The sequence below is a fragment of the Mercenaria mercenaria genome, chromosome 6 (genome assembly GCF_021730395.1).
Source record: "Mercenaria mercenaria strain notata chromosome 6, MADL_Memer_1, whole genome shotgun sequence".
Taxonomy (NCBI): Eukaryota; Metazoa; Mollusca; class Bivalvia; order Venerida; family Veneridae; genus Mercenaria; species Mercenaria mercenaria.
Window position 1 is genome coordinate 13,730,994 of NC_069366.1, and position 60,948 is coordinate 13,791,941.

Here is a 60,948-nt window from a genome sequence, read left to right on the forward strand (position 1 = left end):
AAGTTATAACAAAAAGTTATCATTTACAAAAGCTTCTCTTACCTGGCACACCTTTAACGAATGTAATTTTAATTTATTTCAAATCTTGTTCACTTTTGTTTAGCCGATTGCCGTCACATTAGAGTAACTCCCCTTAGACATTTGTACTAAAAAAACAAAAAGTTTCAATTGTCACAAAATAAAGGAAATTGAGCGAAATTTATGACAAAAGTCTGATTTCGTCCGCAAGGCACATGCCAGGTGAGAGAAGCACTGTTACAGTTTTCAGGAACTTTGATTCGATTATCTGCCCCACGTAATATAGCTGAAATACTTTCGAAAAACTGCTCTAAATCTAAACAAATAAACAAAAGACCCTGATAGTAAAAGTCATTGCCTCATTTAAAGTCACCATGAACGTATGACTGTAAAAACAAAGTAGCAATTTTGCACCTGCTCTCGGACAAGCTGGGCAATATGCACAATTGTTTTTGCCGCCCCTGCAGTCAGATATTAAACATCAGTTGTAACTAATAATTATATTCTGAATGTTTATCAGAATTATACTGGAAAAGATGTCAGAAAATATGTTTGAATTATTGTTAAAAACCCCACCAGAGGCCACCATTTGTTGCCACCGTTTCAAAAATTTTGTAGGGGAGGCTCCAACCCCCACCCGCAGGAGGGGGAATTCCCACTCCCACACCCACGTTGAGTAACCAAATTTTACTCACGTTACGCCCCTGATAGATTTTTTTTTGGAAAAGCCCATTGTGAATAATATTCTCATCAGATATTTTATGATAACAATGACTGTTACCCTACTGGCATCCCATACACATCCAACCTTTCTGAGCTGCATGATATCTGTATGTGTTACCACAGTGTAGTTTTTATGTCTTGGATTTTTTTTTTCCTAATCAACTTTTACTATTTTTGACTATTACTCTACCGGCAACCCTTACACTTCCATTAACTTAATGAAAGCTTCAACTTGACATGTCACCTTCAGTTATATTATACTAACTTTTTCTGTTTTATTACAGCCAGCAGTATCTGTAGGAAATGTTGCCCAGCTGACAGCAGACCTGCTGATTTCCACATTGACAATGCATCGAGCAGGTTATATACAGCATCCAAGTATTATACCACTTGTTGGTGGCGATCCATTCGCTCATCCAGAGGCTACTAACTGTAAAATTGTATCATGTTGTGAAGGTAACAAAACTGATTCTGATCAAAACAAAATTTGAGCCACACCATGAGAAAACCAACATAGTGCATTTGCGACCAGCATGGATCCAGACCAGCCTGCGCATCTGCGCAGTCTGGTCAGGATCCATACTGTTCGCTTTTAAACCCAATTGCAATTAGAGAAACTGTTAGTGAACAGTATGGATCCTGACCAGACTGCGCGGATGCGCAGGCTAGTCTGGATCCTTGCTGGTCGCAAATGCACTATGTTGGTTTTCTCATGGTTCGGCTCATTTAATTATGTCAGACAGTTCTGGATAAGGCACACACTTTGTTACTGAACTTTATACTAGACAAGAACTTAAGGATTACACATTATTAATTATGATATGCATTTGAACTTGGGATGTAAAATATTCTTTGAGAAAAAAAATAGAAAGTATCAAAAAGTAAAAAAAAGGGTAAAATCTTATTTATAGCTGTGTTGAAATATGCTGGTGTATTAGAACATCCTTAGGAGGCAGTCTATTTTCACTTTCAACAAAATACTACACTGTCACTGCTTAATAGCCAACATTTATAGTTTTATACTAGTATAATCTGCCAGTCTAGTTGGTGATTTCATTATATAACGTTTAACACGCCCATGACGTATTATATGTGTTCGCCTGTGACAGTGGGCAGTGTCCACTTTAGTTGTCCGCTGTTGTAACTTAAGCAGGTGTTATCCATCATTCACGAAACTTGGTCACAATGTTTATGGGCATAATATCTCAAGCAGTTTTGATAACCAGCTGGATTGTCCCAGAGGCTCTGGAGTTATGACCCTTTAATTACTAACAGTTTGTGAAAATTGACAGTGCCCTTTTCCATAACTTCATTAACTTGAGTAATTCTTATCCAGTATTCACCAATTTGGTCACAATGTTTGTGGGCATAATATCTCAGACAAGTTCTAACTAATCAGATACTCCCAGTTATTCTTGAGGAAAGGCCCTTGAATTATTTAAAAATTGTGAAAATTGACAGTGTCCGCTAAATAACTTAGCAGATCTTAATTATCTAATGTTCACCAAACTTACTGAGATTTTTTGCGGGCATATTATCTTGGCCAAGTTCGATAACCAGTTGGATATTCATTGTTGCTTTGAAGTTATGGCCCTTGAATAAGATGATATTCAGGAGCCTCCGTGGTTGAGTGGTTAAGCTTGACTTCGAATCAATTGCCCCTTATGTGGGTTCGAAACCTCACTTAGTCTAATAGTGTAAAGTATTCTCCATGTGAGGAAGTTATCTGTGATCCAGCTGGCTTACGGAAGGTGGATTATTCTACCCAGGTGCCTACCCATGCTGAAACACTGCACCCAGGGTCTTCCTTCATCATCAAAAGCTTGAAAAGTTGTCAGTGACCTAATATATGTTGTGTTGACTCTAAACCCATCAAAACAAAGAAACATGAGTTGAATTTCAACTTGAAATTGAGAAAATTGACAATGAGTCTGCTCATATTAAAAGTATTGTAGTTTTAAAGTGAAAAGTAATTTGATGTGATGGGCAAATATTGTGACAGTATGCCACTCTTGTTAATTGTTGTAAAACTTTGCTTTTGGAAGATCAAGTGCTCAATGATATGCAGTTACTTTGGGTATGTTTGTAAAGCATCACATGTTTTAGCTCGAATATTTGAAGAAAAGTCCGAGCTATTGTACTCATCCTGTCGTTTGCGTCTGTGTCACACCTTAGTTAAAGTTTTGCAGGCAAGTACGTATAGCTATCATCTCAAGGCATATTGCTTTGAAACTTTTTTTTCTTTTTCTAGGTCAGTTACCAACCTCACTGGGTCAAGTCCCAAAACTCTGGCATGTATTTTGGCCAAATTATGCCCTCTTTTGGACTTAGAAAATCCTGGGTAAATTTTTGCATGCAAGTTACTATCTCAAAAACTAAGGCAGATATTGATTTGAAACTTTACATGTGTCTTCGGTGTTATAAAACTAGGTGATACCATCAAGTCCCATAACTCTGATTGTATTTTGCAAAATTATGTCGCCTTCTAAACATAAAAATTTCTGGTTAAAGTTTTGCATGCAAGTTACTATTTCTAAAACTACTGGTAATGCAGATACTGGATTGAGACTCTGTAGATATTTTAACATTTAGGGTAATTTTACTGCTTCTGGGACAACAATTCAAGTAGTCGAGCATTGGCTGTCTTACGGACAGCTCTTCTTGTTAAGATTACTGATGGTCTACTATAGAACTTGATTATTAAAAATATTGGATGATACTTTTGAAAAATTACAAAGCAGGAAGTAGCAAATTAATGTATGATCAAGGCAGCTGGGATTTTGTAGCATATTTATGATGTATATATTGTCCTGTTACAGTGTATGAAAGCCAGGAACACAAAGTTGTCATAATACAACAGAGGTCTCCATTTGTGCAGGTAAAACAATATATTATTGAGATTCCATTTTTGCAGACCAGTTCAGTTCTGTAGTTATCTCCCTTATTATAGGATAAATACAGTATGACTCTTTCTAACATGTTTTAATGTTGGCAGTTTTATTTGTCCTCAATTTAGGATAAAAACTGAGCCTTGTAGACATACTTAGGTGAAATACTTAAAATACTCTCAGATCTTGGTAGTTTCTTTGTTTTATTTTAATCATTTTATGCTGTCCCAACTTTTGGGGAAAATATGGTATGTAGATGCATGTGGGAACTGGTTAAACTTTAAATTGTTGCAGTAACATTTTGCTGTGCATATATCTTTTTAAACAGTTTTCAGCAGTAAGTACTAATGGAGGGGAAAGCTTTATATTTTACTGAACAGTCTGCTAAAATATTTTTCTAAGGGCATCAGATGTGGCAAAGATGGTGTAGAGCCAAGCAAACACTGCTGTTTAGTTACTGTGAAATCATTAATATTCGTGGGAGACTTATTTTTGTGAATTTCATGGTTGAGTCAATCCACGAAATTTAATCCCAAGAAAGAAGTAAAATTCCCACTCGTTTTATGTTCAAAACTTGAAATCCACGAATTGATATCCCCATGAAATTGACGTTTTGACCAAAACCACGAAATTTCATGCCCACGAAATTAAATGATTTTACAGTATTAAAAACTTTAAACAGTGTAAGAAATACTTATTCTTTCTTAACATAGAGGATTTATATGTAGAAATTTATCATATCTGCATTCTAGAATTTCTGATATAGAAATGATGCATTGTATTTTACAGGGAAAGAGGGGTTTGTTTAGGAAATGGTTAGTTCAGTGGATCAAAGAAAACCAGTTCAGTAGAGTTGTCATAGCAACCAGTAGTTCAGCAGAAGAAAGACTTGATACACAATTACAGGGGTTTGTAGACAGTTAAATTTTTTCATTTATAGTGAAAAGAAGTAAGACACAAAGATGGCCAGGTCTGAGCTGCCATGGTCAGTCACTGTCACTTAACATGCCTTACTCGAATAGGTAGTGTTCCAAGTGGGAGGGTATTAAGCACTTAAAAGGTAGATAGTTGTTTATTATTTAGCCAAGGATGACTGTTGACCTTCATCAGGAAACTATTGACCTGGATGAGCCTTATAAGAATCTTTCACTGGTCGCGGGTAAAGATGGGAATATCCGGCACGAGGGTAACTGTTTAGGCGGTAACGAGGCTTCCAGCCGAGTTACCGCCTAAACAGTTACCCGAGTGCCGGATATTCCCATCTTTACCCGCCACCAGTGATTGATTCTTTTTCTTGCATACCCTATTCTGCAAAAAGACACTAGTATGAATTTGACACGAATTATTTTCGAAGCACTATATTTTTATAGTAGCGTATGAATTTACGCATTCATTCATAATGCGCAATAATATGTAAGCGCCTCTTTTCAAAGGATGGGATTTAACACTTTGTTACGAAATATAATTCCAAATATTTCATCTCTTTATTTCCGACATATGCTGAAATAAAACACGTTTTAAACACACAAAAAAATCTATAACCTTTCAAAAATACATAACATCATTTTGATTATAACAAGTCATTTGTGAACAGATTTAACATCGGCGACATGTGATGACCTAGATATCCACATTATCAACTGAAGTCGCCATCTTTGTGAAATTTGCTTGAACGAGAACAAACAGAAAACGGCTAAACATCTTTAACACAAGGATTTATCATGTCAGCAACGGTCAGTTATTTATTTTCATTGCCGTTGGATTGTTGCAAAGTAATATTGAAGGTGCCTCCAGTTATAGTTGTGCTGGAAAACAGGCTAAAAGCGCAATTTGCTGGCAGAGCCACGAAGGCAGAGTGGTTAGAGACACTTTGACTGCTTGAATTTACAGCGGTGTTAGTCTGGATATTTGCTGTTGAAGACGTTGCCAAGAGATTTGAAATGGATTTCTGTTGGACATTGGTCAGAGCACGATAGTTATTCAGTGAACTGGCATTTTTTGTGTCCTGTCACATGGACGGCGTGTGTGTCTGGAACTTCATTTTCAAGTAGTTTTTGACAAAGCCTTTTTCGGACAGAGGTGTTAGTAATGCGTTTTCCGAACTGAAGCTCAGGCAAATCAGCTTTGGCAGCCATGGATTTAAGCAGGTTGTTAAGCTTATTCCTTCCAATCGGACCACGTAGAAACCATTGATCCTTGACAGCAGGTGTTCTGGTGTGTGTGACCACAGCCAAGTAAAATGGGTCTTCATCTCCTAAAGAAGAAATACTGACAGTGGTAAGTTATGATAATTTTATATAAAATATAATAGATCTAGTTCAAAATATCTTACTGACTTCCGTGTGGTTTTATTAAACATAGGACTGGGACGCTTACTTGGTTAATCGTTTCCGATTTGATTATAGGTAAAATCACTTTTCATTCTGCAAAAATGCAAATCGCTCTCTAAAAACATTAGGAATCATACTTTTTCTGATCAGCACATAGACCCGCAGTATATTTCCGCTCAAACACATCAATCAACATAATAATATCGGATTTGCCTGCGTGATATATAATTAAAATGAAATATATCAAAATAGTAATGACTTATTAATAATCACTATGACACTGCTTGCAAACGATATATTTCGCAAATTTGCTCGAAGTGAAGTCATCTGCAGGAAGTACTTTCATACGGTCGTCAATATTTCAATATGGCGGTTCGATTCAATTTCATTGTACATAATGATTTACCGGTTTCAAAATTTTTAAATTGTCCCAGCCCTAATTAAAGACCATTTAGACTTGCTACACACAACTCACCGTGTTCTTATTAGCACAACTTGAATTGTTAATAGTTGCTGCCCAAAGAATAAAGAAAGAAGTGGCATGGGGTCTGTCCGGTTAATCAATATATATGTGCTATTAACAGCCAGCATAAGTCAGGCGGCTGCTTAAAATTAAGGTTTTGAAGTATAAACTTTTATTGAACAGTTAAAATTAAAAAAGAAAATAAGAAATCCTAACAGATAATAAAACTTAGATGCAAATCTGATATTGTGTTATTTTGATCCTAAAATGATTCATTTCATGTTGTATAAAGAGTTACCAGAGAAGTTTTCAGGTCTTTGTTTAGCATAGACTTTATATGTTTCCACAGGGCATCTGTCAGTTCCTGTTGCGTACATTCTTGGCTTTTGACGGCGGATGTTGGACGGATCAATACCAGTGCGAGTTTTTGTCTGGCGTTCATTATACTCAAGGTACTCTGTTCCAGTGGCACTGTCAAATCCAAGCTTTACATCACCCCACATCAGTTGCCTGGATAAATTGGTTGTTTCAGGTAAATGTTAGCAAAAAATCTTTTAATGAGAAAAGTTGATTTATTTAAAATCAGTTTTCATTTTTACACCAAAATCATCATAAAGTCATAGCAAAATTGATTTTATATGCCAGAAACCAATATTTACGTGTACACAATATGTATGTTTTTGCCAGAGCTGGCAGAAGTCATCTTTAGCCACAATTTATAATTCAGAATGGCTTTTGTTGAAATTGTATACATGCCTGTGCTCAGTTCCACCTCCTCGTATTCCGAAATGCAAAGTGTTGTTGTACCAAGTTGTATTGATGAGTGATTCTGGACAGTGGTTGCCTAACTGACCTGTCGCATATAATTTATCTAACTCCTCATCGCTTAAAGTGTCTGCTGCGTGGTCCCTGTTACCTTTGCCTTTTCTTTTTAGTTCTTTGCCCTTGCTTCTTAGGGTTGACATGCATAAAGAAAACTCTTTCCCTCTGGCGATGGATGTCGGATAATTGTTTTCTTGCAAGTGCCTGTTTAACAGTATTTGTAAAGAATTCTAATATGTTTGTCTCTGTTAAAACATGTTTTTTTCTATTCTGTGAAATCATTAATATTCGTGGGGGACTAATTTTCGGATATCGTGGTTGAGTCAATCCACATAATTAATCCCAACAAACAAGTAAAATTCCCATTCATTTTATGTTTCAAATTTGAAATCCACGAATTCATATGCCCACGAAATCACCGTTTTGACCAAACCCACGAAATTTCATGCCCATGAAATTAAATGATTTCACAGAACATTATTCAGATACATGTGTGGAACAGATATATGTTTTGCATTGTGGGTAGATTTTTTCTTGTGAGTTCAGAAAAAAAAAAAAAAAAAAAAAAAAAACAACAACAACATTATATTAAACCATGTGTTTCAATAACATTTTGTCTGTCGGTATCATCTAGTCAAATATCGAACCTTTCTTAAGAAATATATAGCATTCACCCTTGTTATGCTGGACAGGACTTATTCCAACTTTGCAACCAGTGTAGATCTTGATCAGCCTGCACATCTGTGCAGTCTGATCAAGATCTGCACTGGTCGCCATTCAGTCAGTATCTTTTAGGTAAACACCTGTTTAACTGTCAATGGTACTGTCCAAAATGAAAGACGGACACTTTCATTATAATTTATAGAAATTAAACTGGGTAAGGGTACCTCCAACTGGTGAAAGATTCTTGAGGAAGTAAATTTATGCCTGAGTAACAGCTTTGAACCAAAAACATAGATAAAAAATTCTGTTATTGTTGTAAATTACTATTTTTAAACAAAGTTTTATTTATACTTTTAGGGCGAATGTGGACTAAGTGTATATTCACTATAAACATCCAGATACCTACCGGTCAAGACTGCTGATCATGCCTCGGATTGTAGATGGCTCATACTCTTCACCATTTTTCTGCCGGACCCTAATTACAAATTCCTGCAGATATGTGTCTAACTCAGCAGGAGGAATAAGATGCACCTGCCTGTTTTCACCCTTTTCGGACAGAAAGGACACGACTAAAGCAACATTAGAACGTGTCTTGTCTTCAGTACGCTTGTTTTTAAGACTTTCTCTGTACGCTTTTGGATTTGAACTCATGGGTGCAAAGCGGTTGTTTTGATTATTTGCTGATGATCCAGGTACTTGAGGTAGTGTTTTCTGGTCTGAACAATTTTTCCTGAATGCTGACATCATTTGAAATACCAAAATCATCATCAAAGGGAAGAATGTCATAAAAATCTTGGAAAGGATCATGATCAGTTGTCAGTGGACAAGGCAGTGTGGCGGGCACATTTTTAGCAATAGGTGTTAAGTCTTGCTCTGGTTGTGTTTTTAATGAACCAGCACAGGCAAATTTGTCGGGATTGTAGCAATTGAACAGTGCTTGAAAATCATCATCAGGGAGCCCTTTTACTAATTCATGTCTTGCAGCAGTTTTCACCTCTCCAGTAAAGTACATGTGTACTTTGTACATGCAGTACGTGCCTAAGGGCCTAATTATGTCTATGATACGCCCCTTTTCACCTACGGACCCGATTTGGACAACGTCCCCGATTTTGAACTCTCTTATGGTATTGACAGTAGACATGTTTGTTTTGTAAACAATGAAACGCTGACGGAAATTGTTATGGCTTATTTTATAAGTGTTTACTCTTTTCCATTTTTTTTCATATTGAATTGTACTTTTTGACTAATTGCTAAATGAGAAGGAACAAATAATTATGCTTTTTTATTTTTATTTCTATTTAATTTTGTCTCGTCTATGACGTAGTTTTGTTGAATTAAAAGGAGTTCCGAAAGTAGTCCGTGTTTACGTCATTTAAAGCGCGTGACTCATCTTACACCCTGGGGTGTAAGATGAGTTTTTCTAGCACCGGTGAAAACACCGGAAATCCCCATCTGGTATGCAAGAAAACATTGTTCTGTATAATATATATTTGCACTCATACCAAGCTGGGAAAATACAGAAAAGGCAGGAATACAATATTCAGTGAAACATTTTTAATTTAAACTTAGATAAAATAGATATAGAATAAAAAGGTGATTTAACATTGTAATGTACAATACGAGATATATTTGGACTCGTACCCAGCTGAAGAAAACCATATTGGACTCGCCTAGCGGCTCGTCCAAATATGGTTTTCTCAGGTGGGTACTCGTCCAAATATATCTCCGTATTGTACAGAACAATGTTAAATAACATAATATTATTTACCGGTAACCTCTTGATCAGTTTTCAGCCAAGCAGACTGAAGGATTTGTAATGATATATATATATATGTTTTATATTTTGAAGTCGTTATTTTCTAATACAGGCCTCAGTTCAGGTTTGTTGCCTCGCCACAAATTGAAAAGATGTTTGGTGACATGTTCCGCAATTTCTATGAATGGGAAGAGTTAGAAAAACGACAGAGTTTTCCAGCGCCATCTATGTTAGAAGCAGGTGAAGACCAAGGGGGAGAACTGTACATTCCTGGTGGTGGAGTTGCCAAAACTTTATTTGAAGATCTGTAAGTATGTCTTGTAAATGCATATATGAAGTGATGTTGATGAATACTAAAAAAATGCCAGGAGACTTATAAGTTTGAGAGTTTTTACAATTTTCTGAAAAGAAATAGTTAACCTGGAAAATTGTTTCACTTCACTTACTTTTGCTGTATACACTCAGAACTATGCAGGGCTCATATCTAAGCTCGCACTGTCTCTCTGACAGCTATGTCTAGAATGAACTTTTTGAGTTCATCAAAATCCAAGCTATAACATTTATTTTATCTTCTGAATGAGCTTTACTTTTCAGTTAGATTCATGCTATGATTACAAATTGAAACTGGCTGAATTTATTGTACATCATGTACTACATGTAATGATAGAAAATGTGTTGACTTCTGAATGAGTTTGTAACTTAAAAAATCACATTCAATATTTTTTTTTATTCCAGGCTGACCTGAACTTGATTTATTTGTAGTAATATAGTTCTGCTAGCCATCACCTTCCAAATATTATTTGAATCTGTAAATTAAATGCTTCCACATGAAAAAGATACAAATAAGCAAATTGATTCTATAAACACGTTGTCTGTCCTCTCAAAGTAATGAAGATTAATTCCTATCATAAACCAGAAGTACTGCAGTCTGAACTTTATTTGGACCATTTAGGTTGAAAACATTAAAGTCACTGGCACAAAAAGCAATTTCTTCCAGTCTGAATTTTTTCTGAAACTAATACAGCGAAGTGTTTAGATGTCATTTAGACAAGAAATTATGGCAACAGTATGGGCACATGATTTGGCTAGTGTGAACACTGAATTCACAAGAAAGCTTATTATTCGTGGGGGACTAATTTTCATGGATTTCGTGGTTTAGTCAGTCCACGAAATTTAATCCCAGTGAACAAGTAAAATTCCAATTCATTTTATGTTCGAAAGTTGAAATCCACGAATTCATATCCCCATGAAATTGCTGTTTTGATCAAAACCACGAAATTTCATGCCTACGAAATTAAATGATTTTTACAGTATTATCATATTTATTTTGAAATTATTGTAGATATGAAGATGTTCCTACAGCAATATGTTTGATGTTCTGTGCTGAAGGTGATAATGTTGTAGAAGCAGTGGAGCTGGCTAACAGACTCAACAGATGGCTTGGCCTCATTCTCTTTCATGTAAGTAGTTTCTGTTGGTTCATTTGTTATGTCTCCCAATATATGGGGAAATATATTAATTTTTTTCTTGCCTGTCTTGTCGCAAAAGTTTGTCCACACTACAAAAAATACTGGTCAGATTTTAACTGAACTTTGTAGGAAGGGTCAAAACCTAGGCTAGTCAGCAATTTCCAGTTAATTGATTTTTTGTGGAGCTATGGCCCTTCATGTCATTTTTGAACGAAACTACTTCTCAGGTACTTTTGATAAAATAAAAAAGTGGAAATTAGACAGGTCTCTCAATGAAAATGTTGCAGGCTCAGTTTGATTGAACCTGTTCATAGATGGTAGTGGAAATGGATGCTACTGTTCACGCCCTCTATCCCCGGGTTGAGCAGAACTCAACATTTACACATACTGCAAGTACTAAAAACAATTCAGAGACATTGGCAGATGTGTTAATACAGTGGTGCACATGGAACCTTCAATTATAAACTAGGGTGTAATTCCATGAAAAGAAGCATATGGCCCCCAGTTAAAGTAATGTTTTTTTGTTTTTGTTTTAATTTTTAGCTCATCTGATTTTTTGAAAAAAAAATGATGAGTTATTGTCATCACTTGGTCAGTGTCGGCGTCAGCGTCGGCGTCTGCATCGGCGTTGCCTGGTTAAGTTTTATGTTTAGGTCAGCTTTTCTCCTAAACTATCAAAGCTATTACTTTGAAACTTGGAACACTTGTTCATTATCATAAGCTGACCCTGTACAGCAAGAAACATAACTCCATCCTGCTTTTTGCAAGATTTGTGGCCCCTTTTGTACTTAGAAAATATCAGATTTCTTGGTTAAGTTTTATGTTTAGGTCAACTTTTCTCCTAAACTATCAAAGCTGTTGCTTTAAAACTTGCAACATTTGTTCACCATCATAAGCTGAACCTGTACATCAAGAAACATAACTCCATCCTGCTTTTTGCAAGATTTATGCCCCCTTTGGGACTTAGAAAATATCAGATTTCTTGGTTAAGTTTTATGTTTAGGTCAACTTTTTCTCTTAAACTATCAAAGCTATTGCTTTGAAACTTGCAGCACTTGTTCACCATCATAAGCTGACCCTGTACAGCAAGAAACATAACTCTGTTCTGCTTTTTGCAATAATTATTGCCCCTTTTGGACTTAGAAAATCAGTTTTCTTGGTTGAGTATAATGTTTAAGTCAGCTTTTCTCATAAACTATCAAAGCTATTGCTTTAAAACTTGCAACAGTTTTTCACCATCATAAGCAGACGCTGTACGTCAAGAAACATAATTCTATCCTGCTTTTTGCAAGAATGATGGCTCTTTTTAGACTTAGAAAATCATTGGTAGGACAATATTTCTATTATACAAAAAAATCAGATGAGCGTCAGCACCCGCAAGGCGGTGCTCTTGTTAATTAAACTTCGAATGTTATTACATGTACAACAAAGTGGTTTCTGCAGTAAATCGAGTACAATATATTTTCATGAAACTTGGTACAGAGATAGTTGGCAATATTGAGAATATCCTTGCCCTTTTCTTTTATTGCTCAGTCAAATACGTGGCGTCTGTGTGGTTTTTATGAAACCTGAACCATAATAATTGAGAATATACTCTTTATGGGACCCCCACCCCTACCTCACCACCAAATGTTTTGGTTTGGGGTGGGATGTCACTTATAGATTGACCTTTGTTCATATGTGTGCAGTCCTTCTGAATGTCCAGGTTGTGTGTCCTAAGTTTTGTTATGTATATCTCAAAAAGTATTTGAGCTAGAGTCATCAGTAAAAAAGTTTGTTATTGGCATGTTAAGTTGAAAATTCACTTAATAAGATGGTACCAGAGTTATGGCCCTTGACATAGTCAAAAGTATGCATAACTGACCTAAAAGTTAGGTGTTGCAGGTATATTAAAATTTGGCATAGGGTCATCAAACATCATAGGATTGTTATTTAGCTTCAGAAATTATATGCACCTTGGGTTTTTGTTTCATTTTACTCAATAAGACCAGAATTTTGGCCATTGACTTTTCAATTTATCTGTCTTCCAACAGCACAGCCAGTATACTTTAGTCTATCTTGGTACAGCCAGTGTACAACAACAACAAAGTATATTCTGTATCTCTGTCATTGTATTGCTCTTTATTTATCCCCCCGCCAAAGGCGAAGGGGATATTAGAAATGCTGTCCGTCCGTGCATGCGTGCGTGCGTCCGTCCGCAACGATCTTTGTCCGGAGCATAACTCCAAAAGTACTGGAGGGATTTTCTTCAAACTTCATACACTGATAGAACACATTGGGAGGAAGTGCAGTGTGCAAGAACAATGACTCTACCTTGCCTATTTTTTGAGTTATTCCCCCTTAAAAAATGTTGTCCGGAGCATAACTCCAAAAGTACTGGAGGGATTTTCTTCAAACTTAATACACTGTTAGAACACATTGGGAGGAAGTGCAGTGTGCAAGAACAATAACTCTACCTTGCCTATTTTTTGTGTTATTCCCCTTTATCTTATTTTCTTAAAAAATGTTGTCCGGAGCATAACTCCAAAAGTACTGAAGGGATTTTCTTCAAACTTCATACACTGATAGAACACATTGGGAGGAAGTGCAGTGGTCAAGAACAATAACTCTTCCTTGCCTATTTTTTGAGTTATTCCCCTTTATCATATTTTCTTAAAAGATTTTGTCCGGAGCATATCTTTTTCATGCATGGAGGGATTTTGATATATCTTGGTACAAATGTTCACCACCACGAGGCAAAGTGTCTTGTGCAAGAACCAGGTCCCTAGGTCTAAGGTCAAGGTCACACTTAGATGTCAAAGGATACAATAATGAAAACCTTGTCCGGAGCATTTCTTCTTCATGCATAGAGGGATTTTGATATAACTTGGCACACATGTTCACCACCACGAGACAGAGTGTCATGCGCAAGATCCAGGTCCCTAGGTCTAAGGTCAAGGTCACATTTAGAGGCCAAAGGTCAGATACAAGAATGACTTTGTCCGAAGCATTGCTTCTTCATGCATGGAGGGATTTTGATGTAACTTGGCACTATTATACACCATCATGAGATGAAGTGTCATGCGCAGTTCCCTTCTTTAGAATTACCTCCCTTTGTTGTTACTTTAAATAGCTTTTATTGTGACTTTTTCATTACTAGTCGTAGGGAAAATTGGAGACCACTTTTCTGTAGTACAACATGCATGCTACATCCAATTTTGAGGTGTATTTTGACCAATCTCTACCTGGTAAAGATTTTTGTGTGGACTTACAATTTTTTATTTTTTTTTTAACTTCCCTTAGTTGTTACTATAAATAACTTATATTGTAACTGTTTTTTAATTGACTGTAGGGAAAAAACAAGAACACTTTTCTGTGGTACAACATGGATGTTATTTTCCAATTTTAGGTGTATTTTAAGATATCTCTACCTGGAAAGGAGTTTTTTTGTGGACTTAGAAAAACAAAAGACTTACAATGATTACTAAACAACCACAAAATTAAAATTCCATTTGCAAATACAGCTGCTAGAGTAAAGAAATTTGCTGTGACGGGCATATATTGTGACATTCTGGCACTCGTGTTCCCTGTTAGCTTTCCATTCCTTCTTTTTACAGTAGAAAAATAGAAAAACATCATAGCTATACTGTTCATGAAAATTAATAAAATTTAGCAGTAAACCACCTCACCACTGACTTATTCTTTCTTCCCCATCTTTAAAACCCCTAATGCGGACCAAAACTAAATGGTTCTTCAAAGCTTTCCCCAAAATTAGTACTTTCAAACACTAACTTGCCAGGAACTTTAGCCTTCAATAATAATATGCCCGGCGGGGGGATTGGCCATGTCTGACATGGCTCTTGTTTCAGTCATAGTACAACCATTATGTTTTCAGCTTCAGCCTAGGTACAGCCATTCTATTCTCTATTTCATTCACGGTGTAATGGTTATTCTCTATTCCAGTCTGAATCATTGTTACAATTACAGCTATTATGATTATTTATCATAGAAGCAGTACAGCCACCGCTTCAGCATATTTTCTTTATCCCAATAGTGATCTAACCATTATTTTCTCAATTTCAGTCTCGGTCTATAGGTGGAGCTGATGAGGAAGCAGTGGTAAAATATACAAAGTGGAAAATTCCTGTCTCCTGGAAGCTGTTTTATGGATCCAAATTTGATCAGACCTTGTATCATTGATCATTGTCTTGGGTGTTAACATACAAATGTCGTTTTGAAGAGGAAGAGTAATTGATGGGAATTTCTTGAAGATGTTGTTAAATTCGTGCCAGATCACTGTATCAACATTATTTTGCTCACTTGAGGGGTGTTCTGAAATCTGGTGTTAAGATCTTAAGCAAGAAGTTCTTGGAACAGGTCTTGATGTTTTTTTCTCTGAATGTATCACAAGGGTCTGAAGGGCAGATCTATGTTACCATAGACTGTGCGAGTGTTTTGTTTGGAAGTTGTCAGTTATTCACCAAACACAGTTTCTACAGAAATGTTAATAATTTGATAAGACATAGATCTGCTGAAGCTGCCATGTTTCTCGGTCTGGTCGGGATCTATGCTGTTCGCTTTCAAAGCCAATTAGAGAAACCGTTAACGAACAGCATGGATCCTGACCAGATTACGCGTGTGTGCAGACTGGTCTGGATCCATGCTCGTCGCAAAGCAGCTATGTTGGTTTTCTCATGGTACGGCTCATATGAGTACATACATGTACATACACGAGAGTTTTAATGTTCTTTCTGTTTTGTATCATAGCTATCCATATATGGTAGTTCAGTAGGTACCTAGTTCCACATTGCCATACAAGCAGTTCAGTGAGTACTTATGCTTTACAAATGTGTAAAGCCCAGGTAAAATAAACCAATGCGAGAGCAGAAAATCAATAAAATGCACTTCACTGTCTGCTGTTCCAGACATGCTGGCATACTTTCCTATCCAACAGTGCGGTAACTAGCGTGGGGGTATTTAATACCTGCACACTTTTAGTTACCGCACCCTGCACTTAGATTATATGATTTACCTGCACTAAATTTAAGAAAAAACACCGAGCGATGATACAAATATTCAATATAATCCTGTTTGAATAAATTTTCTATTTGCCTATCAAAAACTATTATTCATTGAACGTAAAACTTCACTTTTCCTAGTTGAAAATTGATCACTCACACCTTAACAGTCAAAAGAACTGCACCTTTTTAGTGTTTGACCATGATGTGTTCACATTTTAAAATAATTCAAAACTTTGCTTTCTTTTCCACATGTTTTTGTTAACATGATCTGTGTGCAGTTTGTAATATTGTACAGGAACAAATGAACTGTGATAAATTTTTATCAGTATGTGCTCTTTTGTTTTGTAAACCCTCATTTCTTTAGTAATAGAAAAAGTATTTTACCCGAGAGTTTTAATGTTCTTTCTGTTTTGTATCATAGCCATCCAAATATGATACTTGTAGGCGTTCCACATTGCCATATACAGCAGTTCGGTGAGTACTTAAAATCCTTGCTTAACAAATGTGTAAAGCCCAGGTAAAATAAACCAATGCGAGAGCAGAAAATCAATAAAATGCACTTCACTGTCTACTGTTCCAGACATGCTGGCATACTTTCCAATCCAGCAGTGCGGTAACTAGCATGTAGGTATTAAATACCTGCACACTTTTAGTTACCGCACCCTGTACTCTGTGTATACGATTTACCTGCACCAAATTTGTTAAGAAAAAACACCGAGCTATGATACAAGATTTTTTTATGCCCCCCTCATCTCCTCATAATGATTGCAATGTCTGTCCATCCAAACAAACCAGACAGCCTATAGCCCACATTAATTACCCAATTTAGTTCAACTCGCACTCGACACCTTGTGAACTGACATACATGTATATATTGGACATTGACGCTTATATATCAAACCTTGTTAACATTTTTGGTCCAAAAGCCAACCTAAGTTCATACTCCCTCAACAAACCATGTGGCAAGACATATGCTACAAACTGACCTATATATACATTTTAGATGACCTTGACCTTCATGAGATATTCACCTTAAACTTCAAAAAACAACATCTTTGGTCATACACCTGGGGGTATGATTTTGCATTTTAAAATGGCAGCTCCTTATTATGTCTCTCTGCAGGGAAACTTTTTATACCCCTACAAAACGAAGCTTGAGGGGGTATATAGGAGTGAGCTTATTGGTTGGTTGGTCAGTCAATCTGTTGGTTTTCATGGTTTTCGGATGATAACACATGAAAGGCTTGACCCATTTTAATAATTTTTGGTACACAGGTGTAACATCAGAAAGTACAGGTCAAGTTCGACTTTGGGGTGATTAGGTCAAAGGTCAAGGTCACAGTGACCCTGAACAGTTAAATGGTTTCCGGATAACTTGAGAATGCTTGGGCCTAGGATAATAAATTTTGTTATGCAGGTGTAACATCATGAAATACAGGTCAAGTTTGACTTTGAGGTCAGTAGGTCAAAGTTCAAGGTCACACTGACTCGGAACTTTTAAATGGTTTCCAGATGATAACTTGAGAACGCTTGGACCTAGGATCATAATTTTTGGTACACAGATGTAACATCATGAAATACAGGTCAGTTTCGACTTTGAGGTCAGTAGGTCAAAAGTCAAGGTTAAAGGGACTCGGAACTGTTAAACGGTTTCCAGATGATAACTTGAGAACGCTTGGGTCTAGGATCTTAAATTTTTATACACAGGTGTAACATGATTAAGTACAGGTCATGTTTGACTTTGAGGCTAGTAGGTCAAAGGTCAAGGTCACAGTAACACGAAACAGTTAAACGGTTTCCGGATGATAACTTGAGAATGCTTGGGCTTAGGATCATGAAAATTGATATGGAGGTTGGTTATGACCAGCAGATGACCCTTAATGATTTTGAGGTCAGCAGGTCACAGGTCAAGGTCACAGTGACAAGGAACACAAACGGTTTTCGGACAATAACTTCACAGCACTTTGGACTAGGATCACAAAATTTAATTGGGAGGTTGGTCATGACCAGCAGATGACCAGTTATTATTTTGGGTTCTAAAGGTCAAAGGTCATTTAAACCTTTTCTGGACAATATCTTGAGAACGCTTGTGCCAAGGATCATGAAACTTCATAGGGAGGTTGATCATGATCACCAGATGACCTGTATTGAGTCTGAGGTCAGTAGGTCAAGCAAGTTCAGCTTTGACATTGGTTTAGTTCTTTGACAAGGCCATATTGTGGGGGTATAATTCGTCACTCCTGTGACAACTCCAGTTGTTTTTGCCCTGTCCATCAATCCTACCCACTTCATTTCCGATCAATAACTGGAGAACCATTTGACGCAGAACCTTCAAACTTCATAGACTAGCAGGGCTTATGGAGTAGACACCCCTGTTGTTTCTGGGGTCACTCCAAACGTCAGGGTCACAGGGACCTGAACATGGAAACCATTTCCGATCAGTAACTTGAGAACCACTTGACCCAGAATATTGAAACTTCATAGGATGATTGATGATCCCTATTAATTTGGGGGTCACTCTATTAAAGGTGAAGATCACAGGGGCCTGAAAATGGAAACCACTTCTGATCAATAACTTGAGAACCACTTGACCCAGAATGTTGAAACGTCATAGGATGATTGGACATGCAGAGTAGACGACCCCTATTGTTTTTGGGTCACTCTATCAAAGATCAAGGTCACAGGGGCCTGAACATTGAAAACCATTTCTGATCAATAACTTGAGAAAAACTTAACCCAGAATGTTGAAACTTCATAGTGTGGTTGGACATGCAGAGTAGATTACTTCTTCTGATTTGGGGGTCACTCTGTTAAAGGTGAAGGTCACAGGGGCCTGAACATGAAAAACCATTTCCAATCAAAAACTTTAAAACCACTTGACCCAGAATGTTGAAACTTCATAGGATGATTGTACATGCAGAGTAGAAGACCCTTAGGGCCACTCTATCAAAGGGCAAGGTCACGGGGTGAACATTGAAAACCATTTCCTGTCAATAATGCGAGAACAACTTAACCCAGAATGTTGAAACTTCATAGGAAGATTGGATGTGTGAAGTAGATGACCCCCCATTAATTTTGGGATCACTGTTAAAGGTAAAAGTCACACAGGCCTGAACTTGGATATCCATTTCTTATCAATAACTTTAGAACCACTTGACCCAAAATGTTGAAACTTGATAAGATGATTGGATATGCCAAGATGACTCCTACTGATTTTGGGGTCACTCAGTCAAAGTCACATGGGCCTAAACATTGAAAACAGTTTTCAGTTCATAACTTGGGAACCACAAGAATGTCCAGAATGTTGAAACTTAGTGGGATGATTGGACGTGCCAAGTAGATGATCCCTATTGCAGCCAACCATCAGTGTCTCTTTGACTTTCGCTCATGTCCCCTATTGACTTCTTGCCTTTATGACTATGCATTTGGGGGGAAGGGCCTGCACTTTTCTACAAAAACATCTAGTTTAGAATGGCCTGAAAGCACACTGACGGAAAGTTCAGTGTGCTGAAAAAATGATGTAACAAACAAAATAACTATTTCACAAAAGAATACAAACTGTATTAAACTAGTACTGGAGTGGCAAGTTACATAACTCTAGTTTTCCATTGTCTAAATTATGCCCCTTTTTGACGTTTTGTGGAACTTTTGCATGTTTGTTAGGAGCTGCTTGACTACACTAAAATTTAATTTTTTTTTTTTATTCTTCACACCCCTTCAGCATCATGGGATGACCTTACCCTGCAAGTTTCGTGTCTATCTTACATACCCTTTTTTTCAACTTAGAAAATTTTGCTAAAGCTTTAGTTTGTAAGCTAGTATTAGGTAGAATGGCTTCATTGTCAAGTGCACTGTTGACAGCTCTTGTTAATTTAAAAGCTTTTCTATTTTAGGGGTGAAGGTCTATACAAGAATGCTACAGATTGTTTTTAGCTCACCAGAGCATGAAGTACTCAAGGTGAGCTTTTGTGACCACACTGTGTCCGTCTTCAGTGGTTATCAACATTTTAACTGTTAACACTCTAGAGGTCACAATTTTGGCCCAATCTTAATGAAACTTGGTCAGAATGTTACCCTCAATAAAATCTTGGGTGAGTTTGATATTGGGTCATCTGGGGTCAAAAACTAGGTCACCAGGTCAGATCAAAAGAAAAGATTGTAAACACTGTAGAGGCAACATTTATGACTGTATCTTTATGAAACTTGGTCAACATGTTAATCTTATGATCTTAAAGGCATGTTCAAACCATGGTCATCTGGGGTAAAAAACTAGGTCACCAGGGCAAATCGAAGGAAAAGATAGTTTTAACTCTAAAGGCCACATTTATGACCTTATATTATTGATTTTTTTCCAGAAAATTAATCTTGATGATCTTTAGTTAGAGTATAAATCTGGGTCAGCTAGGTTCAAAAACTAGGTCACCAGGTCAAATCAAAGGAAAAGCTTGTTAACACTCTAGAGGCCACATTTATGACTGTATCTTAATGGAACTTGGTCATAATGTTAATCTTGATGATCTATAGGTGAAGTTCAAATCTGGGTCAGGTGGGGTCAAAAAGTAGGCCACCAGGTCAAATCAAAGGAAAAGCTAGTTAACACTCTGTAAGCCAAATTTATGACTGTACCTTAATGGAATTTAGTCAGAATGTTAATCTTGATGATCTAAAGCTAAAGTTTAAATCTGGGTCAGGTGGGATCAAAAACTAGGTCACCAGGTCAAATCAAAGGAAAAGCTTGTTAACACTCCAGAGGCCACATTCATGACTGTATCTTCATATAACTTGGTCAGATTGTTAACCTTGATAATTTTTAGGTCAAAATCGAATCTGGGTCAGGTTGGGTCAAAATCTAGGTCACCAGATCAAACCAAAGGAAAAGCTAGTTTACACTCTAGAAGTCACATTTATGACCTTATCTTAATGAAACTTTTTCAGAATGTTAATCTTGATGATCTTTAGGCCAAATATTAATCTTGGTCAGGTGGAGTCAAAAACTAGGTCACCAGGTCAAATCAAAGGAAAAGCTTGTTAACACTCTAGAAGTCACATTTATGACCTTATCTTAATGAAACTTTGTCAGAATGTTTATCTTGAAGATCTTTAGGTCAAGTTTCAATCTGGGTCAGGTGGGATTAAAAACTAGGTCACCAGGTCAAATCAAAGGTAAAGCATGTAACACTCTAGAGACCAATTTTAAGTTTGAAACACATGGTTATTGATCAGAATTTTTGTCTGGATGACCTCCATGTCAAGTTCAAATCCAGGTCATGTAGGGTCAGAAACTAGGTCAACAGGTCAAATCAAAGGTAAAGCTTGTTAACAATCTAGAGGTCAAATTTATGACTGTATCTTCATGAAACTTAGTCAGAAAGTTAATCTTGATGATCTTTAGGCCATGTTGGAATCTGGGTAATATGGGGTCAAAAACTAGGTCACCACTCTAGAGGCCACATATATGACCATATCTTAATGAAACTTGGTCAGAATGTTAATCTTGATAGGTCAATAGGTCAGGTGAGCAAACCTGAGCCAAGGCTCATGGTGAGCTTTTGTGACCACTCAATGTCTGTCAACATTCTAAAAACGAGCTGCGTTCAATAAACGCTTGATGCACCTGGTGGCATCCTTGTCGATACAAAACAACCTTAGTCCAAAACGAGGTCAAGGTCAAACTGAGGTCAGGTGATGTTTGAAGATAAGGAATGGTCACAGGTTACATCTGTATTAGTGTCAATTCATTCTTGTAAGGGGTATTGATGCTAGATGAAACTGTCCCATTTGGTTTACCAAGAGATGGCCCATATAAAGCAACCTAAGTCCAAAATGAGGTCAAGGTCAAGGTCAAACTGAGGTCAGGTGATGTTTGAAGATGAGGAATGGTCACAGGTTACATCTGTATTAGTATCAGTTCATTCTTGTAAGCGGTATTGATGCTAGACGAAACGGTCCCATTTGGTTAACCAAGAGATGGCCCATATAAAGCAACCTAAGTCCAAAATGAGGTCAAGGTCAAGGTCAAACTGAGGTCAGGTGATGTCTGAAGATGAGGAATGGTCACAGGTTACATCTGCATTAGTATCAAGTCATTCTAGTAAGGGGTATTGATGCTAGACGAAACGGTCCCATTTGGTTAACCTCGTATGGACGGACAGGACAATCACTATATGCCTCCCGCATCAGTAGATGCCGGGGGCATAAAAATCTTGAAAACCACTTTGCAGAATTACACCAAACTTCACAGAAATGATCCTTGGGTGGTCCCCCTTTCAAAAAGGGACTCTCCTGAAAAATTTTAAATGGTGGCAATTGAATGATGACCCCAGATGTCTTGACTGGCAGTTTCTGTGCTTGGATCAGTGTGCACATATGATAGGTACCTTGATATGAGGCAATGTACTGCAGGAGGCACCAAATGGCTCCAGAAACTGCCAGCAACACATCAGAAGTCCATCATCTGCAAACAACTACTGAAAAGTCTATTTATTTTTAGCTCAGGGTGAGCTTTTGTGATCGCCCTTCGTCTGTAGTGGTTTCATTTATGATTTTATTTTAACCAAACTTGCACACAACTTGTATCACCATAAGATCTTGGTTCCTTTCTTGAACTGGCCAGATCCCGTTATGGGTTCCAGAATTATGGCCCCTGAAAGGGCCAAAATTAGCTATTTTGACCTTGTCTGCACAATAGCAGCTTCATTTATGATTTGAATTTAATTAAACTTGCACAAAACTTGTGTCACCATAAGATCTGTTCCTTTATTGAACCGGCCAGATCCCTTAATGGGTTCCAGAGTTATGGCCCCTGAAAGGGCCAAAATTAGCTATTTTCACCTTGTCTGCACAATAGCAGCTTCATTTATGATTTGATTTTAACCAAACTTGCACACAACTTGTGACACCACAAGATCTTGGTTCCTTTCTTGAACTGGCCAGATTCCTTCATGGGTTCCAGAGTTATGGCCCCTTATAGGTCCAAAATTGGCTATTTTGGCTTTTGCAGCCATAGAGAGACTTCATTTATGGTTTTATTTGATACAAACTTCCGAAATGTCTTCAACAACAATAAATCTTGGATTCCATGACAAATCAGATCCAATCGTAGGTTCCAGTTATTTTACATCTGATTACCTCCCCTGATTGTAATCAAAATGGATTTATATCAGTAAGTACTTATAGGACTTATTTGAAATTTCATTATTGTCATTAGTTGGACTGAGCCAATCAGGGTAGATAACTATGGACTGATTTTATGTCAAATTACCTCCCTTTATTTCAAATTTAAATGGGTATATCTCCGTAACTAATGAAGATACTGATCTGAATTTTCATTTATGTCAACAGATTTATTTGGCAGATCCTTCTTTTTTTCACTTACAATAATTTTCTTTTTAATTACTTCCCTTTTACGTTACTATAAATAGCTTATTTTTAGTAACATTTTTATTATTGGCCATAGGGAAAAACCGAGACCACTTTTCTGTAATACAACATGGATGGTACCTCCAATTTTTAGGTGTTTTTTGACATATCTGTACCTTTTAAGATTTTTTTTTTTCTTTTTGGTTAAATTTCTTCCCTTTGTTGTTCCTGTCCTTTGGACTTAGATATTTTTTCTGAGGACCTTCTTGTCCTCAAGTGCAATGATAACAGGTGAGCGATATAGGGCCATCATGGCCCTCTTGTTTAGCTCACCTGTCACATAGTGACAAGGTGAGCTTTTGTGATCACCCTTCGTCTGTCATCAGTCCGTGCGTCAACAATTTCTTGTCTGCACGATAGTGGTTTCATTTATGATTTTATTTTAACCAAACTTGCACACAACTTGTATCACCATAAGATCACGGTTCCTTTCTTGAACTGGCCAGATCCCATTACGGGTTCCAGAGTTATGGCCCCTGAAAGGGCCAAATTTAGCTATTTTGACCTTGTCTGCACAATAGCAGCTTTATTTATGATTGGATTTTTACAAAACTGGCACACAACTTGTATCACATTAAAATCTTGATTCCTTTCTTGAACTGGCCAGATTCCATTATGGGTTCCAGAGTTATGGCCCCTAAAAGGGCCAGAATTAGCTATTTTGACCTTGTCTGCACAATAGCAGCTTCATTTATGATTTTATTTTAACCAAACTTGCACACAACTTGAATCACCATAAGATCTTGATTCCTTTCTTGAACTGGTGAGATTCCATTATGGGTTCCAGAGTGATGGCCCTTGAAAGGGCCAGAATTAGCTATTTTGACCTTGTCTGCACAATAGCAGCTTCATTTATGATTTGATTTTAATCAAACTTGCACACAACTTGTATCACCACAAGATCTTGCTTCCTTTCTTCAACCTGCCAGATCCCATAATGGGTTCCAGAGTTATGGCCCCTTAAGGGGCAAAATTAGCTATTTTGGCTTTTGCAGCGATATAGAAACTTCATTTATGGTTTTATTTGATACAAACTTCCAAAATATCTTCAACAACAATAAATCTTGGATTCCATGACAAATCAGATCCAATCGTAGGTTCCAGTGTTATTTTATATCTGATTACCTCCCCTGATTGTAATCAGAATGGATTTATATCAGTAAGTACTTAAAGGGCTAATTTGAAATTTCATTATAGTTATTAGTTGGACTGAGACAATCAGAGTAGATAACTATGGACTGATTTTATGTCAAATTACCTCCCTTTATTTCAAATTAAAATGGGTATATCTCCATAACTAATGAAGATACTGATCTGAAATTTCATTTATGTCAACAGATTTATTTGGCAGATCCTTCTTTTGTTCACTTACAATAATTTTCTTTTTAATTACTTCCCTTTTACGTTACTATAAATAGCTTATTTTTAGTAACTTTTTTATTATTGGCCGTAGGGAAAAACCGAGACCACTTTTCTGTGGTACAACATGGATGGTACCTCCAATTTCTAGGTGTATTTTGACATACCTATACCTTGTAAGAATTTTTTTTCTTTTTGGTTAAATTTCTTCCCTTTGTTGTTCCTGTCCTTTGGACTTAGATATTTTTTCTGAGGACCTTCTTGTCCTCAAGTGCAATGATAACAGGTGAGCGATATAGGGCCATCATGGCTACTTTTTATGTGAAGCAAAAAAGAAGTAGGAGATTTTCATCAAAAAGTAGGAGGCATTTAAAAAAAGTAGGAAAATGTAGGAATGCCGGAAATTCACTACGACTTAAATCCGTCTTAATAGCACTGAAATTTTTAACACAATATAATCTCTTATCTCTGACTTGAGATGATGCTAGAGGATAAATTTCAGTGCCATTGTGTCTTAAAACTAAATGCCAAATGGAAATTTTTGGAATGAAAAATTTATTATTAAGCAGCAAGGATGAAGCATTTGGCACTTTGCAAATTTTTTTGTCATTTGCTAGTGTTTTTTTTGTAACCTTTAGCCTGCTGGGGGGAAGCAAAGCTCTTTTTAACCAGTGCAGACCAAGATCAGACTGCACAACCGTGCAGGCTGATCATGTTCTGTGTTGTTTGCTATTTAGTCAGGAAATTTTCAGTGAACACACCTTTAAATAACAAATGCTACTGCCCAAATTGGATGATAGACGTCCATTTTAGAAATTTAGCTGGGTAAAGGTTAAATGGAATTTTGAAAGTTTTAGCGAGATTTTGTTCAGTTGCACCAGGCATCTGGGTGAAGCTTGAGCCATGTATTTGCCTTAGTTTTGGAGCGGTTTCCATTTAAAATTCAACTTATGTTTTCCAAGTCTAAAATGCTATAATTTTGCTAAAATAGAATTCAAAGGTATGGGACATGCATCTTTCACCATGTTTTATCCACCTCAATAACTTATAAAAAGTTCCAGTTCAATATCTGCATAGACATTGGAGAGAGCAGTGTGTATGCAAAACTTCAACCTAGATTTTCAAGGTTCAAGAAGGGGGGATAATTTTGTTTAAATTCATGTAAGAGTTATAGGACTCCATGCTGTAAGATTGTGTTATTATCTAAAAGACAAGTAACAAATTTTAACATAGTAATCTGCAACACAGTATTGTTCTCTTTGTATAAATGTCGAGCTTGCCAGCTGACCTTGGACCTGGTTCTTGCAAATGACACTCCGTCTCATAATGGTGAACATTCATGCAAAGTTACATCAAAATCCCACCATGCATGAAGAAATGCTCTAGACAAACTTCAATTTGACCTCCAACTGTGACCTTGACCTTTGAGATAGGAACATGGGGTTTGCGCATGACACACCTCACTGAGGAAAACATTCATGCCAAATATAAACAAGATTGGTCTATGCATGTCAAAGTTAAATTGGACGGACGGATGCACATACACCGAAAGTGGCGACTATATCGAGCTCACCGCAAGCTTGCTAGGCAATAAAGTTGGCATAATTCTGGAAATACTGCAAAAATTTACGCATCTTAACACACAATTTACATTGTCACTACTGTTAAGTACAGTGCAATCGTCCTCATTATTCTTCACCAGTCCAGTTAAAATGGGCCTGAAATATTTCTTAATGCTAAACTGTCAGTTAATGGACAGTATTAGCTTTGTACGCTGACAGAAAACAAAATCCTTAATTATCTTTAATAGTACATTTATTATATGTTCAAAAATAAAATTTGATTACACAATATACTTATTATTCACTGCTTTGTGACATACCAACAATGATATAAAATGTCAATGAATGAAAACATGTACAAATGTTTTAAAAGAAAGGACTGAACTGGAAGGGAAGTTGAAAAAAGAAGAGACTGACATTTACAAGACAGAAATTGACACAAAGTTCTAAAACTGGCATAAAACTTGACATACTGGTAATCATTCTAAGCTTTTTATTGCACAACAAGAGCTCTCGAAGGACAACAACAATCGACTATTCAACAGCCTTGTCAAATGAATGAATACAAAAGTTGAAAAATGGGCATAATTTAGTAAAAAAGCAAAACAGGGTTAAGGAATCAGCATAGTGCTTATAAGCTCATGATAGTGGACAGGTGTGTAAAGTTTCAATTTATTCCCATTAGTGGGTACCGACATACCAGCTTACATATAAGAATTTAACCCAAAACTCCTAAGTTGAAAAAGGGGCATAATTTTGTAAAATGCGAAGCAGAGTTATTGACCCTTTGCACTGCACGTCATATCATGACAGTGAACAAGTGTGTGAAGTTTCAATCCTTTCCCATTAGTGGATACTGAGATACCAGCTTACATACAAAAACTTAATCAAGAACTGCTTAGTCGAAAAAGGGGCATAATTTTGAGGAAAAAAAAAATGAATAGAGTTATGGGACCTGCTTTGTGCATGTCAGATCATGACAGTGAACAAGTGTGTGAAGTTTCAATCCATTCCCATTAGTGAGTACTGAAATACCAGCTTACATACAAAACCTTAACCAAAAATTTCTAAGTCGAAAAAGGGGCATAATTTGGTTAAAAAGCAAAATAGAGTTATGGAACATGTGCAATGTAAGTCAGTTTATCACAGTAAATAAGTGTGTGAAGTTTCAATCCATTCCCATTAGTGAGTGCTGAAATACCAGCTTACATACAAAACCTTAACCAAAAATTACTAAGTCGAAAAAGGGGCATAATTTGGTTAAAAAGCAAAATAGAGTTATGGAACATGTGCACTGTAAGTCAGTTTATCACAGTGAATAAGTGTGTGAAGTTTCAATCCATTCTCACAAGTGGTTACTGAAATACCAGCTTACATACAAAACCTTTACCAAATCGGGACGCCAAGGCATGGGCGAGTCCAATAGCTCTACTATCCCATGAATAGTCGAGCTAAAAATGCTTCCATATTTGTAGCTACAGGTATATATGAAGGTAGTATCATCTGTCTTCAGCAGAAAATATAGCCTGCAAACCTTCAGACTATCTCCATACTATATTCAATCAATGTACAACACTTCTGCTGAACCTCAAACATCCTTTAACTGGCAGCAAATAGTTCATTTATACTCTGCTTCTTCTTTATTAAACTATAAACTCGTTTTTCAACAAAATATATAGATATTCTTGAAACAGACCTAAATGTACAAGAATTTGAAATTATTTAAAACTATACATATTATTTATTCAAATTTGCCCAAATATACAGCCTTCGACTTTTTACACATTTCTTTCAGATCTATTTGTATTGCTGAATAAACATTGATTTCTTAAATTGGAACTTTGTGTAGGTTTTACAATGGAAAAAATTTTAATTCACAAACTGATACTGAAAAAGAATTTACCAGGGGCATAGGACCATAAATGGTGAAGTACTACAAATTTCAGATAGTTTCAAGACGATATGTATTTCAGCTCAGGATCCCCCTAATAGTGTATTAAGTATCAGAACTGACTTTTTCCACACCGTACATGTTATTTGTAAATGATCATTTCAACACTGATTTCCTGTCGATAGGAGTATGTTAACACTGTGGATATTTTACCCGAATTGTTTATTTTTTACACAGGTAACTGACAACTTTCTTAAATTACAGAATGTTAATACAAGCAGTAATAATTTCCTACCTTCAAGGTGTTTCTGTTTAATGAAATTGAATTATTCTAGACTTGTACATTTTTTTTTTTGAAAAGCAAAAATTTGAAAGTTGTTGCTAAAACAATTCTGTACAATAAAAGAAAAAGAAATACATCATAAAAACAGATACAGAGATACAAATAAAAACTGACAAGTATGTAAAAACAGTTTATCACAAATACAGTTAAGTTCAAAGACTGACACCAACAATTAAAGTCATGTTTGTTGTATGTATCCTCAACGGACATCAAGAAAAAGTTAACTTATTTTCTATTAAAGTAACAAGTACAGTGTACATGTATCCACAGTCTTAATTTCTGAGATTTTTTTTGTGTCCATTGCAGTCAAACTACATTTCCATCTCGCTCAATTCAAATATACAATGTACTGAGAATATTTCTCAAATATAATGATAAGCATCAATTATGAACCCGAAATATGTCCAAAAAGATTTATTTCTGCAGATCAGTGGTAAATTTAACTACTTCACAAAAACTTAAATTTGTAAATTAGTAAGGTAATGACATTTTATCCAGCACAATCTATACTCTGAACCACTGTAAAAACTAGAGCTGCTTTTTGAGAAAAGCTCTTGTCTCCAACCACTGCCCAATCCGAATAGTAGTACAATCGGATGAGAAAAGTTTGAGCGCAAACCCTACTCCCTATATAGTCTTAATTCCAAAGACTTTCAGTGCTTTGATAAACCCAATCAGATTTTCAGTGCTTTATCAAAAATAATGTTTCAATGGCCATAATTCTGAAGTGCCTGGGCCGATTTGGCTAGTTATAAAACTTGATCTAGGACTTACTGGCAAACACATTTTATTCAAGTTTGGTGAAGATTGGATGAGAAATGTTTGACATAGGGACAAGATTTGTAACAGATGGCTGGATAGACAGGAGTAAATCAATATGGTTCCCACCACCACTGTGTGGGATATATAATAATGTGTAGTTAACAATTTGTATTTATCCACAACTTGATCGATGAAGGCCAAGACCAGCTGAAATACGAGGAAAACTCATTAAAGTAAATCATGAAAATCAATTATGACTATATCCTTCAAACATTCAAGATATTTTTTTGTTAAACTTTTTTTTTTTAAACTAAAACAATAAATACTAATTAAAATTTTGATCACATTTTACTATGATGACATAAAACTTTCTCCATGCAAGGCTTTTGTTCTCAATCTAGTGTCTGTTTTAAAGTGTGGGGACATAGGTGCTGTTAAAGGCTTTTCACTGGGTTTTATTGCCATACGCTTGTACTGTTTGACAGGGTTTGCCTTGTGTACCGCCTCTCTTCGCATTCTCTCAAATTCTGCACGTTCTTCGGCCTCTTTCATTCTCTGTTCTTGAATTCGTATGTTATCTAACTCATCCTGTTTTGCTTTTTTGTGCATTTCGAAGGCTTCCCTCTTCACCATGCGTTTGGCTGTGTTGAATTCAAACTCACTGATATCTGCTAAGATTAACAAAAAAGAAATCCAAAAAATAACTGTATGATATATTTTCCCTATATCAGATAGATATATATATATATATATATAGAGAGAGTATATTTGTTTGTTTTGAGTGAATACGGAATATATCTCACTGAGAAGTGAGAAAATTTCAAATATTTTCACGAGCACATAGCGTGAGTGAAAATGTGAACATTTTCTCACTTCGAGGTGAAATATACAAAATTTCTTATTTTATGCTCAGTTACGTTGAGATATAGATTTTGCATCAATTTTTAATCTAAGCGCGGGAAACAGACGCGCGTAAACAGACATGACGTCAGACATTGTGACGTTAAAAAGATGCACACAACATACAGTTCCATTTTATTTTATTTTTTGCTGCATAACATTATGAAATTAGCAGTAAGTTAAATAATTTGAATCGAGAAATATACTATAAAGAACAAAGTGCGACTACAATTTTCATCCTGTTTTAAGCAAATAATTCAAAATTCATACACAATGTACGAGAGGGGCGGAGCTATATCTCACACAGTGTGAAAATACAGATTTCATATTTTCACAGTGTGAGTGATGAGATATTAAAATATTTAACTGATAGAATACAGTATTTCATTAGTTAGCATAAAATAAAATACCTTATTCATGTTTCATGGAAGTATTCAGTTTCAAAGAATTCATTACAACTACTAAGACTGAAAATATTCAAAAGCTTAAGACAAAGGTTATCTAGCTAGCTGTTTATTTAGTTTTTAAGTCTACAGTTTCATATGGCAGACAATGAACCTATCCCGGGTTAATGGACCAGAATATACATATTTCATGCAAGTAACTGACAACTTCCCAACACGAATCATAGAGGATAGAATGACAGCTCCATGCAGTTAAAAAGTAGTCCAGGTTTGGTTTAAAAGTAACTTTTTTTGTTTAAAATGGGTGTTGGGTCAGGGTCAATATCATCATTATCAATTCTTGGAAGTATTTTGTTACAGCTCAGCTCAATTTAGCCATATGTACATGTAACTGTTTTGTTGTTGTTTTTTTTGCACACAGATCAATTCCATTTGATAATCATACACTTGCATACAGCAAGGTTTTATTGCAGTACAATATAATGAAATTGAACAAACCTGTTGTATACTTGTTTTCCTTATGAGGTATGAATGGTTCATGTTCCAGCACTGTAGGATTCTTGGCCTTAAATCGTGCCATCTCTTTCTGATGCTCCAATTCATTGTGTATCTGTGTAAAAAAGAAGGAATTTAGTATAGTACTTTAAACACCTTTCTTCCTATCATTATGTAATATGACTAATATCACATGCTTTGGTTCATTGAACTGCTTCTGACTGTAATTCCAACTGGACCTAAATATGAATATTTTTGTTATCCCTTCAAAAACAACCTGAAGTTGTTAAAATTGAGATATTCTTTATATTTAGTACAACACAAAAACAGCTGTTTGATTTGTGTGAGAGCAAGTGCAAAGAAAGATTTTTATGGAGTCTGCCTTTAATTTTGACCACTATATACACCTCTGAGATCAGTGGTTTCCCAACCTTTTAACATACAAGGTACAAGGCTGAAAATGTTGGCTGACATTTGCTTTAAAGCCCGGTATATACACTGCCAGATTTCATTAACTAACTGAATAATATTCAATATTCAGCTCCATGTATTGTGGGCTTTCTCTGTGCCTTGCGTAATGTTACGTCTCATCCCTATGGCAATCTCACAGATCATACAATGTCAGAGAGATTTAAACTGGTGTCAAACATCATCTAAGCATTTTTTTTTGAAAGCAAAGTTTGCATCAGAAAAAGGCTTTTAGTATATGTCAAATACAACTTTTTGATAAAGAAATCTATGATGCCTGGACCATGGGTTATTTGAGTCTATTTGAGGTAAAACACTCACAACAGAGATCCACTGACAATGGATATGAAAGAAATAAGCACACAGTTACAACTATCTATAAATAAAGAGTTTAAACAAAATGAAGTTTTAATACTATTTAATACTAAAAAAACCCCCAAAAAAAAACAACAACAAAAACCAACCCTTTTCATATATTTATTAACAAGAGCTGTCACAGGAGACAGCGTGCTCGACTATTTCGATGCTGGATAGTGAAACTGGGCACATCTGTGGAAACTAGAGCCGTCACTGGAGTGTTAAATGACTCCAATTGTGGAAGAAGATATTGCACAACAGCCTGCGTCTATGTCAAAATTATCAACTTAAAGTAATAAGAGAGGTAAAGATAAAATGTATCAAAACACAATATAAGTATATCCTAAGCAAAAAGGGGTATAATTCATTAAATATTGGTGCCAGAGTTGTGCAGCTTGTGTCATATAGTGTGGGTGATGATGTTGAACAACTATTTTAAGTTTGAATCAAATCCATTCAGTAATAACAGAGACAGAGTGAAAGTGCATCAAAACTTTAACCTAAAATTCTAAGTAAAAAGGGGGAATAATTAATAAACAAGAGCTGTCTCCGTAGGATGACACATGCCCCCAATGGCACTTTGAATGAATAGTTATGGCCGATGTTAGAGTTTAGGACCTTTGACCTACGGAGCTGGGTCTTGCGCGCGACACATCGTCTTACTGTGTCACACATTCATGCATAGTTATTTTAAAATCCATGCATGAATGACAAAGACATGGACCGGACATGCCCATCAATGCACTATCATGAAAAATGATCTTTAACGTCTAAGTGTGACCTTGACCTTTGAGCTACGGACCTGGGTTTTGCGTGTGACAGGTCGTCTTACTGTGGTACACATTCATGCCAAGTTATTTGAAAATCCATCCATCGATGACAAAGATATGGACCGGACACGCCCATCAATGCACTATCCTTTAACGTCTAAGTGTGACCTTGACCTTTGAGCTACGGACCTGGGTCTTGCGCACTGCACATGGTCTTACTGTGGTACACATTCATGCCAAGTTATTTGAAAATCCATCCATCGATGACAAAGATATGGACCAGACACACCCATCAATGCACTATCCTTTAACGTCTAAGTGTGACCTTGACCTATGAGCTACGGACCTGGGTCTTGCGCACTGCACGTCGTCTTACTGTGGTACACATTCATGCCAAGTTATTTGAAAATCCATCCATCGATGACAAAGATATGGACCGGACACGAAAATTGCGGACAGACCGACAGACGGTTCAAAAACTATATGCCTCCCTTCGGGGGCATAAAAATTGGTGCCAGAGTTATGCATCTTGCGTCATATGGTGTGGGTGATGATGTTGAAGAACTATTTTAAGTTTGAATCAGATCCATTCAGTAATAACAGAGATAGAGTGAAAGTGCATAAAACTTTAACCTGAAATTCTAAGTAAAAAGGGGAATTATTCATGAAAAATTGTGCCAGAGTTATGCATCTTGTGTCATATGATGTGGGTGATAATGCTGAACAACTATTTGAAGTTTGAATCAAATCCATACAGTAATAACAGAGGTAGAGTGAAAGTGCACCAAAACTTTAACCTAATATTCTAAGTAAAAAGGGGGAATAATTCATGAAAGAATGGTGCCAGAGTTATGCATCTTGTGTCATATGATGTGGGTGATGATGCTGAACAACTATTTGAAGTTTGAATCAAATCCATTCAGTAATAACAGAGGTAGAGTGAAAGTGCACCAAAACTTTAACCTGAAATTCTAAGTAAAAAGGGGGAATAATTCATGAAAAAATGGTGCCAGAGTTATGCACTTTGTGTCATATGATGTGGGTGATGATGTTGAACAACTATTTTAAGTTTGAATCAAATCCATTCAGTAATAACAGAGATAGAGTGAAAGTGAATCAAAACTTTAACCTGAAAATCTAAGTGAAAAGGGGGGATAATTCATGAAATATTGGTGCCAGAGTTATGGCTCTTATGTCAGATGATGTGGATGATGATGAGGAATAAGTTTTTCAAGTTTGAATCAAAACCATCAAGTAATTAGAGATATGTTGAAAAAAGAGAAAGTGCACCAAAACTTTAACCAAGGTGGGGACGCGGAAAGACGCCGACGCCGGGGTGAGTAGGATAGCTCTCCTTATACTTCGTATAGTCGAGCTTAAAATAACTTCGTCATGGAAGTGAAAAAAAAAATAAAAAATTTAAAATCTGACCTTGAATTTACTTAAATCTGCATGGTCAGTGAAGGTGTTTTAGTTCAATGCGTGCAAGCTTAAGCATTGGTCAGCTGTGTTCATTTTCACAGGAAAAATTACATATTTATTAGTGCTCAGTTTACCTGAAAATTTATAACATGTTACATCACATGAGTGAATAGTGTTTGCAGCCACGACATTTGTTGCATGAATGCATAATACAGAATAGAAAGTGGCCAAAGTTTTCTCTTTCAATAGCTGTTGAGAGATAAAAGTGTGTAAAGCATCAAGTACCTTTTTACTCCATTCCTCTGCTTTCTTGGCTCCACGGTTATCAGTGTCGAGGTTAAATGGCTGCTGCATTGTAAGGGGACGTTCCCTCTTCGGTGGTAGATGCGGTTTTAAATCTGGCATTGGATTAGCATGGAACTCCCTATGCTGTAAGAATAGGGGAAAGCTTTTATCAAGGTTGCAAATTAGTTGAGAAAATGAAATTCCCTGATTTTCTCCTAACTTTTCACTGACTAAACCATATTTGTCACTGACTGAAAATGACATCTTTTTTTTTCCACCTCTGCTGCAGCCGTTTTATTCACCCTTTCCAATCCAGGCAAGAGTTGCAAAGCCTTTCAGTCTTCAAAATTCCAAAGTTAACATAACAAGAGCACTGCCTTGCATGTGCTGACGCACATCTGATTTTTTTATATCACAGAAATATTGTCCTACCCATGATTTTCTAAGTCTAAAAAGGGCCATCATTCTTGCAAAAAGCAGGATAGAGTTATGTTTCTTGATGTACAACGTCCGCTTATGATGGTGAAAAACTGTTGCAAGTTTTAAAGCAATAGCTTTGATAGTTTATGAGAAAAGCTGACTTAAACATAATACTCAACCAGGCAACGCCGACGCCGTTCAAGTGATGACAATAACTCTTTTCCCCCCAAAAAAACAGATGAGCTAACAAGAGCTGTCAGTGGACAGCGCGCTCGACTATTCTCAGTGCTTGATAGTATAATATAAGCTATGAGTAAAACTTTAACATTACAATAAGCATATTCTAAGCTATGAGTAAAACTTTAGCATTACAATAAGCATATTCTAAGTCGAAAAGGGGTCATAATTCAGTCAAAATGCTTGATAGAGTTGCCTCCTTCTTTTTACAGACTGGGGTCATGATGGTAAACAAGTATGCAAACAAGAGCTGTCACAGGAGACAGCTTGCTCGACTATTTCGATGCTGGATAGTGAAACTGGGCACATCTGAAAAAACTGGAGCCGTCACTGGAGTGTTTATTAACTCCAATGGTGGGTGAAGATATTGCACAACAGCCTGAGTCTGTGTCAAAAATATTAAGTAATAAGAGAAGTACAGATAAAGTGTATCAAAACAATATACAAGTACAGCCTAAGCAAAAAGGGGGCATAATTAATTAAATATTGGTGCAAGAGTTATGCATCTTGTATCATATGATGTGGGTGATGATGTGGAACAACTACTTCAAGTTTGAATCAAATGCATTTCATAATAACTGAGATATAGTGAAAATGCATCAATGAAACAAGAGCTGTCTCCGTAGGATGACACATGCCCCGGTGGCACTTTGAATGAATAGTTATGGCCGATGTTAAGAGTTTAGGACCTTTGACCTACGGAGCTGGGTCTTGCGCGCGACACATCATCTTACTGTGTCACACATTCATGCATAATTTTAAAATCCATGCACGAATGACAAAGATATGGACCTGACATGCCCATCAATGAACTATCATGAAAAATGATCTTTAACGTCTTAGTGTGACCTTGACCTTTGAGCTACGGACCTGGGTCTCGGTGTGACACGTCGTCTTACTGTGGTACACATTCATGCCAAGTTATTTGAAAATCCATCCATCGATGACAAAGATATGGACTGGACACGCCCATCAATGCACTATCCTTTAACGTCTATGTGTGACCTTGACCTTTGAGCTACGGACCTGGGTCTTGCGCACTGCACGTCGTCTTACTGTGGTACACATTCATGCCCAGTTATTTGAAAATCCATCCATCGATGACAAAGATATGGACCGGACACGAAAATTGCGGACAGACCGACAGACGGTTCAAAAACTATATGCCTCCCTTCGGGGGGGCATAAAAATTAACTTTTAATTCTAAGTAAAAGGGGGCATAATTCATAAAAAATTTGTGCCAGTGTTATGCATCTTGTGTCATATGATGTGGGTGATGATGTTAAACAAGTATTTTAAGTTTGAATCAAATCCATTCAGTAATAACAGAAATAGTGTGAAAGTGCATTAAAACTTTAACCTTAAAAACTAAGTGAAAAGGGGAGATAAATCATGAAATATTGGTGCCAGAGTTATGGCCCTTATGTCAGATGATGTGGATGATGATGAGGAATAACTATTTCAAGTTTGTATCAAATCCATCAAGTAATTACAGAGATAAGTTGAAACAAGAGGGACAAGATGGCCCTAGGTCGCTCACCTGAGAAACACACCATAACAGTGTAAACATGTTTGACCTAGTAATTTCATGGAAACAAATATTCCGGCCAATCTGAATTAAGATTGGACCAAAAATGTGGTCTCTTGAGTTTAAACAAGTATTTTCTTAGAATATGACCTAGTGACCTAGTTTTTGAACCCGGATGACCCATATTCAAACTTGACCTAGATTTTATCAAGACATTCATTCTGACCATATTTCATGAAGATCAATTGAAAAATACAGTCTCTATTGCATACACAAGGTTTTTCTTTGATTTGACCTATGACCTACTTTTTGACCCCAGATGACCCATATTCAAACTCGACCTAGATTTCATCAAGGCAATCATTCTGACATAATTTTATGAAGATCAATTGAAAAATACAGCCTCTATCGCATACACAAGGTTTTTCTTTGATTTGACCTAATAACCTAGTTTTTTTACCCAGATGGCCCATATTCGAACTTGACCTTGATTTTATCAAGGCAATCATTCCGGCCAAATTTCATGAAAATCGATTGAAAAATACAGCGTCTATCGCATACACAAGGTTTTTCCTTGATTTGACCTAGTGACCTAGTTTTTGATCCCAGATGGCCCATATTCAAACCTGACCTAGAATTCATCAAAGCAATCATTCTGACAAAATTTCATATGGATCAATTGAAAAATACAGCCTCTATCGCATACACAAGGTTTTTCTTTGATTTGACCTAGTGACCTACTTTTTGACTCCAGATGACCCATATTTAAACTCGACCTAGACTTCATCAAGGCAATCATTCTGATCATATTTCATGAAAATCAATTGAAAAATACACTCTCGCACATACAAGGCTTTTCCTTGATTTGACCTAGTGACCTAGTTTTTGACCCCAGATGACCAATTTTCAACCTTGGCCTAGATTTCATCAAGGTAATCATTCTGACCAATATTCATCAAGATCAATTGAAAAATACAGCCTCTATCACATACACAAGGTTTTTCCTTGATTTGACCTAGTGACCTAGTTTTTGATTCCAGATGACCAATTTTCGAACTCAGCCTAGATTTTATCAAGGTTATCATTCTGACCAATATTCATGAAGATCAATTGAAAAATACAGCCTCTATCGCATACACAAGTTTTTTCCTTGATTTGACCTAGTGACCTAGTTTTTGATCCCAGATGATCCGTTTTCGAACATGGCCTAGATTTCATCAAGGTAATCATTCTGACCAAAACTCATGAAGATCAATTGAAAAATACAGCCTCTATCGCATACACAAGGTTTTTCCTTGATTTGACCTAGTGACCTAGTTTTTGATCCCAGATGACCCATTTTCGAACAAGGCCTAGATTTCATCAAGGTAATCATTCTGACAAAATTTCATGAAGATCAGTTGAAAAGTACAGCCTCTATCGCATACACAAGCTAAATGTTGACAGACGACAGACAGACGCCGGACATCGAGCGATCACAAAAACTCACCTGAGCATTGCTCAGGTGAGCTAACAAGAGAAAGTGTAAAAAAACTTTAAACAAGATGGGGACGCGGAAAGACGCCGATGCTGGGTCGAGTAGGATAGCTCTCCTTATACTTTGTATAGTCGAGCTAAAAATGAAAGCAATATCTCAATGGACTTTGAAAATATTTGGGGTGGTACGCAAACGTAACATTTGTGTGATGCTCATGCCGACGCTGGGGCGAGTAGGATAGCTCCCCTATTCTTCGAACAGTCGCGCTAAAAATGAAATTGATTCAAACACATTTAAATAATGTTTATACACAGTTATACCAAAATGTGTTTGGAAATACTTATAGTTACTGCTATAAGACTGCCATAGCCACTAAAAATTTTAAGCATTGACCCAGAATTTCATTTCCCCCCGACTTTTCTAAAATTTAATTTTTCACTGACCATTATCAAGATTTCCCTGACCTTGAAAAAAAGACAAAAAAAAACAAAAAACGTTTTTCCCTGACTTTTCAAGGTAAGTGGCAACCCTGTTTATGAATTTCAAGCATGGCATACAGCAAACAGTTTTTCCTCAAAAGACATTTCTTAGAGAGGCAACAATCTTTTAACTATTGGAATGTTCACTCTTTTCAAAAAATATCTTTTGAATTTTGTCTGTAATGAGAAAACAGAATTATTTTTCTGTAGGATTCCTATCTATTCTTCATTTTTGAAGATTAAGCCAATTTCATGTGTTTCTGGTAATGCCAAGTTTAAATAGAAACACCTGACTTTTCTTTTACCTTTCTTTCTTCATCCAGGACTTGATCAATCTTTTTCTTTTTCTCTTCAGCCCTCTTTTTCTCCCTTTCATCAAAACCAAAAGGCTCTGGTTCTGTAGCTTTATGCTCAAAATGAGGCTGGAAAGGTATTCCGAAATGTGGGGCAGGTCGGGAACGCAGATTGGGCTTATCATCCTGATAAATAAGTTTCACTTTATTATAATACAAATGTCATCGCATAAAACAAAACATGAACTCAAATTTCTTCTCACTTCTAAGATGAGCTTATTCTTAAAATCTGAACAGTAGCATGATCAATCTCAGCAGACAGACATAAGGGCACTAGTCAGCAAATTTATCAAAAGCATCGGCAAATGCACTCAATAATGTTACTATTTCTGATGATTTAAAGAATAATTTTACTTTTAGGGGCTAAGTAATTATTTCTATGTGCCTCACCTTTGGTTGTTCCACCACAGGAATTCTGGCTCTGTGTTTCAGAGCAAATGCAGGGGACTCTGGTACAGTAGGGGCCAACTTCTTTGCTTCTTTCACACCCTACAAGTTAAACAACTGTTTATCATTTGTTTTTTCTTAATGTCTGGTAACAAGTTCATGATAAATTATTATATTAAATGCAGCATGAAATACTTTTTTCTAATGAACTTCACATTCACAAAAGAAAAATGGAACAAAACCCAGCATTTTCCAAAATGATACTAATATCTACCTGTCTCTTACAATCACACAAGTCATATTTGTCAAGTTTTTCTAACACTTATTGTCATTTTAAAGGAGACATTTCGATATTGAAAATGAAGGACGGATGGACAAAAGCAAATCTATATGCCCCCACCACTCGTGAGGGGGGTGGGGGCAGGCACAAAAACTTACTACAGTGCCTTCCAGTATCTTCTTGTTGAGAGGTTGAGCATGGAAATGATACTGTTCCTCAGACTTTTCTTTCTCGTGATGTCGATTCTTTGAGGACAGATGGAACTCCTCTGGTACTGTGGGTGCCTTTGTGGGTACTTTCCGCACTCCTGTGTTGGGGTTCTTGAAAATCTTTGGGTTAATTGGTTGTGCTTTAAATTGGTTCCTGGTTGACAAATTGGAAGAAATAAGAAACTGTCATTTCTGTACAGGCTTTAAATATAAGATATTTCATGAGTGTCTTTTCAAACTGAATTTATTTAACAAGTAAATAAAACAAGAGCTATCCATGAACATATGTCTCAATAAGAGACCTCTACTTTAAAAGGAAGGTACTCCAAAGGGGCACAATGCTGTCAAAAACACCAATTAGAGTAATTGGGATTGTTACAACACATGCAGATGATGATGGTAAAGATCTATTTTGAGTTTATTATCTTACATAGTACCAAAATTATATCCAGAAAAAAGAAGTTTGTCAAAAAAAAACTAGAGCTATCACTAAAGTCAGATCTAAAGGTGATGAATGTACCCCCCGCATGCACTGACATAGTACATTGCAATTTGACGCAAACAAGATTGCATAATTATGTGGACTGTATGTATATAGTATAGTAACAAAAAACAAAGTCCCATAACTATGCAGAATATTTATCTAAAAGAATGTAACATGCACCATGCACAACTAGGGTTGGTACTGATCACTTGTGTGAAGTTTCATTAAATTGTGTGCAAGGGTTTGGTAGATTAGGCACGCACAAGATTGCATATGCAGACTGTATGTACATAGTATGTTAACAAGAAACCAAGTCCCATAACTCTGCAATTTCTGAAAGAACCTAACATGCCCCATGCACAACTACTGTTGTTACTGATCACTTGTGTGAAGTTTCATTAAATTGTGTCAAGGGGATGAGGAGAGATGGTGCGCACAAGATTGTGTCTATGTATATAGTATAGTAACAAAAAAAAACAAAGTCCCATAACTCTGCAAATTTTTTTTCTAAAAGAACCTAACATGCCCCATGCACAACTACTGCTGGTACTGATCACTTGTGTGAAGTTTCATTAAATTGTGTCAAGGGGATGAGGAGAGATGGTGCGCACAAGATTGTGTCTATGTATATAGTATAGTAACAAAAAAAAACAAAGTCCCATAACTCTGCAATTTTTTTTTCTAAAAGATTCTAACATGCTCCATGCACAACTACTCTTGGTACTGATCACTTGTGTGAAGTTTCATTAAATTCTGTCAAGGGGATAAGGAGAGATGGTGCGCACAAGATTGCGTCTACGGACAGACAGACAACCTGAAACCAGTATACCCCCCCCCCCCCACTACAACTTTGGGGGGGGGGGGGGGGGGGGGGGGGGGGGGGGGACAAAAAAAAGTATGAAAGGTACCATAATAATTATATCAAGAAAGTGAAGATTTCCAAAAAACTTTAACAAGAGTACCATGATGGTCCTGAATCGCTCACCTTTCCCCACATGACCCAGTTTTGGACAGAGTATGACGTCGTTTTTTCTATTATTTGACATAGTGACCGAGTTTTTGAGCTCATCTGACCCAGTTTTGAACTTGACCTAGATATCAATCAAGGTGAACATTCTCACCAATTTTCATGAAGATCCATTGAACAGGAGCTGTCAGTGGACAGCGTGCTCGACTATTCTCAGTGCTTGATAGTATAATATAAGCTGTGAGTAAAACTATAACATTACAATAAGCATATTCTAAGTCGAAAAGGGGCCATAAATCAGTCAAAATGCTTGATAGAGTTGCCTCCTCCTTTTTACAGACTGGGGTCATGATGGTAAACAATGTATGCAAAATATCAAAGCCATATCTCAATGGACTTTGAAAATATTTGGGGTGGTACGCAAACTTTAACATTTGTGTGACGCTCACGCTACGTCAAAGCTCACACTGACGCCGCCGCCGGTGCGAGTAGGATAGCTTTCCTTTTCTTTGAACAGTCGAGCTAAAAATATGGCCTCTAGAGAGGTCACAAGGTATCTTTTTTTTAGACCTACTGACCTAGTTTTGGACTGCACATGACCCAGTTTCGAACTTGACCTAGATATCATCAAGATGAATATTCTGACCAACTTTCATAACGATCCCATGAAAAATGTGACCTCTAGAGTGGTCACAAGCAAAAGTTAACGCACGGACGATGGATGCCACGCGATCACAAAAGCTCACCTTGTCACTTTGTGACAGGTGAGCTAAAAATGAAAGGGGCATAATTCTGTCAAAAAATACAATTAGATTTATGGGGATTGTAACCATATATGCAGATGATGATTATAAAGAAATATTTCTAATTTCAAGTTGTTAACTTTTAAAGTACCAAAGATATGTCTATGAAGGAAGCTTTTGAATAAATTTAACATAACATTGAAAGTATCTGACCTTGAACTTGGTTAAAATGGGCCCAGCTCCTGAAAATACTTTGTATACTGGACAATAATAATGTGAACTTACAGTATGATATAAGCAATAGAAACAAAGATATGACTGAAAAACAAAGGTTGCCGAAAACTTTAACCTTAAAAATAACCAAAGTATAACAACTTTGTGACTTTGACCTTGGGTATAAGGGCCCAAACCCTGCACATATTTTTTGTTTATATGCTGGAAATGTTTATGTGAAGTTACAGTAAGATATAAGCATCTGTACTAAAGATATGACAGAAAAACAAAGGTTGCCAAAAAACTTTAACCTTAACAAGAGCTGTCACTAATGGTGACAAATGCCCCCGCAGCGCCTTGACCTTTGACCTGGTGACCCCAAAGTCAGTAGGGGTCGTGTACTCAATAAGTACTATCAGCATGTTAAGTTTGAAGGTCCTGGGTGCAGTAGTTCGCGAGTAAAGTGCCTTCATGCAAAAAGTTAACGCTGTGACGAACGAACGAACAGACGGACAGTTGAAAACTAATATGCCTCCCTTCGGGGGCATAATAACAAGTATAACATCTTGGTGACCTTGAGCTTGGGTATAATGGGCCCAGCCCCTGCACATACTTTGTATGCTAGACAATATTTATGTGAACTTACAGTAAGATATATGCAATAGTACTAAAGAGATGACAGAAAAACAAATGCTGCCAAAAAACTTTAACCTTTAAAATAACCCAAATATAACAACTTTGTGACCTTGACCTTGGGTATAAGGGCCCATACCCTGCACATACTTTGTTTATATGCTGGAAATGTTTATGTGAAGTTACAGTAAGATATAAGCATCTGTAATAAAGATATGACAGAAAAACAAAGATTGCCAAAAAACTTTTAACCTTAACAAGAGCTGTCACTAATGGTGACAAATGCCCCCACAGCGACTTGACCTTTGACCTGGTGACCCCAAAGTCAATAGGGGTCATGTACTCAATAAGTACTATTAGCATGTGAAGTTTGAAGGTCCTGGGTGCAGTGGTTTGCAAGTAAAGTGCCTTCATGCAAAAAGTTAACGTTGCCTTCATGCAAAAAGTTAACATTGTGACGAACGAACAGACGGACAGTTGAAAACTAATATGCCTAAGTATAACACCCTGGTGAAGTTGACCTATGTATAATAGGCCTAGCCCCTGCACATACTATGTATGCTGGACAATGTTTATGAGAAGTTTCAGTAAGATATAAGCAAAAGTGACAAAGGTATGACAGAAGAACAAAGGTTGATGAAAAACTTTAACCAAGAAGGCTCATGCCGACGCCGGGGCGAGTAGAATAGCCCAACTATTCTCTGAGTAGTGGAGCTAATAACATGTTAGGCACTGCCAAGCAATGCAAGCATCAATTTTATCCAGCCAATGTGGTAAGATACAAATGCAATATTCTCTTTATCACATTAAGTTATTCCTGCTTAAATATTAAAATGTCATCTTTCTTCACCTATTACATATAATGTAAATTTGGCCAGCGTATTCTATACTTAAAAGCGGCATCACAACCACATTTTTGTCATCATGGGAATAAATAAAGCCATTACTTAGATTTCATATTATTCTAGCCATTATTTAGATTTCATATTATTCTAGTCTAGAATAATATGATATCCAAGTAATGGCTTTATTTATTCCCATGATGACAAAAATGTGGTAACGCATTACAAGAAAAAAATCTAGGTTGATATATTTCATGCAGTATTGCTCACATTGATAACCGACAAAATCCCTTGCTCAGCTAAACCAAGGTGGAAAAAAACCCCCTTCCATTTTTCAATTATGTCCAATTTTCACTTCGCTTTATTCTAAAAACTCTTTAATTTTTAAAATTAATGTTTTGTCAGCCTCAGTCAAATTAGCAGGGGGAATTTTGTCCCAGTGGATTTTGTTCTACATTCCTACAAAACAACAATCATTAAGTAATACAATTACATACTTCTGCATTTCTTCCACTTCTTTCTTTTCCAAATCTTCTCTAGTTGGGGCATTTACAGGTCTGCTTCTAGTCCGGGTTTCAAACTGTGGAGTCTTTGGCACTGTTATGCCATGTGGAGATTTTGACCTGCCACGTTTCTGTTCTGAGGGACCAGCTGCAAATTTTCAATAAAGTTGAAATGGATTTACATGTGATTATTTTTGCTATTTTAATATTGGATAAAACTGTACATGCTTGACAGTAGGATTCTGTTCTATATATTTAAGTGTTTGAAAAAGATGTTTTACGAAAACATACACCACATTAATATATGGACCATAATCTAAACCGGAACTCTGTATAGTTTTAGACCATTAGAACATATTTTATTCTATTGACACCACTCTGATTACATATAAGAATCATGTCTTAAGGACACGGATGCTCCCACATACTGTGCCATCCTCTATATAGCAAAAACTATCAAAGGGCTTTAGCTGCAGTAAAAATATTCACGGATAGTTAAAAAGGGGCATAACTGTCGAAAATCAAATCAGAGTTAGAGAGATTGTTTCTCTTGGTGTACTTTGATAGTAAATAACTACATTGTATTAAGTTTCAAGTCAATAGCTTTGATAGTGACAGAGATACTGTAAACCTAGAAATGGTTTTGCGCTATTTAAGTTAGCGACTTTTGCGGTTGGTGTGCATCCGTGAAGTTTTGTAGCTGCAAAATAGCCAGCTACCAATAAAACGTGAAAGTTTGTAGTTTTCATTGCAAGTCAACTGTGTAAATTCTACTCAATATACTAGTATGCATAGCAGCATGTGTGTATAATTGAAAAAATCCCATAGGCAGGGCTCTTGCGATGGGCGACTTGAGCGCAATAGGCACTTTGGAACTTCAAACTTCGCTCAAATCTAACCTCAAAGCGAAATGCAAGTCGCCCAATTTTCTTTGACTTTGCACTCGCTAATTACTGCTACCTGGACTGTTGACAATTTGCACGGTGTCATAACGAGGTGTTGAAATACACAAACACACGCCGATAGCATCATTTTAGCTCCGCCTACTTCAGGTACTTTCGAGATCCGCCCCCCCCCCCCCCCCCCCCCCCCCCCCCCCCCCCCATCCCGAGATGTGTGAAAGCGAATCAAAGTATCCGATATACCAGAGTTGATTGTGTTCAGCCAATTAGTGACGTGGTTATGTCTTTGACACTTCTCATTTAATTGTTAACATCTTTGAGTGCAAAAACAACTAACAATTTTTTATAAAGAAACTGCTGATTAACCATGCGATTAACTGGAAGTATTTGCTATCTATGATAAAAGAACGACATGTAATGTATTAACTACGTTTAATTGACATCAGTCAATGAATTGATTTGAATTATGTATTTCTAGTTTACACAGTTCACTTTCGGTTTTATTCGAGTGAGATACTGACATTCACCGAGGTGGTGATTCGGTGTTAATAAACACTTCATTCAAGATATAACCAAAATTCAGCGGGTTACATTTACAGCAACGACCTAAATTTTGTAAACGACATTTTTCAGAATTATGTAATGAAACAAAAACCACTGTATGGGAAATGATCTTACTAAGAAAATGAATGGTCACATCAATGTTCTTTATCTAGAAACAAGACAAGAGCTGTCCGTAAGACAGCGCGCTCAACTTTTCTCAGTGCTTGACTCTGAATTAGAGCTTTGCCAGTAAAAAAAAATCCAAGTTAAAAAGGGACATAGCTCTGTCAAAAGTTAAACCAGAGTTATGGGAATTGTGTCTCCTGGTGCAGACTTTGATAGTAAATAACTATTTTGAGTTTCAAGTCAAAAGCTTAAATAGTAACAGAGATATCTGACTTTATCAAAAATTTTAACAAAAAATTCTAAGTTAAAAAGGGGCATTATTCTGTCAAAATTCAAATCAGAGTTTTGGGGATTGTTTCTCCTAGTGTAGACTTTGATGGTAAATAAGTATTTTAAGTTTCAAATCAAAAGCTTTGATAGTAACAGAGATACCAGACTTTATCAAAAACTTTAACCAAAAATTCCAAGTTAAAAAGGGGCATAACTCTGTCAAAATTCAAACAGTTATGGGAATTGTGTCTCCTGGTGTAGGCTTTGATAGTAAATAATTATTTTGAGTTTCAAGTCAAAAGCTTTAATAGTAACAGAGATACTTGACTTTATCAAAAATTTTAACAAAAAATTCTAAGTTAAAAAGGGGCATCATTCTGTCAAAATTCAAAACAGAGTTATTGCGATTGTTTCTCCTGGTGTAGACTTTGATGGTTAATAAGTATTTTAAGTTTCAAGTCAATAGCTTTGATAGTAACAGAGATATTTGACTTAATCAAAAACTAACCAAAAATTCTAAGTTAAAAAGGGGCATAATTCTGTCAAAATTCAAATCAGAGTTATGGGGATTGTTTCTCCTGGTGTAGACTTTGACAGTTAATGATTATTTTAAGTTTCAAGTCAATAGCTTTGATAGTAACAGAGATATTTGACTTTATCAAAAACTTTAACCAACGGCGACGCTGTCGCCGGGGCGAGTACAATAGCTCTACTTTTTCTTCGAAAAGTCAAGCTAAAAATTACAGCCACCTTTCGATTCACTCAACAGCCTTGCTGTAGGAAAATTCTTCCCACTTCTCCTTAAAGTCTCAACACTTCTCCCTAAATCAGCTTGAGGGAGAAGTGATTTCTCCCAAAAACATGGACCTAGCTAGACCCCTGATAGGCTTTTGCCATAAAGAAGGCAGTATTAGTTTTTTCAGCAGCTGCCAGCAGGTTCACCAACTGCTAAAATCTAGTAGACCTGCTCAGACTTTAGTGGACCTCCAATTCTATCTCATAAATTGTGATGCTGTAGACGTCATAACTTCATATGACTCAAAGAAACAGGACTTATTTCTAAATAATTAAAAATGGAAGACTGTAGCAATCTGTTATCCCGAAAAATAATTATTTTGAAAAGTGTCCCAAAATGTGGACACAATCAGCACCAGTGTTGAAAGTGAAAAATAAAAACATCAACAATTATCGGTAATCATTCTGATGATAAACTAAGTAATTGGCCTCTTCATCAATTAACACCCCCTCAAAGAGCTACAAGAAGTGTGTCGGTTATTGTGGCATCTGCAGTGGAGATAAAAGCGGTATAGTTTCCACAAGATTGTCATTGCATTACGTCATGTTTTCGCGCCATGTGACACATCAATCTGATCGTACTTTCTCGATTCCTTTAATTGTTGAGAAGAAATCAGTAAAAAAGTTTTTTCTTTAATTTTTAGCTCGACTATTCAAAGAATAGTCTAGCTATTCTACTCACCCTGGCGTCAGCGTCACACCTTGGTTAAGTTTTTGCATGCAAGTACATACAGCCATCAATTAAAGGCATATAGATTTGAAACTTATTTTTTCTTTTTCTAGGTCAATTACCAACCTCTCTGGGTCAAGTCCCATAACTCTGACATGTATTTTGAGCAAATTATGCCCCCTTTAGGACTTAGAAAATTTTGGTTAAAGTTTTACATGCAAGTTACTATCTCCAAAACTAATGCAGATATTGCCCGCCCGCTTAGCTCAGTAGGTAAGAGCGTTGGTCTACGGACCGCTGGGTCGCGAGTTCGATCCTCGGGCGGGGCGTATGTTCTCCGTGACTATTTGATAAACGACATTGTGTCTGAAATCATTAATCCTCCACCTCTGATAATTCATGTGGGGAAGTTGGCAGTTACTTGCGGAGAACAGGTTTGTACTGGTACAGAATCCAGGAACACTGGTTAGGTTAACTGCCCGCCGTTACATGACTGAAATACTGTTGAAAAACGGCGTTAAACCCAAAACAAACAAACAAATGCAGATATTGATTTGAAACTTCACGTGTCTTCGGGGTTATAAAACTAGTTGATAGCAGCAAGTCCCATAACTCTGACTTTCATTTTGGCCAAATTATGCCCCCTTTTGGACTTAGAAAATTCTGGTTAAAGTTTTGCGTGCAAGTACATACAGCTATTTCTAAAAGGCATATAGATTTGAAACTTATTTTTTCTTTTTCTAGATCAATTACACCTCACTGGGTCAAGACCCATAACTTTGACATGTATTTTGAGCAAATTATGCCCCCTTTTAGACTTAGAAAATTTTGGTTAAAATTTTACATGCAAGTTACTATCTCCAAAACTAATGCAGATATTGATTTGAAACTTCAAATGTGTCTTCGGGGTTATAAATCTAGTTGATAGCAGCAAGTCCCATAACTCTGACTTTCATTTTTGCCAAATTATGCCCCCTTTTGGACTTAGAAAATTCTGGTTAAAGTTTTGCGTGCAAGTACAAACAGCTATTTCTAAAAGGCATATAGATTTGAAACTTATTTTTTCTTTTTCTAGATCAATTATCAACCTCATTGGGTCAAGTCCCATAACACTGACATGTTTTTTGAGCAAATTTTGCCCCCTTTTAGACTTAGAAAATTTTGGTTAAAGTTTTACATGCAAGTTACTATATCAAAACTAATGCAGATATTGATTTGAAACTTCACATGTGTCTTCAGGGTTATAAAACTAGTTGATAGCAGCAAGTCCCATAACTCTGACCTTCATTTTGGCCAACTTATGTCCCCTTTTGGACTTAGCAAATTCTGGTTAAAGTTTTGCGTGCAAGTACATACAGCTATTACTAAAAGGCGTATAGATTTGAAACTTATTTTTTCTTTTACTAGATCAATTACTAACCTCACTGGATCAAGTCCCATAACTCTGGCATGTATTTTGGGCAAATTATGCCCCCTTTTAGACTTTGAAAATTCTGGTTAAAGTTTTACATGCAAGTTTCTATCTCCAAAACTAATGCAGATATTGAATTGAAACTTCACATGTGCCTTCGGGGTTATAAAACTAGTTGATAGCAGCAAGTCCCATAACTGATATGCATTTTGGTCAAATTATTCCCCCTTTTGAACTTAAAACTCTTCTGATATTTAACCTTTTTGGGTAATATTTTCCTGCTTCTGGGACAATATTTCGAATAGTCGAGCTTGGCTGTCTTACGGACAGCTCTTGTTTAAAAGCGAATGTGCAATATCCCGAATAAACTGTCATGTAAATGTGTCAGACCGTGAACGATGCTGACCTATTTGCCCTCAAGAAATTTACATTATTGTTTGAGAAGAATATAGATTTTCTAACAAAGTGTTGTGTCAAAAAATATATGTACGAAGACTCATTTAAAACTTATTAAAAATCGCAACGACATCGTACTGCCTCATTTTAAAACCACATTTCTATTTACGTTCATGAGGTCACGTAACCTATTCTGCCGTGCTAACAGAAATCTGTTTGCCAAAAAATCGTTTTACTCCATGTATTTAAATTGCTGCCGCTTTTTCATTATTTAAGATTTTTTAATTGTGTTTTTTGTACTTTCTGGTCAAAAGTCTGAATTTTATTACCATAGTATGTACTGTTTATTTACTTTAAAAAGGAAATAAATAATCAAGATCGCGCTGTTTGAAATTTTACAAAACATTATATGAAAATTTAATCGTTTTAAAAGAATTTTGCCTACATTCCTGTCGATATCTTATTAAAATTGTTATAGAATTCAAACTGTATTAGTTCTCAAGCGGTGTTGAATATCTGAAGCGATTATATTAAAAAATGAATGCACTACGCGCGTTTTTTGTGTCAAAAGTAACTGCGATGTAAATTAAGTATTACGATAGGGCGCACGTGCTTGTGGAATGGAAAATTACCAGCATGACGTTTTGATATTTTTACGATTCGCGGGTAAATTCCAGTCAATCCAGGTAATTTTGCCTGATGTAATTACTCAATTTGGTAAAGTTACCACGTAAAAACCACTCACCCGATCGGTGGAGTAGTCCATTCGTGCTATCCTGACTTTAACTCGCCAATGCTTATAACTGTAGAATGCCGTACTAAGGCAAAATCAACTTTCGTTTTGTGAATTCGCCGATATGGATACGATCCCCCACCCCCCACCACCCCTATTTTTTCACTTTTAAGGGTTTTATTTTATTTGCAGACCGTGACTGAAAATTGGTTGACGGTCGGTCTACCCAACTTTTGATAGTGGACCTGCCGATATTTTTGGTTGCGTCGGTCCAACGGTCCGCCGCTAAGGTCGAGGCCTATCTAAGTTACTAATCAAATAAAATTGTTGAAAATTTGCTCCCGCCTTTCAATAACAGATGTTGTTCATACAAGTTTTTTTTTCTACACTGATTCCTTTTGTTCAGTAAACATTGTGTAACAGGCAAAGTTCATAGTTTTGCAGACAGACATAGCTTCGGGCCGTTTTTGCCAATTAGAGATTTTCGGGGCCACAATTAATCTTTTGTCGCAAATGGCTCAAGTGCAACCGACAGCGTGACCCCTGAACAAGTGGTACAAACATGATAATAGACTGCTCTTCTACGAATTGTTTATCAATTAACGTTTACACCTTGATCAATAAACACCTTTCATAATGAAGTACTAAATACAAACCGCGAGATAACCACGTGTCAGTCGGCGCGTGGCGTATTTGACATCTGTCAGTAGCTAATTAGTATATGACGCTCCGCCTACTGTCATACTTCCGCTTGTGGCGGCGAACAGTATTGAAATTCACCGAGATTTTGATTGACAAGGGGCAGAACTTTTGAACTCTATATGCATCAAAGAAAACTTCTCGGGGTGAAAACCCGGAACCTCGAGTCTACCGACAAACAGGCTTTTCGCCATGTTGTTTCATGTCGACAGAACCAGGAACGTTCGTGACTATGCGCGACGAGGTCGGGTACAACTAAATTATCCCTATAATCAATAAAGATATGATCAGAATCTCGAATTTCAGCCCATAAAAAAATTGCGGTAACTTAAGACACATCTGTTATCAAATGTATAACAGAAGGATCAGATAGAGATGCTATTTGCTAGTTTTACCTTGGGGTTTATTATGCTCCTGGAAGGGCAAGCATATAGCTGCTGCTTTGTCCATCCTTCCATCTGTCCATCCGTCTATTACACTTTTGTCCAGAGTATAACTTGAAAAGCATTAATAGCATTTAATTGAAACTTCACATAATCATAGAGGCCATTGAGACAAAGTGCATTGTCAAAGAATCATAACTCTACCTTACCTAGTCTTTGAATTATCTCCCTTTATTTTACAAAATAAGGATTGTCGGGAGCATTACTTGAGGTTTCTAGTACGTTATTCGCCATATTGGGACAAGTACATGCCTTTTGGAGCATCATTCGGTTTTAAGCTCGACTATTCGAAGAATAGGGGAGCTATCCTACTTGCGTTGGTGGGAGCGTGAGAGTGAGCGTCACACAAATGTTAAAGTTTGCATACCACCCCAAATATTTTCGAAGTCCATTGAGATATTGCTTTCATATTTTGTATACTTGTTTACCATCATGATCCCAGTCTGTAAAAAGGAGGAGGCAACTCTATCAAGCATTTTGACTGAATTATGGCCCCTTTTTGACTTAGAATAAATGTTAAAGTTTGCATACCACCCCAAATATTTTCGAAGTCCATTGAGATATTGCTTTCATATTTTGCATACTTGTTTAACATCATGATCCCAGTCTGTATAAAGGAGGAGGCAACTCTATCAAGCATTTTGACTGAATTATGGCCCCTTTTCGACTTAGAATAAATGTTAAAGTTTGCGTACCACCCCAAATATTTTCAAAGTCCATTGAGATATTGCTTTCATATTTTGCATACTTGTTAACCATCATAACCCTAGTCTGTAAAAAGGAGGAGGTAACTCTATCAAGCATTTTGACTGAATTATGGCCCCTTTTCGACTTAGAATAAATGTTAAAGTTTGCGCACCACCCCAAATATTTTCAAAGTTCATTGAGATATTGCTTTCTTATATTGCATACTTGTTAACCATCATGACCCCAGTCTGTAAAAAGGAGGAGGCAACTCTATCAAGCATTTTGACTGAATTATGGCCCCTTTTCGACTTAGAATAAATGTTAAAGTTTGCGTACCACCCCAAATATTTTCAAAGTCCATTGAGATATTGCTTTCATATTTTGCATACTTGTTTACCCTCATGACCCCAGTCTGTAAAAAGGAGGAGGCAACTTTATCAAGCATTTTGACTGAATTAGTAGTATGGCCCCTTTTCGACTTAGAATATGCTTATTGTAATGTTAAAGTTTTACTCATTGCTTATATTATACTATCAAGCATTGAGAATAGTCGAGCGCGCTGTCCACTGACAGCTCTTGTACCGATTCCTTGTTTTCAAATACATTGTTTTGATGGACAGTTCGTGTAGTGTAATCTTTGATAATGATACTGTAAAACCATGCATATAATGTATTACTGTTTTTGCAGCCAAAGGTCATTTCTCTGTCAGATGATTCCAAGCAAGATCTTGTAAAACAACACAAAACAAATGATGTGTGTTTGGTCCAGTTTACAGCAAATAAACCAAGCTATGAAGTAGGGGCTTCATCACAGCTTAAAATATCCTTTGGTAAAAAGAAAACAGGTAAAAACAGTTATGTTTATGGAATATGTAATCTGTATATCAGCCCAATGATACTGGAAAACATTAATATTTTATTCTACTGAAAATGATGTTAATGATGCCAATTCTTACAATTTTTTTTTTTTAAATACCGTAGATACCCATGTATAATGCGCAGTTTTTTGACCCCCCGGGACCACCCCCGAATCGTGGGTGGGCATAATACACAGGTATAGACAATTTTCCAACTTCAAAACAAGTTTGGTACCGATGTTCGCCATTTTGGTAAAGGGAAACTACTCCCCGCGCTTACTGTCTCCGCTAAAATCTAAGATTGCCGTTAAGTTCCGTAAAAGATCGAATTGTTTATTTTTCTTTCAAACAAAATTAATTTCATATAAATTTAGAAGTATTTTGACGAAAGAAATGTTTATAAATCACAAAAATTATGATACTGATTAAAGATCGAGAATTATCTTTAACCGAGATCAAACTGTGAACAACATAATTGACACGAGGTGACATGTTAATTGCCGGTAATTACTGGCTGTTTGATCGTGACAAAAAGACTATCACACCTTTTGTTATTAGTTTGAATTGAGAAGATCATGTCATTTTGAAAGATACCATTCCGAAATACTGAATCAGCTGCTATTTATTTATTCAAAATAGTGAATTAAAAAAGGTAAAACAACAAATATAACAATATTTTACTGGTTTTATTTTCGAGAAAACAAAAATCGATAGTACCACGAGACCGATGCTGCTCTCCGCCGCAGAGATAAAATTTATTACCGGTGTCGATGTAAACTCTACTTTCGTTTTCCATCCACCTCAAAATTGACCAAAAATGTTATTTTTTCCCAGGATTTTGGGCTAAGATCGGGGGTGCGCATTATACACGGGTGCGCATTATACATGGGTATCTACGGTAATAGAGCTTTTGTAATTAATACTCTTTCCTGACATCATCAGCATCACAAAAGGTTAAAGTTTTGCATGTATGCAGTTTATTCAGAAACCACAAGACCAAATGCTTTCAAATTTCACTCATGTCTTTGGCATTATGAGATAACCTCATATGGCAAGTAACATAAGTTAACTCTAGGTTTTATTTTGTCAAAATTATGCTCCTTTTAAACTTAGAATTTTAGGTTAAAGTTTTGCATGTAAGTATGTTTCTCAGAAACTACTTGGCCAAATGGTTTCAAAATTCACACTTGTCATTGGCATTATAAGATGACTTCATGCAGCAAGTAACATAACTCTAGCTTTTATTTTGTCAAAATTATGCCCCTTTTTAACATAGAAATTTTGTGACAGTTGTGCATGTAATTATGTTTCTCATGAATTACATGACCAAATCTTTTCAGATTTTCCACACATTAAAGCATCTTGGGGTGAAAAAATAACTTTGACTTACATTTTAACAAAATTATGCCCCGTTTTCAAAATTTTTGCTAAAGCTTTTGTATGTGAGGTAGTATTAGGTGGAAGGGCTTCAAATAGTCAAGCGCACTGTCATAAGAGAACTCTTGTTAAGGGAGTTATGGCCCTTACAATTAATTTAATAATATTTTTGTTTTCTGCAGTTTCAAATTCTCTTACTTTTAGTATGTGGGCCCTTGAATTTGCCCTTGTCTGTCCTGTCCCAAATTACCATGACATTGTGGCACTTATGTCTAAATTATTGTACCCCCCGAACAACAAAGTTGTAAGGGGGGGGGTGTACTGGTTTCAGGTTTTCTGTCTGTCCGTCTGTCCATAGACACAATCTTGTGCACCATCTCTCCTCATCCTCTTGACACAATTTAAGGAAACTTCACACAATTGATCAGTAACAACAGTAGTTGTGCATGGGGCATGTTAGATTCTTTCAGAAAAAAAAAGCAGAGTTATGGGACTTCGTTTTTTGTTACTATACTATATATATAGACACAATCTTGTGCGCACCATCTCTCCTAATTCCCTTGACACAATTTAATGAAACAACACAAGTGATCAGCAACAACAGTAGTTGTGCATGGGGCATGTTAGGTTCTTTCAGAAAATATTTTTGCAGAGTTACGGGACTTAGATTTTTTTTACAGTACTATATACTTAGAGACTGCATATGCAATCTTGTGCGCGCCTAATCTCGCCTTGTGCCCGCCTAATCTCCTGAACCCATGGACACAATTTAATGAAACTTCATACAAGTGATCAGTAACAACATTAGTTGTGCATGGTGCATGTTAGGTTCTTTCAGAAAAATTATTTGCAGAGTTATGAGACTTTGATTTTTGTTACTATACTATATACTATATACATAGAGTCTGCATATCGAGGGCTCAGAGCGAAACTGGTCTATCTGCTTCGATTTCTATATACACTAAGACTAGTTTCGCTCGAAGCCCTCGATATGCAATATTGTGTGTGCCTAATCTCCAGAACCCATGCACACAATTTAATGAAACTTCATTCAAGTGATCAGTAGTAACCCTAGTTGTGCATGGTGCATGTTAGGTTCTTTCAGAAAAAAATCATGCACAGTTATGGGACATTGTTTTTTATTAACATACTATATACATACAGTCTGCATATGAAATCGTGTGCACGCTTAATCTTCCGAACCCTTGCACACAATTTAATGATCAGTACCAACCCTAGTTGTGCATGGTACATGTAACATTCTTTTAGATTAATATTCTGCAGGGTTATGGGACTTTGTTTTTTGTTACTATACTATATACATACAGTTCACATAATTATGCAATCTTGTGTGCATCAAATTGCAATGTACTTTGTCAGTGCATGCGGGGGGTGGGGGTAGGGGGTACATTTATCACCTTTAGTGATAGCTCTAGTTTAAGAAAGTGTCATGAAATTTTATAGGAATGATGTTCAGTTTAGGAAGTTGTGCATTTTAGGTTTTGTTTGGGATTCCCTCTAGTAAGACCAGACAAAATGCCCCAATATGCATGTATAATAGGCCAGAAAGTTTGTAGTGAGACAGTTATAATACCAGTGATATTACAATACTGCATTCATTCTGTTTGAAAGCTGGACAGTATTTTTCTGCTGGTCATTTAGTGTGTTACAGTGGCCATACAGGAATAAATTTGGGGCATGGACTTGACTTTTACATGTACGATGGATGTTATTGTTTTTTATGCTTATATAATGTTATTCTTTTGTTGCATTTTATATTGCATATATACATGTACAGGGAGTGGTCATAGTTTATATTAAGAAATAATACAGCTGTCATTGAATAAAATCATTGTTTTGAGTTTAGATGCAAAGGAATTTTGTCATCATCGGAACATAATAATTGTGACATACAAACAGTGCATGTATTGCAAAATAACACATGGATTCAGTCTTCTTTGTTTTATAGGGAAATAAATCGGGTCATGTTAGAATATTCAAAATGCACACACATTGCAGATAGCGCTGTTGGGTCAAGTGAGAAGACAGCGGCTGTGTGGAAGTTGTCAGCTATGGATATGGCCGATGATGATGTAGATTTAGTTAATGAAGATGAACTTTTAGATGAAGATGACTTGAAAAGACCAGATCCTGCTTCATTGAAAGGTTAGCTTCGTACTGCAACTTTATTACTTTAATTCATTTCCTGGATTAGAGGGGTTCAGATTATGAAGGTTCCACTGTATCTCCAAAACAAATGCAAATATTGAATTGAAATCCACATGTTTTTTTGGAGGGCGGGGGGGGGGGGTTATAAAACTAGGCCATAGCATCAGGTCCCTTAACTCTGACTTGTATTTTGCAAAATTATGTCCCTTTTAAGCTTAAAAACTTCTGGTCAAAGTTTTGCATACAAGTTAGTGTTGCTAAAAATAATGCAGATAATGGATTGAAACTCTACAGATATTTTAACATTTAGGGTAATATTCCTGCTTCTGGGACAATAATTTGAATAGACAGGCATTGGCTGTTACAGACAGCTCTTGTTAAATGGTGTGCTTTTCCACACTTTAGCTGACTGTGGGACAGGTGCAGACAAGAAGAAAAAAGCCTGCAAAAATTGTACTTGTGGTCTGGCAGAGGAATTGGATGCTGAGGCAGCTAAGTCAAAGCCAAAAACAGCAACGTCAGCATGTGGTAGTGTAAGTATTTTGTTTTTTCATTTCACAATAAACAGAGATGTCTTACACTTTTTGTTTATTCAACACTTTATTATTTATACATAATCTGTCTGTGCACACCAACTATGTGTTAATGTGACTATATTTATGCTTCAGCAGAAAGCATGTAGTAATCACACCGTAACAGTTTGTAAGTCAGTTCTGTGCAAAGGTCTTTGGTTATTAGCTATTACTTAAACATTAACAGAGATTCCTATGAAACTAAACACAAATGGTAAACATTATGAGTGTGTGTTTTACAAGGTCAGGTCAAGGAAACGTTGGTTAACGCATACATGTCTGACATTTGTTTGTCTGTCCAAATCACTGATACATCTTAACCCTTACCCTGCTAAATTTCTATAATGAACTTGTCCAGTTTTCAATTTGGACAAAACCATTAACTGTTAAAAGGGGTGCATACCAAAAAGATACTGACTGAATGGCGAACAGGTCAGATCACGATCAGACAGCACAGATGTGCAGACTGATCATGATCTGCACTGGTGCAAGGGTAAATTTATCATGTCCAGCATGATAAGGGTTAAACAATGTATTGGACTCCAGTGAAACTGATTTCTTATTCAATATAAATGTTAAGCATGGTGAGAAAGGAAGTGATGCACACATGTCAATATCTCGATAGTCAAGGGAACTTGAGTTAGTGTTATTTGTGACTAAAAAAACACCTGGAGTGCCTGTGATAAATAACAAGACTCCAGTATATACCGGATTTGAATAAGAAGTGTCTTTAATGTGTATATTTTGTAACCATGGTAATCCTTGGTAATCCCAACCATTATTCAGTATATTATACACTAAATGCCTGCGGACATGCAATAATTTGCATATTTTTGCTCTGCGCTCCGATTGATTATCACTTTCGGACATGCGCAGAAGACCGCTCCAGGTCTGCAGTGAGCAACATCGGTGTTATTTTTAATATTTAAAGAATTAATAATTATGTAATTATGCAGGTATAAGCATGTAAAAAAAGATAATTAAGTAGTGAACAATTATCAGGTCACATATATGACAATGCCTCATACATTTTGTTTCTGGGACTGTTCTCAGCTTGACCTCTAAGCATGTCCTTGACCTTTTAGAATTTGCGCTATCCTTGTTTTTGGCACACTGTCATGGTTTGTTGGTAAAAATGTAAAAGTGGAGCAGTTACTTGCAAAAAACATATGTAGATGTTGCACAGTATTTGTACTGTTACAACCTAGTTGTAACTATTTTCTGTGCAAGATATGCCATTGTGAATTGTGGATGTTTAGCAAATGCATTTATTGTTTGAACTTAAATAGTAAAGTTGACACAAGCGCTGCTTTAGAATTATGAAGAGAAAGGGTTGATTGCAGGGTAGAAACTTAAACTACTCAGCCATATATGCTTATCAGTACACCTTTGACCTTAAGCAGTACGAGTTTCATCAGTACTCAGTGTACCAGCTGTGTCTGAAGTGTTTGTTTTAGCCATTAAAAGACACAAGTAATAAACAAGAATATGTTTGCAAATTGTGTAAATATTTTAATGATTTAGTGTTTCAGTGTTGACCATCTTGTAAATATATATGGAATCTACGGTGTTTATAAATGCTTGTAACGTTAACATTCTGTTTGCAGTGTTACTTGGGAGATGCATTCCGTTGTTCAAGTTGTCCATATTTGGGTATGCCAGCATTTAAAGCAGGAGAGAAAATCACCTTGTCAAACAGACAGTTACAGGCTGATAGATAACAAACAGACTTTGTAATGAAGCGATTGAGTGGAGTGATAGGAACAGCGAACATCTGTGTTGGCAGATCATCTGTTTTAATTAGAGAATATCAATCAGCACCATAGTCACAATCATATTTTAATTGTAAAATTGCGAGCTTGTAATTTCATGGAAAAAAACACAAACTTTTGACTATCAAAATCAGGTGTATGTTTGAAAAAAATTGTCTCTTTATTTTTTCATTGCAAACTTTTTTCGCTTGAACTCTGATAATTCGAACTCATCATCAGGTCCTGGCAAAATCCCTGTATGATGTTTATTGTTCAATTGCTCGAACTACTGATCACTCAAACAAAATTTTGCAGGTCCGATTGAGTTTGAGCGAACGAAGTTTGACTGTATATATCTGTTACAAGTTACATTATGATGAATATTATGTTATAAAGTTAACTGATTGAAACAAAATTTTCTTAAATTAATCAAAATTTCTATGTATTGCTGTTATTTTGTTGAATTTGTGACTAGAATTATGTGGATCATGCCTTTCGGAAACGAACTGTCAAGTTAAATGTTGGTGACAAAAACTTCCAAGACAGATTTTGTAAATGGCATGCAGAGATTTCAGCCAATCTTGTCACTAGTGATTATCAGTTTCCTTCTGTAAAGTGACGCAATTTTCAGATCTAGAATACTTCGTTACACACAAAAATAAATACAAAGTATGAATTCATGAATATAGAATTTTTTTTTAACTGAAAAGCAACATTGCTTTTCATTCATATTCTAACTTTCACTTCTGATATGAAGGTGTAGTATTAAAGAGAAACTGTTTATGTTATGAAATGTGTAATTTCCTTATTTACAATGGCATTTAGTGTGTGAATCAAATATATGCTGTTATACTTAGACGTGGTGTAGAACTATTTTCAATTTGCCAGGAAAACATTGTGGGCCTGGGATAAGGTAAATAGGTGTTAACTTTTGAATCCCAGTATCAAAATTCGTGTCATTTTAGAGACAGTAGTTGCCAGAAGATCATTAGGTGTTCAGATTTTCATGATAAAAATGGTGTCCTGTGTATAAATTACATCAATGTTATTGTATACCAGTGTGAAGTGGTTTAATTTTTCATACTTTACATGTTAGACTAGCTACTCTCAAAGCAAAGCAAATAAGAAATGCATACAAATGGTTTTATTGGCAATTTCCAATTTTTGCGGTAATAAATGCAGAAAGTCATGAAGTATAAAAGCATAATCTGATCTTGTGATCAAATGTCAAAACATGTTTGCTAGAAAAAAAAACAGAAGTGAAAATGAGAACCTGAAAAACAAAATTGCAGCTCCAGCATTTTCATGTAATCTGCAATCAGGAAAAGTTAAACTTCTGTTTAAGCTTTTTGCATCTAAATATTTAGATTAAAATAAAAAAATGATTTTCCTCCTACTGAAAAGGTATGTTTTTATAAGTTTGTCGTCTTCAAAATAAAGACATAAAAATGTTGAAAAACCTGTTTTTATTTAGTTTCTATTGTCTTGCAAATACATATGTTTATTTTTATCAGTGTGCTAATTATTTGTAAAACTGTGGTAACAAATAAATTATAAATACTGACTGCTAATTTTATCATCTTTTTACCCAGTAGTGCATCTGTGATTGACCATTGACCTTGTGGAATGCTTATGATTGACCTTTGACCTGGTCGAGAGACTGCATGTTTAAGAAAAAAATACTTTTAAGACAGGTTCTTTTTAAGACATGTGACAGCATTTCATTTGTTTACAGGATAAATTTAATCCTAAGAAAATGATATTTGATATGAAACCTGTTAATACAGCCAGACAAAACTTTGAATTCTTTATTTTGTGTCCTATTGGACTTCAGTAACTTGGATATTGATAATGTTCTGATGTGACTTGGAGACATCACTTAATTCACTCTTTACTGCTGATTTGAATATGTTGGTTGAGGACTGATACTACCACTGTTATATATGTATGTTGGTTCAAAGACAACAAGACCATGCTTAGTTGCATGCCTGAGCATATTTTAGCTTGGCTATTCGAATAATAGTCCAAGTTACTGTACTCGCCCTGGCATCGGCGTCACACCTTTGTTAAAGTTTCGCATGCAAGTTGGTATAGCTATCATTTAAAGGTGTATAGCTTTGAAACTTACTTTTTTCTTTTTCAAGGTCAGTAACCAACCAACTTCACATGAATCTTCGGGTTTATAAATCCAGGTCATAGCATCAAGTCCCATAATTCATGACA

The 60,948-nt window shown here is 36.3% G+C and overlaps 4 protein-coding genes and 1 long non-coding RNA gene across 5 annotated transcripts in view; 3 read left to right on the plus strand and 2 right to left on the minus strand.

The window, feature by feature from the left end:
• The window catches only part of LOC128557605 (proteasome assembly chaperone 2-like), an 18,410-nt gene extending 1,950 nt beyond the window's left edge, over positions 1-16,460 (plus strand). Inside the window, exons 2-7 of the mRNA XM_053545153.1 lie at positions 1,026-1,197; positions 3,561-3,619; positions 4,419-4,537; positions 9,776-9,970; positions 11,006-11,123; positions 15,195-16,460. Coding sequence (XP_053401128.1) covers positions 1,026-1,197; positions 3,561-3,619; positions 4,419-4,537; positions 9,776-9,970; positions 11,006-11,123; positions 15,195-15,311 — 780 coding nt within the window. The 3' untranslated portion in view covers positions 15,312-16,460. The remainder of the gene's footprint in view (positions 1-1,025; positions 1,198-3,560; positions 3,620-4,418; positions 4,538-9,775; positions 9,971-11,005; positions 11,124-15,194) is intronic.
• LOC128557606 (uncharacterized) lies at positions 5,100-6,925 on the minus strand. Its single transcript, XM_053545155.1, has 2 exons — positions 6,721-6,925; positions 5,100-5,883 (listed from the first exon to the last, which is right to left on the minus strand). The coding sequence occupies exons 1-2, from the start codon at positions 6,923-6,925 to the stop codon at positions 5,606-5,608; spliced, it is 483 nt and encodes a 160-aa protein (XP_053401130.1). The 3' UTR covers positions 5,100-5,605.
• Positions 5,767-9,262, plus strand: LOC128557607 (uncharacterized). The gene is made up of 3 exons (XR_008371263.1): positions 5,767-5,906; positions 6,772-6,954; positions 8,265-9,262. It is a non-coding gene; the product is annotated as an uncharacterized LOC128557607 (long non-coding RNA).
• An 11,168-nt stretch (positions 16,461-27,628) lies between the features above and the next one.
• LOC128557977 (targeting protein for Xklp2 homolog) lies at positions 27,629-51,319 on the minus strand. The gene is made up of 8 exons (XM_053546675.1): positions 51,265-51,319; positions 44,319-44,472; positions 39,889-40,093; positions 39,454-39,552; positions 39,016-39,189; positions 34,570-34,713; positions 31,271-31,382; positions 27,629-30,139 (listed from the first exon to the last, which is right to left on the minus strand). The coding sequence occupies exons 1-8, from the start codon at positions 51,317-51,319 to the stop codon at positions 29,820-29,822; spliced, it is 1,263 nt and encodes a 420-aa protein (XP_053402650.1). The 3' UTR covers positions 27,629-29,819.
• Positions 51,320-52,611: 1,292 nt separating this feature from the next.
• Positions 52,612-60,289, plus strand: LOC128557978 (anamorsin homolog). The gene is made up of 5 exons (XM_053546676.1): positions 52,612-52,650; positions 52,688-52,844; positions 56,253-56,399; positions 56,808-56,935; positions 58,582-60,289. Exons 1-5 carry the CDS (start codon positions 52,612-52,614, stop codon positions 58,693-58,695), a joined length of 585 nt encoding a protein of 194 aa, XP_053402651.1. The 3' UTR covers positions 58,696-60,289.
• The last annotated feature ends 659 nt before the right edge of the window (positions 60,290-60,948 follow it).

What these genes read in the sequence shown, in the direction of transcription:
- LOC128557977 (XM_053546675.1), bottom strand. Translation starts at nt 51,319, where the DNA reads ATGGACAAAGCAGCAGCTATATGCTTGCCCTTCCAGGAGCATAATAAA. An exon ending in GGAGCATAATAAACCCCAAG is followed by an intron (nt 44,473 to 51,264) that starts GTAAAACTAGCA and finishes GAAAATTTGCAG; the next exon opens with CTGGTCCCTCAGAACAGAAA. An exon ending in GAAGTGGAAGAAATGCAGAA is followed by an intron (nt 40,094 to 44,318) that starts GTATGTAATTGT and finishes TTTGTCAACCAG; the next exon opens with GAACCAATTTAAAGCACAAC.
- LOC128557978 (XM_053546676.1), top strand. Translation starts at nt 52,612, where the DNA reads ATGGACAGTTCGTGTAGTGTAATCTTTGATAATGATACT. An exon ending in TAATCTTTGATAATGATACT is followed by an intron (nt 52,651 to 52,687) that starts GTAAAACCATGC and finishes CTGTTTTTGCAG; the next exon opens with CCAAAGGTCATTTCTCTGTC. An exon ending in CAACGTCAGCATGTGGTAGT is followed by an intron (nt 56,936 to 58,581) that starts GTAAGTATTTTG and finishes TTCTGTTTGCAG; the next exon opens with TGTTACTTGGGAGATGCATT.
- LOC128557606 (XM_053545155.1), bottom strand. Translation starts at nt 6,925, where the DNA reads ATGTGGGGTGATGTAAAGCTTGGATTTGACAGTGCCACTGGAACAGAG. An exon ending in AAGACCTGAAAACTTCTCTG is followed by an intron (nt 5,884 to 6,720) that starts GTAACTCTTTAT and finishes TTTCTTCTTTAG; the next exon opens with GAGATGAAGACCCATTTTAC.